General features: G+C 33.0%; 3 protein-coding genes across 3 annotated transcripts; all 3 read left to right on the forward strand.

Annotated features, from left to right (window-relative positions):
- Positions 1-9,765: 9,765 nt before the first annotated feature.
- LOC125836422 (uncharacterized) lies at positions 9,766-13,869 on the forward strand. Its single transcript, XM_049515589.1, has 2 exons — positions 9,766-10,681; positions 10,961-13,869. Exons 1-2 carry the CDS (start codon positions 9,766-9,768, stop codon positions 13,867-13,869), a joined length of 3,825 nt encoding a protein of 1,274 aa, XP_049371546.1.
- Positions 13,870-26,697: 12,828 nt separating this feature from the next.
- On the forward strand, positions 26,698-35,301 carry LOC125836128 (copper-transporting ATPase RAN1). Its single transcript, XM_049515211.1, has 9 exons — positions 26,698-27,181; positions 29,338-29,952; positions 30,427-30,856; positions 30,998-31,323; positions 31,914-31,972; positions 32,085-32,427; positions 33,435-33,635; positions 33,741-33,998; positions 34,646-35,301. Exons 1-9 carry the CDS (start codon positions 26,882-26,884, stop codon positions 35,120-35,122), a joined length of 3,009 nt encoding a protein of 1,002 aa, XP_049371168.1. The 5' UTR covers positions 26,698-26,881; the 3' UTR covers positions 35,123-35,301.
- A 4,240-nt stretch (positions 35,302-39,541) lies between these two features.
- LOC125836282 (uncharacterized) lies at positions 39,542-44,762 on the forward strand. The gene is made up of 9 exons (XM_049515456.1): positions 39,542-39,945; positions 40,421-40,665; positions 40,817-40,901; positions 40,995-41,180; positions 41,257-41,424; positions 41,514-41,705; positions 43,295-43,466; positions 44,118-44,289; positions 44,440-44,762. The coding sequence occupies exons 1-9, from the start codon at positions 39,607-39,609 to the stop codon at positions 44,534-44,536; spliced, it is 1,656 nt and encodes a 551-aa protein (XP_049371413.1). The 5' UTR covers positions 39,542-39,606; the 3' UTR covers positions 44,537-44,762.
- Positions 44,763-55,868: the final 11,106 nt, after the last annotated feature.

Raw genomic sequence — 55,868 nt, forward strand, 5'->3', positions numbered from 1 at the left:
TACCAGGACTTCTAATATGGACACAAATGTACTGGCTGCTTCTAAGGACCCAAAGGATTTACAACAAACCCCCGCCCAATCCAGGTACAAACTCATCCATTTTCGACTCCCCGTTAACGTGCGTTAGCGTTACTCTGTACACTGGTGCCTCTCGTGCGTTTATATTTTCATCCCCTTTTTTATTTAAATCAGTTTTGTAACAAATTACGTTTCATTATTTTTTTCCCCTTGATTTTTTAATAAGCAAACTCCTTTACTATTCTACTTTGTCTCCTATCAGGACTGCTTACCTAGACGCAAATGTACACGCTGCTTCTATGGACACAAAGGATTTAAAACAAACCCAATACATGTATACATTCATTCATTTTCCACTCACCCGTTACGCATGTGCTATCGTTACTCTGTATAATGGCCTACTCGTGTGTCTCATATTTTCATCCCGTTTGTCAATCACCAGGAAGCTCGCTATTGATGCAAATCAACTGTCTGGTATGGACCCAACAACACATACAAAAAACCCGGCCACTCCAGGTATACATACATAATTTTAACCCTTGCATCATTCATTGGATTTCTCACCCTCACACCCTTCCCTGAATTTAAATCACCTCTTAAATCGTAAAGCAGTTTCTCAAATCTAGACATACGCAGGCATATAACGAATGCTTAAAGAACTGCATCCACTCCTTCAAATCTAACTCCTCCTACAGAACTTTTAGGTAACTTCTTAACTAAAATCTTTGTTGGATTGCAGTATTACTATTATAATAGCAAACAATATTGTTCTATTGTGGAGGTAAGAAAATATGTGTTCAGGGTTTTTCAAAGCTTGAATTTCATCAAGAAACCACTAAAGTAAAAGAGGTAAGCTCGTACAATGCATTTCTGCAAGAAGTGATTTCCATGACCACCTCCTAACTATATGACCGAATTACAGTTTCTTGAAGCATTCTATTTGCTGTTCAACAGATGCATCCTTTATTCAAGAAATTTCCTTGTGGAGGAGAAGGTAATTACTGACCGTGAATCCTATGTTGCATAACAGCTCTGCTGATCTTTTAACTCCAATATATTCCTGTTTGCTTTTCATACACAATAATTTTATTGTCTCTTGCATATTTCATATTACTTCATGGAATGTGCATCTGAAATTGGTTGGAAAAAAAACTAACAAAACAGAGAACAGAATCTTGTAAGGGGATATAGTAGATTTATTTTATTTTATAGGAAACTTGTAAAGTATACCCATGGGTGGGATGTAAGTTTCCAATTCATCATTTTTGGATGATGAATTTTTCTTGTGTGAATACCAAAGTTACCTTGTCTAAAAAAAAAACAGGGAACAAAACATTTTGGAAATCTGTTAAAATTATTGTATGGGCATTGTGTAGCAGATTTTCTGCCGTTATTAAGGGAGGGAGATTGACAATTGTCATTGCGGACGAGGACACAGATGACCCTACATACATAAAAAAAATTGTTTACAGGGAAATCTTCCAGAACGTCAGCCCAAGAATGGTGCAAACTGAAGAGGTATTTCTTAGCAATTAACTGTTTAGTATGACGATTATAAATATACATTACACCAAATAATGGCCTAACTAACTTCTCGCAATGACCCATGTGCAGGTAAACATCCAAACTAATGAGGATTTCGTTATGGAGATGGAATGCAAATGCACCAGTTGCTTGCAGGCCTAACTAATACAAGCGAGACCAGTGCAGCTGCCTATGGGCTTTTATAGTATAGATTACAATCCTGATGAGGGCTCTTATGATAGACGCCCTTCACGGAAAGCGCTGATTTGAGAAGCTAAAAATAAGAAATGAATGTCCTGCTTACTATTTGTCTCCTTCTTACTTCTAAAACAGAACTACCTCCAAATCGGAAATACGCGCACTTTGATAAATTGAGAATCAACTACCTGCGGAGACAACAATCCCACATAAGGGCCTTCATTCATTCCACAAACCTGGAAGAACCATCAGGAGCTAATTAACAATGGTTGCGGAACCAATGCCTTATGTTTTAATACATTCTTATCTCTTCTTTACCTTATAACTTTGCTTTCCTATTACTTCCCAAACTTTCCCTAACCCCCTAAATTTGTTAACATTGGAAGTGCGGTGGCAATATCAATTTATTTTGAACAACTCACTTCCTATTATCTTTATATTATGTTACAACTTGACTTTTGAAGAAATATATCCAAGTAAATCTTTTGTTCCTTCATTAACATCATTTTACCAGAACACGCTGTCACAAAGCTGATTACTTACTAATTTAATTTATGTCACAAACTTGTGTACTTCCTCCAACATTATTTTATCAGAATTCGTAGCCCAATTTATTAAATGAAGTATTATTTGCTGTAAATGTCAACGTTAGCCATCTATAGAATACGTTGACGAATCATCCTTTGATACCATTCTACTTTTCGTTGCCGTGATCCTTTCAAAGTGCCCATTAGTGCGCGTAACATTCCAAACTTTGTCGGATTAAAAAACTTTCTACAGCTGCATCTACAAATTTCTAAGCGCAAACTAGGCTACATAGGGGAATTTGTCTTTAAATAAGTTCTTTGACATTTACGCCATCACATTGCTACCCTTTACCTTCCAATTCCTCGCCCGTACCCCTGCGATTGCTTAACATTGACATTGTTGTGGAAGTATGCTCCTCTGTGCATTTTGTTTATGCATCAGTTCTTCTCACAGCTTTCACAAAAATATTTGTTCCGCATCAACTTTGTTCTGATATGAATTAAATGTCTCCATTTGGAGAAACAAAATGGTGGCAGTGTAGGCTCTTGATTTCACATATATAATGAAAGAAAGGCAAGTAACAGCACCAAACACAAACTAACAAGCAATCAACTAACAGGAAAAAAAGAAAGACTTCATCTTAGGATGTGCTTGGAAAGAATGGTGAGATATCTAGCGAAATCCTTACCGATCTTAACCCTGGTGATGAAAGAACAGAGATCAGGAATACTGCACCTCCTGATTTCTCCAAGTCAATAGAAACTGAAGAGATTACATCTTTGAGGGAAAAGGGTAACATGAACAAAGATGAAGATGCTTCTTTCTCTGAAAACTTATCAGATACCTTCATTAACATCATTTTACCAGTACAAGCAGACTAAATGGTCATTTGACACGCTATATACACTCAAACCTTATATTGAAGAACAACCACTATCGTTTTCCATTTGATTGCCCTCATTAAACTTGCATGATTGCTATGACTGTTATAATACCCATATCTTTATTAGGTAACGAACTTGTATCCCTCATAATTTTATCAGACTACATTTGGCTAATTATTTAATCTAATATTTATTATTTTCAAATTCAACCCAAAATGGCTTTAAAATATGTTTATGAAACGTCGATACAAATATCTTCCAATCTCAGAATCCAACAAAACTGATGACGTTACCAGTCAACCTTAACTTTACGTTGGCCTGTGAAAGTCCACGTTTGTCTCCCAAAAATACCATTTTTTACCATAACGTAAAACTCTCTACAATTACAATTACAAATTGCATGCTTACAAAAGGTTACCTGGATGTCTCCAACTTTAAATAAGATCTTCCGCATTTATAGAATTTGTATATAATCAAAGTTCATTAATTTAAAGATTTCAAACAAAATGGAGTATTAAAAATCAAAGTTTTCACACTAAATCCCATATTTAAAACTTCATTTTTATCTGGTTTGAGGATAAACCAATAAACTATAGAGAATTAATCCATCATAGTAAATCATAGTAGTGAATTTTTATCCCCAACTGTTGACGGCGGCTATCAGTTAAGAGGCAAGACAATTTCATGGACAATTTTGTTATCACCGAGTTTACCATCCCTCTACCTGTAATTGGATGTATTTTAAGAGGGAGCGGGAGAATAAAATGTTAACAAATAAACATGTTTTTACCCCCTAAATCCAATCAATGCAAAGGCCCATGCCTTCAGTGTTCTATGTATACCTCACAAGTCTCTGTTTAAGTCAACACCATAGCATATCTACGACTAGGCGGGATTAGTTTGATTCACTTAATTATTTGATCAAACTCAGGGCTATTAAGGCCCACTATAGAATGAAATTCCAACTCCCTAATCAAACCTGCAACTAGCCTGTTTAATACTACAAACACGGCTCCACAGATTGTTATTAAATACAACTCTTCTCAAAGAATGCGTCACTTCCTAACATCTCTTGCTAAACACGACTTCTGGACCTAATGGTTGTTCCAAATTGCGCCTCTTCGTAAATGTACTTCCAAAACAATACGTCTCTTCCTAACAGTTGCAACCCTCTTTCAATTTCCCTCAATGTCTATATAATGCCTTGCAGACTCCTAGACACCCATTAACGATAACCCCTCTCTGCCTTTCTTTAAAAGCACACATTTCTTCTTCCTCTAACCTTTAATTGTTACAACCATATGGCCTATTCACTTCTTTCAGATTTGGATACTACAAGGGATGACTGGTTGGTTAAGGTACGAGTTTGCCGGATGTGGGAATTTAAAAACTACAAGAGAAGCAAAAAGATGATAAGTCTAGACATGATACTTATTGACGAAAAGGTAATACCCCTTTCATTTCAACTTTTAACCACATTGTTGTTGGTCAGGTTATTGCGGATGCACTTACCAACTGACATGTAACAGGGAACTTTGGTACATGCGGTAATCTGGAAGAATCAAGTCAACCGGTTTCGTGCTAATTTATCCGAAGGCTCTGTGATCATTATCAGGAACTTTAAGGTCGCTGAAAGTATGGGTGAATACAGACCCGTACAATCAGATGTTAAAATCACTTTTCTGCGGATAACTGCCATACAAAAAATAAATGATGATACTGTTAATATCCCTAAAAATGGCTTCCAGTTTATTCGGCCAAACATTGTTCGCTCAAGGGTCAATAACAACACCTACCTATCAGGTAAACTTTTACACTTCAATTATCTAACACACATTCATCCCCGTATGTACTTAATATTCTCCCTATTGAACTTGTAGATGTGGTCGGATGCTTATGTGGAATAGGTGATCTAGAGAGTGTTGGTTCAAAGTGGAAAAAACGAGACCTTCACATTCTTACTGATCCGTAATTAATAAATCTCATCTGATTATTTTCGCCTATATTAAAGTAACCCCAAAACATCAAGCATAACACTAACAGGTTACGTTGTTTGTTTAGCGAGGATAGGTCTGCCAAAGCCAAAATAACCCTTTGGGAGGATTACGGTGAAGGATTTTACCCATACTTATTCCCCCCTGAATTCGATCCATACATTGTCATTATTACGGCAACAACAGTGAAGGAATTCAGAGGTAAATACTATTACAGAGCATATTGGTTAAGTGCAGTTTTAACGTCATTAGGTCAACGTAACGTGTAAAGCTAATTTTGTAACAGGTGAAATTACTTTTGCCACCACAGCAGCAACCAAAACGTATGTGAATCTTCAAATGGACCACATCACCTCATTGATTCAAAAGTTTGCAACCAAACCCGTTCACATACAAACAATTGAGAGTGGTAATGGAAGTAACATACCTATTGCGGAGGCAATGTTCCAGAGCCGGATGACTATTACTGAGTTGTTGGATTCGGACTGGAGTTATGACATAGATGTTAGTACGTTAAGCAACCTTCGTACCTTATGAACAATACATTAGATCAACATTCTTTGACTGCATATTGAACTAATTTCTTTTCAATTACTAGGAATGTTTTGTTACATTGCGTGCTCAGATCAGTCAAATAGATACCTACTTTGGTTGGCACTACATATCGTGCAACTTATGCAACAAAAAAATAGAACCTAAAGATGGCGTCTACACCTGCAATAAGTGCGGAAAAGAATGTGACTTCCCGTTGGTTAGGTATGGAAACAATTAACAATCTACCACATGCGTACTTTTATTCAAACACTAATTATTTATGGCACACACAGGTACAAAATACACATTAAGGTAAAAGACAACGGAGGGAAGACAACTTTGGTTCTTTTTAATGGGGTTGCGGAAAAGTTGCTCGATACTTCGGCTTCTAAGTTGGTAAATCAAATGTCCAAAGGTGATACGCATGTTCCATCACTAATTGAGAGCCTCTGCGACAAGGATTTTGTATTCAAGCTTAAATTGACCAACTTCAATTTGAAAGAGGGGCTAGAAAATTATACGGTTACACAAGTGTTTGTGCCGGATGAAGAATTGGAATTGCAACACCGCATTAACAAAGAGAAAAAGGTAATGTTATCAGTTACATTTTAGTACCTATCTTTTTAATTCATTCATCATTGACTTCCAAAGCTAATCGTCCAACTTACATCCCCTTTACTGCTAAATATGCATTTTAAACTACAGAAAAAACTCAAAATGGAAGCGATGCAGAACTCACATGTGCAAAAGTCAGGAGGTTCACACACCAACAACTCAGAAGAACATCCGGCCGACGGGGAAGGGACTTCCAATGGCAACACAAGAGTTTATGCAAGAAGGCTGATAAAGAAAAGGAAGCACTTGATACACCTCGATGGAGAAAGTGATGGAGACACATAAAAAAATGCACATTTAGAACCCAATTTACAATTAAATATGTTATGGACCGTAGAAGTATTATTGTAATCAACTAGCTCCTTATTTGTTTGCCAGGGTATTATTAATTTACGAGTACATACTTGGGTGATTTAATAGCAAAAGTTGTTCATCTGTGGAATGATTGGGTATTATGTTTCCTCAACTCCAAGAAATATCGCACTCAAAAATGTGTCTATATTTACAATGTGTTCATGTCCACCTTCTCTTGATTATATGAAGTCTACCTTCTAATAACCAGTTAAATTTCAAACGACAATGCGAGAACCTAATGCACGTCTCTAATTTAGACAGAAACTGCACATATAGAAAGCAAGGTTCGAGGCAAAGTACTCCATTCTTTAGCTTTTTTGTTGCGTTCTGCCAGGCATTTAGATTTTTGCGCAAACGAGTTGTACAATCCAATACCTTCACCGGAATCTAACGCCACAAAATAAACACAATTCACATCAACTGAAACTAAAATGAGAACTATAATAGATAAACCCCCAATGTATTCGATAACGTAGATATAATAGAAATAAATAACACCATATACCACCACTCATTTAAAAAAAAATATCACATCACTGTTAAAAAAGGCATAATTACATTCAATATGAATAAGGCCTCAAACGGTGTGTCCTTTCACTTCCTTCCAGTTACTCGCTATTTATAATTCAAAAACAACGTATTCACCAATGAAATAACGCACCACCCTTAATCCCCAAAACGTTGTCCAATAATAAAACAATGTCGTCGCCGACTACGGGTACAACAGACGGACGAAAAAGGACACAAACAATATGTCCTTTCACGTGGATAGTACATGCCGCTTCAACTAAGAAAAAAAGACCGGCAAAAAAAGGTACCAAAATGTATTTCCTTTGGCTTGCTTAATACATGCCACTTAAAATTTGAAAAAAAGACAACAACCAATTACACACTACAACAAGTATTATGAATCAGATCCAACCTATTCTTACCATTGAAATAACATACCACCATTACTCCAAAAATCTCTTGCCATTACTCAAACAACGCCAATGCGTTCTAACAATACAACTGTTGCACAATAACGGGCTAAACAATGTGTCCTTTGGCTAACTATAAATATGTTGCTTGGAATTTCATAAAACACTCAACTGCCAGTTGCTCGCTACAACGACTATTACAAAAAAAACCAACCTATTCTTACTGAAATAGCGTACCACCCTTATTCCGACGATATCTACCCATAACTCCAACAATGCCGATGCCTTATAAGAATTCAAGTGTGCCCCGTTGATAATTCAATACCGGTCAGATTGGCCGGTAATCATAATACAGAAATATACAAGCCACATTTAACCACCCAACAACGACAAAATCAAGCGCTTAACAGGGACTGTTGCCTGATACATACATCAAAATATAATTCAAAGAACCAAATAAAGAGAACTACACTGTACCCCGATCGATAACAACAGCACAGGTGAGTGAAGGTAAAGTACCACAATATCACTTGAATAATATAAAGCAACAGGTAAATTAGGATGGCCCACTGGGTGCATTCACCACAAATTTACGTGTAGTTGTTCCAAATATAGGCCTCATCTATAAATGATACAAATACACATTTTTAAAAATTAAAGGAAATATTGGTTACAACAACACAACTTTAACATTCAAACTTCCTTATGTTGCACTGAATTTTGTAAGCTTATATATAATTTCTCAACATTGCAGATTACCCGTCGTCTCTGCTAGCACAAATCAAGCTTTACAAATAACATTCGATCAGACATAATGGACGTCATATCAGACATTATTAAGGCGTTTAGAAGGCCTGCTGATGTACCCGCCCATATTAGGAAACTGCAACAACTTCTGCCTCTTTTAGCAGTCCAAGACAGCATGTTGAAACAGAGAATAAAGAGTTATACATTGTCATCAATCTCCAGCCAAGGGGTTGTGGAAATACGAAAACTCAAAAAAATTCGGGGAAAGTATGCGCGTTTGAAGCGTAAGCTCACATTACTTCAACGACAATACAAAGGTCACCCACTCAAGCAAGCAAAGCGTGTTCTTTATTACATCAAAATATTGGAAAAGGTGGTGCACGCAACAGATATCAGAATGACAGAAATGCATCGACAAATACAGGGTAAGTTCATATTGAACCATATATTCACTGCACAACTCCGAACCAGATTTACCAAATTGAACTACTAACTACGTATGTCGATCCCACACCTAAACATTACAACACAGAAGGAATGAAAGACATCTCCCCATTAATCAATACTAGCACGTTACAATAGTTGCTACCGATCTTTCTCATACATTTACATTATGTGAAACTCTTCACACCTCATTACAGTAGGAACATAAATACAACGTAATATTAGTCATGCATAATAACGTAGACACAGTCTATACTTACAGATGAAATCCAAGATGTATTCTACTGAGTAACAATTTTTTAATAAACATCTTCTCAGGCGGACACTATAACCAATCCAATGACTCAGTTATGGAGGAATGTGCAGACATCTCACATGTAATGCATCTGCAGACAAGTAGTAGAAGACAAGCCAGTCAGAACAGTACAGGTACATCTGTCACTCAGTCAACAACACACATAATAACATATACACATAACTCTGTATTAGGTACAAAACTTCATTATTCACGAATTCAATACTTATATTGTCTCTCACCTGACTTATATGACAGCTGGATACAAGACAAGATTGAATTTGGGCCCTCCAACCTACACCTGTCAATATTGTCAGGCAATTCTGTGGTATGAGGAACGGACAGACAAAAGTAAAAATACACGACAACCTAAATTTACACTTTGCTGTATGGAAGGACGAATCCGTGTACCATTACTGACTCAATCACCACCGTACCTCAAATATCTATTGGGCAATGAATCCGGAAAAGTGGGGATGAACTTTAGGAAAAATATCAGGGTATATAACTCCATGTTTGCATTTACATCAATGGGAGGTCGAGTTGACAGATCAATCAATCGTTCTAAGGGTCCTTATGTATTCAGAATAAGTGGGTAAAATTATCATCACATAGGCTCACTATTACCAGAAATTGGAAAAAGTCCACAATTTGCACAACTCTATATATATGACACGGATAATGAGATAGAGAATAGAATAAAAAGTCTGATGCATGAAGAAATTGAAACAGAAATCGTACAAGGAATATCTGAAATGCTAGACGAGCATAATGTTTTAGTTAAATCATTTCGTATGGCAAGGGATAGATACTTAGAACAACCACAAGCAGAGTTCCGTATGCGCATCCTATCTGAAAGGACCCAAGATGGCCGACAATACAACAGACCAACGGCTTCTGAAGTTGCTGGATTAATCGTAGGAGACCTTACAGATGCTAACTTTCAGCGAGATGTCATTGTGGAACACCGCAAGAACGGACTGCAAAGGATCACAGATTTACACCCATGTTTCATGTCGATGAATTACCCATTAATACATCCATATGGGGAAGATGGATATAGGCTTGGAATACCTTTAGATTCTGCAAGTCAAAAAACATACACTCGGACAAATTTGACAATGAGACAATTTTATGGATACCGCATACAACAACGCCTCAATGAGGGACACACTCTCCTCCAAGCTGGCAGGCTATTTCAGCAGTACATTGTGGATGGTTACATGGCAATTGAAGAAGAAAGATTTAGGTACATCCGAAAAAATCAACAGAAATTAAGGTCTGATCTTTATGGTGGCTTAATGGATGCTATTGTACGTGGAGATTCAGATTGCTCAATGGTGGGAAAAACTATTATACTACCTTCCTCCCACACTGGGGGACCTCGCTACAGGGCACAAAATTATCAAGATGCAATGGCTATATGTCGGTGGGCTGGATACCCAGATTTGTTCCTGACTTTTACTTGCAACCCAAAGTGGCCGAAAATAAATGCAATGACGAGACTAATAAACCAAGATCCTGATGGTTGCCGGGTGGACATTATATGCCGAGTCTTCCAGATCAAGTTGTTGCAGCTAATGCAGATTCTTAAAAAGGATAAGCCTTTCGGGACAATAATTGCGTGTAAGATAGGACAATCAATAATCTTCAATATTGTCTTACTAAATCACACAAAATGCAATCTCAATGCTTTTAAATTACAATATAGGTACATATATATGTGCAACCAAAAGCATGGAAGATTATCACAGAATCTTAAACATGTGCGCACAAGACCTACCCATAACTCCTACAAAGTTTAATTACTAAGAATTACATCACTTCTTTATGAATACATGATATCTAGCAACCAATTCACCTAACCAACATGCTAATCACGTCCACATACTAATTTGTTTGTAGGTATATATACAATTGAGTTCCAGAAACGAGGCTTGCCACATGCTCATATACTGCTTTTCCTTCATGAAACACAAAAAAACCCCACAACAGATCATATCGACAAAGTAATATCCGCTGAAATACCAGATTACAGAGAAGATCCAGATGGGTATAATGCCGTGAAAAACTTCATGATGCACGGACCGTGCGGAGAACAAAATCCCAGTTGCCCATGTATGAAACAAGGCAAGTGCACAAAACATTTTCCAAAGAAATACAATGGCCGAACAAATTTTGATTCGGATGGATTCCCTATTTATATGAGACGGGACACAGGTATTGAAGTCAAGAAAAATGGTGCCAGCTTAGACAACCGATATGTTGTCCCATATAACAGGGACTTGCTTGTCCAGTTTGATGCACATATAAATGTTGAAGTATGCAATTATGCGAGGTCGGTCAAGTACCTATTCAAGTATGTTCATAAAGGGTCTGATAGAGCCACAGCAATAATAGAATCAACCGGTACACCAACAGAAAATGATGAGATAAAAAAATACCTAGATTGCAGATACATATCGGCCACAGAAGCTTGCTGGAGGATCTATTCATTTGATATACATCACAGGCAACCGGCTGTTGAGCGCTTACCATTTCATTTACAGGGCCAAAACACAATAATATTTGAAGAATCAAGGACAGCTGAAAGCGTACTAAGCAGACACGATTTAGAAAAAATAAAATTTACAGAATGGTTTGAGGCAAACAAAGAACACCCTGATGCAAGAGAGCTGACATATTCCGATTTTCCAACGCGTTGGGTTTGGAATGGAAGAGACAAAAAGTGGACCAGGAGGAAGAAGAGGCACGCAGTTGGAAGAATTTACTTTGCACATCCAGGAAGTGGAGAACGTTTTTACATGCGTATGCTGCTAAATTTTGTCAAAGGATGTACTTCCTTCGAAGGCATCAGAAGAATCAATGGAGTAGATCATAAAACATATAGAGAGGCCTGCTACGCTTTGGGGTTATTAGATGATGACAAAGAGTGGAACGACTGCTTGTCTGAGGCGTCCCAGTGGGCTTCTGGAAACGAGTTGCGACATCTCTTTGTTACTATACTTATGAACTGTCAGGTGTCAGATACACGTAAGCTATGGGAGAATAACTACGGAATATTATCTGAAGATATCATGCATATCCAGCGAAAGAGATTACAATTCAATGATTTGCAGCTAAACACAAAGCAGATTGAAGTGTACACACTATTTGAGATTGAAAGCATCCTTCTAAAAATTGGGAGAAGTTTGAAAGATATAGAAGGAATGCCCCTTCCAGATTCAGCATTAATGCGAAATGTAGGGAATCGCCTAATCAATGAAGAGCTAGACTACGACAAAGACAAGCTCCAAATACTCCATGATCAATCACTCGCTTTGTTAAATGCATGCCAACGCCCGGCATATGAGGCAATAATAACATCAGTGGATAACGAAGAAGGGAAATTATTTTTTATACACGGCCATGGTGGTACGGGTAAGACATTTCTGTGGAATACTATTATTTCAAAGATCAGATCACAATCAAAAATCGTTCTCCCCGTAGCTAGTTCGGGTATAGCAGCTTTATTATTACCAAATGGTAGGACTGCTCATTCGCAATTTCATATTCCTCTAGACATCACGCCAGAGTCAACATGTGAAATCAAACAAGGCAGTCAATTAGCGGAACTACTTAAAAAGACCGCTTTGATAATCTGGGACGAGGCACCAATGGCAAACAAATTGTGCTTTGAGGCATTGGACAGAACCTTGAGGGATATTCTCCGAGATAGATATGAAAATAGTGCCATGAAACCTTTTGGGGGCATAACTTTCGTATGTGGTGGTGATTTCCGCCAAATACTCCCGGTTATTCCAAAGGGAACAAGAGGTGATATTGTGGATGCAGCGCTGAACTGCTCACAGTTGTGGCCCTACTTCTCAATTTATGAATTGACGGAAAACATGAGACTTAGCTGTGGAAAAGTCAGGGGTTCTGAAGCACGGAAAATAGCAAGTTTTGATAAATGGCTTTTGCAGATTGGAGATGGATCCGTTTATGCAGATAATAAGAAGGACCTCATTCATGTGCCCGCTGATGTATATATTCCAACATCGCACAATCAGATAGAATCCATTGTAGAGGTAGTATATCCGTCCCTGCTACAGAACTATAACGACCCATCCTACTTGAAAGAAAGAGCCATACTCACACCAAAAAATGAAATGGTCCATGAACTGAATGAGAAAATTCTGAAGCTGATACCTGGGGAAGGAAGAACTTACTATAGCTCGGACAATGTGTGCAAAGCAAGCGTGAATACTAATGAGGAGGATATATTGTACCCAACAGAATTCCTAAACAACTTGCGATTCCCAGGTATCCCAAACCATGACATTCACTTGAAAGTAGGAAGTCCGGTTATGCTGCTTAGAAATCTAAATCAAACTGAAGGCCTATGCAATGGTACAAGATTAATAATAACGCATCTGGGTATTTGGTCTGTTACTGCAAACATAATCTCTGGAAAGAACATCGGTTCAAGAGTCACAATACCAAGAATTATCATGTCACCAAACGATTCAAAGTGGCCTTTCAAACTCAACAGGCGCCAACTTCCTTTAGCACCCTGTTATGCTATGACCATCAACAAGAGCCAGGGGCAAACTCTTCAAAGAGTTGGGTTGTATCTGCCAAAACAAGTATTCACACATGGCCAATTGTATGTCGCAGTATCACGTGTAACAAAAAGAGAAGGATTGACAATTGTCAATGCGGACGAGGACACAAATGACCCTACATACATAAAAAATATTGTTTACAGGGAAATCTTCCAAAACGTTGGCCCAAGAATAGTGCAAACTGAGGAGGTATTTCTTAGCAATTAACTATTTGGTCTGGCGATTATAAATATACATTACACCAAATAATGGCCTAACTAACTTCTCGCAATGACCCATGTGCAGATAAGCATCCATACTAACGAGGATTCGTGATGGAGGTGGAATGTAAATGCAACACTTGCGTGCAGGCCTAACTAATACAATAGAGACCAGTGCAGCTGCCAATGGACTTTAATAGTACAGATTACATTCATGATAAGGGCACCTAGGATAGACGACCTTCATGGAAAGCGCTGATTTGAGAAGCTAAAAATAAGAAATGAAATGTCCTGCTTACTATTTCTACTTGCAGCACAAATATGGGTCCTCTTTTACAAACTTAATAGTGAATGATTCATGTACTGTCACAAATATGTAACATTTAACTATACACACTGCATACGTATGGGCCATATTACATAGACAACCATCATATATACCTTTGTATATAATGCGCATAGTTTATACACATGTACGCAGAGCCACCAACAAACTATACAACACAACAAACAATATGTAGCAACTTTGGGACTACGAAAATTACGTTTGACAAAAATAGGGGAGAAAAATAATAGTGATGTCGGTGTAAGATTGGAGCATTGCACAGAATAGTCAACTATATTGATCAGGTAGATGCTAATGTTGGCCATGCTCCAGATGAAAAAAAAATGATGTATTACAAAACGTAGAGTTACATACAAAGACAGTCACATTACTATAACAAATGATGTCCGTACAAATATGTGACGACTAAATATAAAGACCACCAAGAAACCTCAAACGTTAAAGTGCATTAATAAATTGAATGTTTCCCGACGAAACATGGAATCACATTACAGCACTTAAACCACAAGTAAAATAATGCCACAGTCTACGACACTTTCAAAAATTGACCGCTTCTTCAGTTACGCTTCTTCAACATATTATATAGTCGAATAAAGCCTAACCCAGACCCGCGCGAAGCGCGGTTGGATTCCCTAGTTATATATAATTGGCAATATATAGCCCAAATTAATTAGCAATTAATAGCCTAAAACAAAATTAGCACGTATTAGCCTAAAAGAAATAAAACCAATTTTCTATAGTTTTTTTTCTTTTAATCATGTGCAATCAACCCGCATTAATTACGGAGATGTGGGATTGTTTTTTCTTCCTTGTTTTTAACTCCTATAATTAAGGAAGTTAGCTTTTCAATTTCTTTAAATTCTCAAACTCAACTTTATTTAACTGTCTATTTAAAAAAATATATTAACGCAATTTACAGAAACATAAAGATATATTTGATTGTAATTTTATGATTTTTTATTTTTTTTACCAATCAACGATACTTAGTTTATTAGAAAACTGATTGCCTACTTTTAAGAAGTGAAATATATATATTTATTAATTAACCCATTAAAAAGAGGTTGCACCAACTTTTAAGGAATTGTTTAAATAACTTATTAAAAGATTGTGACTACTTTTAAGGTAAGAAAGTTATTATTAATGCTCTAACGTGTATTAATTATCACATGATCGACAATAATTAATCATATAATATTAAATGACATTTTGTAGAAACTGTAATAATACATATGCATAGATTATACAATAATTAAAGTTGCGATTACATAATGTATACATGAAAAAAATATGTATTCACAAAAAAATATTCATAAAAATAGACGGGTAAATTTTGTTGATGTATACAGTAATTGTAGCATGTATACATAAACTTTATATTGTATACATAAGAATATTACCATCAATTATATGTATTACTATAATGAATACAAGAATGAGATTAATATGATACATATATAAATTTTATTCATTAATTGTACATGTGATTTTGTTTATGTATACGGTAACTGCACTATGTATACATTAGTTTGTATTCAGTGATTTGTATTCACATAATAAACTTGTATACTTTAATTTAAATTGAGATTGGAATTCATTGGTATATATTGGGTTGTATTCATCAAAATCAACATTCTAATTTTTTACGGAGATCTAACGAGAATCTTTCTTACCCATGAAATTGAGAACAAAAATTTCAAAAAACTTATTACCTGAATTTTCGCCAAAAAAAGTTATAAAAACTTTAGTTCCACAAATCACGAAATTTCAAAATTAATGGGGCAAGAAATGCTACATAATTATATATTAAAAGAAATTATTGGAAGGATCAATAGACAAACATACAGTTATATCTGATTTGCATAGACAAAGTAAATTAAGGAGAATAAGAGAAAATTTAGAAGAGAAGCAAATATACATATGAAAAGGATTTTAGAAAAAAACAAAAGAAGGTTGAATAACCTAAATTTTCGCAAAAACTTCAATTCTACAAATCATGAAATTCACAATTAATTGGACAAGAATAAGATTATATATAAAGATGATTTTTAGAAGTATCCATGAAAAAACATATTGTTATATCTGAGTTTCATAAACAAATTGAATTAAGGAGAAGAATTGAAAATTAGGAAGAGAATCAAATATACGAATGAAAAGAATTCTGGAAAGAGAAAAAGGAGACAAAAAAGAGAAGAACTCTATTTTAAAACTGTTGACAAAATAATAATAAAAAAAAGATAAAATAGGGATAATAAAACAATAATTGTTTTTTCAAGAAAAAAAAAAAGCAGCAATCAAACGTGTGTTTGAGAAAAATAAGGAGGACAAAAATAAGTTCTTTTCTTGCTAAAAAATTAAAAGTGAGCTATTTATTGCTAATTTAGTCTATAGGGTGTCATGCTATGCCATTTTGTCGATCCACTGGCCTAAACCCATTCTGGCCCAATAAACAAGTTTTCTAATGGCAAGTCAGGGTATTCATAGATCGAGTTACTTCAAAATTTTCAATAATCAAATCAAATCAATTCTATCAATACAAATTTTATTTTTAAAAAAATCAATAAAAATTGAAACTTTCATTCTCAAAATTTATATTTTCTAGGGTGGTGGTTTGGGGGGGGGGGGATTTTGCTCGATAAAATCTTCATAGTATAAAAATATAGAACTCATGCTCCAAATATTTTTAGTAGAATATAACTATATAAGGTGTTATAAAAAAAAAAGTAACATAAAATATTGTAAGGCAAATCATGACATTGTATTAAACTATTTAATAATAATAAAATTGCGTAAAATAAATATTGTTAGCTAATAAATCATAATAAAATGAACATAATCTAAAAATACTAAGTCATTCTAAAATAAGTAAGACTAATAAGTACTATTGTTAATTAAATGATTAAAACTACAAAGAAAAAGGTAAGCTAAGTTATACATTTCCACTTGTCTAAAACGATATGAAACTAAAATATAGATATATAATATCATAATCATTTTTAATATTGAATTGATTTTTTTATAAGCATTTGCACTGGTTTGATCTTTATATTAGCTAATAAGCATTTGTAAACTCATTTTGTTGCATTACTCTTATTCTTCTTCTTCGTTGTTTTCCTTCCTCCTTTCTTCTTCTTATTTTCATATTAGTTATGACTAAAGCGAAATAATAGAAATGTCATCATATTTCCTTGTAAAAAGGTCATTTGCTTCTCCATTGATTCATTGTATTGGATATCACAGTTTCTATCCATAATTGAGCCATTACCCTAAATGTATTGACGAAACAACCTACATGTCATTTTTTTATTTTTTAAAAAAAGAGTCAGACAAACAAGGAAGCTTTCATGAAACTTCTTGTGGATGTACATGTTCCATCATCTATAATAATAATAGTGTATATGGATGAATATACATTTCTGATACATAATTATATATTATATAATTATTTATATTATATCAATACATTATATATACACGTGACTGATTTGTGTGTGTGTGTGTGTTTTTTTTTTGTCACATGTATGGTTACGTAAAAAGCCCTAGCAAAATAGGTTGGCCTAGCCGTTATGGGCCATATACTTTTGGGAAACTTACATAAATATACTATAAATAAAAAATATTTACCATTTATAGCAATAACATTTTTTTTCACTTGATCACTTTTAATACATTTATAATACACTTTTAATTCATATTACAAAGAACAATTTATTATTCACATATATACAAGTTTTATTGATGGATAATACATTTATCACACATTTTCATACACTTATAATACAATGTGTCAACTTCTTACCAAACAAGCATAATATATTTTTAAAAACAGTTATAATACATATATATATTGCATACTTAATTCACTTTTAATACATATTGCAGATTTAACATAGTATTTTTTTTAATGGTAATAAATAAAAAGTATCACTAAAATTAGTAATTATTTATTAAAAGGTACTCATCCAACTAATTTTTCCTATATTTTAATAGGTTGGGGCAGGGCTGACCCTTTTCACTGATGGGCCTTCAAAATGCTAGCTTAATCCAGATCCAAGAGGACCAAGGGGTTTTGTTTCTCTCTTTATGATATACATTTTTACCCCGGGAAAATTACATGTTTAAGCAAACATATACTAGTTAATTAGTTAACATAACTATAGTTTGCCTCAATTACAATTCGTGACCTACTTTTAGTTATAATTACGCAGCTCAGCTTTTTAGTATTGTATAGTTTGCACGTTTGTATAATCAAAATTTGTATAAGTTTTGTATAATTTGAAATTTGTATAACATAATTTGTATAACTTTTGAATAATTTGAAATTTGTATAACTGTTTACATTTCTGATGTTTGTAACTGTATAAATTCGATATTTCGAGTTTATACAAAAATAACCGAATTATACAAATATACATGCGAATTATACAAACCTGCGAATTATACAAATCTGCGAATTATACAAACGAGGCAGCTTAAATGTAGCTACAGCTAGTAAATATGCAAACTATAACTATGGAGCATAATCAAATTTATTGTAGTGGCTATTTGCGAAAGCTCCCCTTTATATTTTTGTTATGTTATGGACTTATATTTGAAATTCATGTAAAACTTCAAAAATATGAACTCAAATATCAATTAAGAAAATTAATCAATGACCGTTTTATGATGTGATGACTAATATCCAACTAAAGTTTCAAGAAATCAACAAAGGAGATACGAAAAAAAAACAAGTCGAATAAATGGTTTATATGAATGATCTTAAATATTAGATAATTAGTATTTTTATTTTTAACTTCAAAGGTCAGTCTCACCTCGATCCTATTGAGATCGTAAGCTAAGTGAGGTTGAACTTAATAGCCTCATGTTTAAAATTGGCTCAAAATCTTAGCTCAAAAATACTAGTTACTAGTAAGTTATAGGTTAGGTTGAATATGTTATACTGATCAAATTCATTCTGACGATTCTAATTAAGCATCTACATAAAGAGCTAATCCAAAATCAATTTATGTTAACTATTTGTATTATTCATCGCATATGCATATATGACTAATTAATTATATCACTACATGCTAATTTTTTATGTATGCGTACATTATCATAACTTAATCAGGAAAACACTAATTTTTTATTCTGATTATTCTTTTTTTGTTTTGTTTAAATAAAAATATGAAAGAAAAAGGTTATATGATGCTCCAGCCACCTATGAACTCAACTTTAGAAAAGTTGCATTAAGTTCCCTTTCAAAAGGTACCAAACATAGCAAAGATAAAATTAAAGTAGAAAAGGCATATATGTATCATTTTGGTTTGGATAATAAAACAAATATATCTAGAAATTATTGTAAAGGAACATGATGTGTTTTCCTAGTGGTGAAATTAAATTGTTACTATTATAATAAAGATATATAAGAAAGCGTGTGTTGTCATCAATCGATACAAAAGAGAGACTATAGTTGAACAATTTATTTATTTTACTAATAATAATTATTATTATTATTGTTGTTGTAGGAAAGATTAATATGACAAAAGCCACATACACGCAAATAATTAAAACAAATGATAATTACAAAGATGTTTACTCCTAAATCGATGACTTAGAGTACCAATTGAATTTGTTAATGTGATTTAAGGATATGTATATTGAGTTATATATATGTATGGAATAAAAATTGGTGGATGGATATTAGAAAGCGACAAATAACAAGAAGAATAGCTCAAAAGTGACTCAATATGAATGACACCAAATACTATCCTCACAACATTGCCGATAAAGATAAACATATATAACCATAAAAAATTCAGAGTCAAGACAGTTTGGGTCGGTGCTATATCAACAAAGTCCACCTATGTTTTTTGAAATACAGAATCGGGGACCAGAATGTGACTGGACAAAACAAATTCGAGATAGGTTAATTATCAAGGGTCAAGTCGTTGAATGTGAATTCCAAAGAGTTTGAGATCTCTGTCAGTCATTACAAAAGAAGTCCGAGAAGCCATTATGTAACTGAAGTAAATATGCGGTTAATGGACTTAACGAGGCCTAGATCCACAGAAATTGCTCTTTAGAATTTAGCTATAAATAGGTCTATCTAGGCAGTGCAAAGTGAATGATTGAAGATAAAATAAAAAAATACTAAAGTTACGTCTTGAAAATTATTACATGAAAGCTAAACGATAAAGATACCATATATAGAGCAGTGAGATCTTTTTATTAGGAATTGAGTATAAAATACACCTTAGGAAATGTAGTTAGCCCCCCCCCCCCCCCCACACACACACACTAAATCCTGTTTTTTTTCCTTCTTCTTTGGGACTCATAAAACAATATATAATATGAAAAACATCATGTTATTTAATTATGTTCATAATGATCAGGAAATTAAAACATAGGTTAGAATGGAAAATCAAAAAATATTTCACGAGTCCACAAATAATGTAACCACTTCATTGTTACCAAGATATTTGGATTAATAAAGTGTTTCTATAATAATAGTAAAGTAATGCAAATTACATAACTCTAACAAACTTAAATGATGGAGAAAAACATACATTGAACACTTGCGTTTTTTTTTATAAAAGAATGATATAGAAATGTGGTAAGTTCAATGTAAATAATTTTAAACAAAAAACCTCTAAATTTATAGATAACAAAAGAATCGCGAGACAAAAATACTCTTTTTTATTTCCCCGCACCTTAAAACTCCAATACATCTTTTCAATCACAAATAATAAAGTAAAATTATATTAAAGATAGCTGGAAACGTTACGATTCCAACCTCAACAAAAGCTAGCTTTCACTAGAAATAGACAATAAAGTTTTACCAAATCATTGAGAGTGACTTATTACTATAATTTTCTAAATAAATTCAACTATATAGGAAAATCTGGTCAGCAACCTCTTTGCCCTAATTTGTCTTGTTATTGGTGAGAAGTCTTTTTGTAACACACATAACTAAAAAATAGGTTTATGACATTGCACCAACTATATCTGCTCTCTCTATATGGTGTCTTAGGTCACCTGTGCCCATCTTTCCAACAATTTTCAAAAAGTTGTTGATTCAGTTATTAAAGCCCTTTCGACGACGAAAATAAGAGATTATCGATAAATCAGATATTTTAATCATGTACCCTTATGAAGAGAGGCGATATCCAATAGCTTTTATAGTGATGACTGAATTTATTACTATCTCGTTCATTGAGTATAACTAAGCAAATGATAGAATATTAGCAATAAACATAGAGATGATACTAGGGAATAAGATCCGAAGAATCTCGATAGTTTATTTTGTAAATTGTAAGATGGTAAAAGCTTGGCTTATTAATTTCCATAAACAAATAGTTAGTTCAATTCTTTCTTAGATACATTTGGATCAACTACTACTAACTAATCCTTTTATTATTAAAAGGACTAGCTTACCCTTTGCCATGTTTTGAAGTATATAGTACAACTTTGCTACTCAGTACAAACACATTTTAGATCCCATTTGACATTTTCACCCCCACCACATATATAATTAGTAATACAGTCTAAATCACAAGGCTTTGTTTTTTAGTTAGTTTCTGAAGTTTATTTAATTAGGAGTTAAAAACTATACAAGTTATCATCACACGCATGTTGTTGACCTACTCGTTAGAATGAGCTGAGGTGCGCGCGTCACACGGTACTTAAACGGATCCAAATAACATTTTTACTATACATAAATAAAATTAAGCATGAGCACAATTTTTCGATCCCTGTAATTAAATTAAGTTTCACATCGAAGTCCCATTTTAACAAAAAAAAAAATCATTTTTACGTGGACAAAATGAGTTACACATTGGACTAGCACTGGTTGAGATTGTGTATGATAAATAAATACGTACGCAACGATACATCCTTAGTGGATGATGGATTGGCATATGATATTTTGTGTTTGCTTCTTATATCCTTGAATTTATTGTGGAAACAAAGTCATATTTCCAATTGAAAAAAAGAAGATAAATGCTTTTCAAATAAACATTTAAGTGAAATCTATGGTCGATTTATATTTGCCTTTTGTAATTGCCAATGAGAGCAATGATATTAATTTTTTTCCTTTTGCTAACACTTTTTTTTCTTTTTAAGTGTAATGAGAATTGACCTTGAGGTCTATTATTATAGTAATACTTGTAAAGCATAGTTTTGCTTTGGAATGATTTTCACTATAAAGATTTAAAGACACTAACCGTTCATAAATTTTAGCTAGCATTTGATCATAATTTTTTTTTAAATCATTGGGTTATGAAATTTAATTAGATTAATATGAAAAATTAGCTTAGATTAGTTTTTGGATTTTTTGGGACTTCCACTCATGAAACTCAAAAAAATAATAAAAATTAAGTAAAATGCATGTTCAAACGTAGTTTTGAAAATTTTAAAACTTGAGTTTTCAAATTTCAAGTTTCAACTTTAAATTCTATTAAATGGAAACTTAGATTGTTTTTAGAATGTTAAAATTATAGAAATAAATTTGAATTCAACGTTCAAATTAAAGATCGACACGTGACAGACACAACATGTTAGACCTGAGTCAATATAGTGGTCTATGATGAGAAGTACCGGGCACCTACAATGGTCCGAATCAACAAAATCAATTAGATTGGTCCGACACATATGATTAATCTAGCTAATATTGACAAGTCATTTTTAAATTGATTAGTCAAGCATAAACCACTAATATATAGTAATAATATATTTCAAATAAGCAGATTTTAAAAATTTAATCAATATATATTTGTTTTTACACAGAGTGATACACCCAACAAAGATTGTACCATGTCCTTTAATAATATAGTGTCATCAATCTCATAGTTGATATATACTTTTGTTTAGCTTTTATAGTGGATATGTAAGTTTTTTTTAAAATGCTACTCACACACTCCTCATGATATATATATATATATATATATATCGTCAAACCCAATTTATTTTTTGTAATTCTTAAATTTGTCACTAAATTTATTTAAAAATATTCGAATTATATATAATGTATTTCAATGAGCACCGGAACACATTATAAAGTCATGTTCCTATAAAAAAAAATCATATTTTTTAAAATTTAATTTTCTTATACATATCAATTTCAATTAAAAAACACATAAAAATTCTTATTAAGCATTACATGCACACGCACGCAACACACGCCTTTTCTTCTCTTGCATTTAAAACCTAGGAATAATATTTTTTATATATACATAAGTAAGACTATTTAAAATTATTTTGAACACTACAATCGGAAAGAAAAACAAACTTTGAATAGACGCATTTAATAATGTAATTTGTGTATTAATTGGGTTCAACTACTTGAAGATAAGAATTGAAGAATTGGTTTAATTTAGAAATTTTCCAAATTGGGAGTACTATTGTATGTAGTACAGGCAGGTCAAACATGACATCCCAACATACCTTAAAAGCAATGACTTCTGCAAATAGTAAACTTCAACTAATTCAACATAAACAAAACCAGAAATTTTACTCAGATTTTATTCGATCTATATATACTGATAATATAAAAAAATATATCGTTTGCTTTGGTTTTTAGGCAATAGCATGAATATTTACTAATCTATAATTATTTATAACAAATTTGACGAGCTTAATGATAGAACAAGTAAATTGAATATGAATATTACTAATAACCATAATTTGTCATTATTTGAAACAGATAGACATAGTTACAAATCCATAAGATTTGTGGTCACATGATTAATTGAGAAGGTGATTTATCTGATATCTTGTTCCTTTATAAAATATTAAAATGGCAACGAAGCAATAGATTTGGATAAATAAAAAGAGATGGTCAACTAATTAACTTACCTTACTAATGAGATAACAATAATAATAATAATTAGGATTTAGTTGTCATTTGATTAGGAATAAGTTATCTCGATTTGGAATAAGCTAATTTAAAATAAGTTATTTTATCGTGTTCATCACTAAGATATAAATGATAAGATAAATAATCTCAAGACGGTCTAATATCTCCAATCAAACACAAAATAAAATAATTCTACATGTTATCTCTAAAATTATTACATCTTATACCTTACTCCAACCGATCTCGGTAAGTAACGTAGAAGGTCAATGCTTTGGAAGCCTGCCGTCTGCCATGACCCAAAGGAACACGCTGCAATAGTGCCATATTAATGTATATTAATTAATTAAAGTATTCAAATGTGACTTGTGTGAAAATTCCCAAACTACCCTTCTTATATGGGACCCAAAATAATAAGATTAAGTCACAAAAAAAAAGGCCATTTTAGCAAACGAGGATCATGTGGATAGTGGAGTAATCATTTTCTTTTTATTTACGGGGTAGATTCGAGTCAATAAAAAATAAAAAGAAGATAGAATATTCTTACCATAGTGCTAGTAAAATGTATATATATTATTTCATTCAGTATTTATTATTTTTAAGTCATAATTATGAGTATCAAGTAACCTTGTTACCCTAAACTTAGATAAATAAAAAAACAATTGCTTATTATTTATAAATCTCTATTGATATGATAGTTAAACAAAATAGTTACTTCATGCATTCATTTTTAATTGTTATGTTGCGTTTTTCAAAAGTTAATTTAACTTATTTACAAAGTTAAATTAGATTATATTAATTTAATATTTTAAACAAAAAATATAGATATTAAACTATATGAAAAATACTATAAATTTCAAGTTTTTGCATATCAATATGATGAAAAAATACATTGTAAAATGTTAGTCAAAGTTCTTATAATTTGACTCTAAAAAAGGAAATCATGACAATTAGAAATGGACGGAGAGAGTATAAATTTTACATCTATTTATCAAATGACAATTAAAAATACATTAGTATATATAAAATATAATAATTGTCTTTATTTTTAAAAATTGACAGTAACTTTATATATGGCAATAAATGTCAACATATAAAATAGGTTAAGGAATATTACGATGGTGTTCAAATAAAAATATAATGGTAAAACGAGGTAGTACGAGAATATTTAAAATATTAATTGACACCATCACAAAATAAAGTATGTTAAAATTTATATATATATATATATTATTATTATTGTTATTATTATAAATGATGCTTCGTGAACAATTTCAGCTATAACTCGAACCTATCCACTTTAATGTTTAAACAGAAAAATCTTTTTCTTTTCCCCGAAAGGAACTTAAAATGTACTAAGCACTAGTACTACAATAAATTTAGAAAGGTAGTTAATACTATGATATCTTAGAAGCAAACATGGTGCAGTATATATTTTTGGTCTATTTGATCTTCGATATCTGTATTGGAGCTTAACTAATTCAAATTCGTGTGGTACATGACTCATTTCAAGGCTTAAACCTGAGACGTCTAATTAAGAGAGAAGCAACTCCATTCACTTCACCACATTATGCAATATAATTCTTAAAAAAATACAATATTGACATTCTCCTTTTTCAAAATAATTTGGCTTCTTGTAGCATTATATAAGGCAGCATGGCTTGTTAATTTTTTTTGTTACAATTAAGTGGGATACTATATGTAAGGGAGAAAAAAGCAATATAAATAAAAATAAATTAACAAAGATAATATATACTACTTCACGTTTCTTATGACATTGAACCATCATTCTCTTATAAAAAATATGACTAACAATAACAACAAAAAATCTAATATAAATCCAGAAAGCAATCAAACTATGATGTTTTTTTTAATAATTTAAAAACAAAGAATTAGAAAGAGTAGCTTTTAATTTAGAAGTGATTTCTCGTTTAACCATTTGAACCAATCGAAAATCATCATCATTATTGATTGAGAATATAATTGACAGGCAATAATAACAATATACTTTTTAAAATTTTGCTTATCAATTATGATTTGATTTTGAATACTTGCGAAAAAGGTTAGTTCCTAATTCCTACCAAAACCTTCTAGTAGTTTTCTATATCATAACCGAAAAGTCAAAACTCTTGAATATGTTTTAAAAATTTTCTTCATGAATAAATTGTCATCCTTTTGGTACCATTTCAAATCATTGACCAATTAATCACTCCTTCATTTACCTTTCATTATTACTCCTTAATCTTCCTTGGGTCCCTCTTATTACCCAACAAAAAACCAACCAATTGAAACTTCCTAATTTTTGTTTTTATTATTATTAGAGAAGATTATTGAAAATATTTTTGAATACACCTTTAGTCTGTCACATGACATATTAAGTGATCTCAAACTCTTCTAAGAGCATGAGACTCACAATAAAAAATCGAAAGAATAATTCATATTGAGTTTAAAAGTGTTTTCAATAACTGTCGTTATTATTATTTTTTTTTTAAAATTAAGTCCTTCACTAAATCCTCGTGATCTCACTGATTAAAAAAAAAAAAAAAAAATTTGTAGTACAAAAAAAATCTAGTACAAATTATTCAAGGTCATTTTAGTCATTTGAATATTCTGCATCTTCTCTTTTTTTACTTACAAATTCGCTGTCGTTCCCACTTTCCCTCTCCTCCTTCAACCCACAGATTTCTCTTTCTAAAATGTTTAAACAAATCTTTACATAGAACCCATATATCTATTTCTCCGGTACATACATATCTATATATATATATCGCCGGAGAAAGTCTATCTACAGGGGAATATCAGAATTGGGTATATTTTTGTTTTGTTATTAAGGGAGTTAATCATATGGCACCGAGCATGAGGGACGTGCAGTTGACGGTGACCGGAAAGTCATCATCGGCGGCGGATGATGATATAGATGGTGTCGGAGAGGAAGTGAGGCTATTGGATTCGTATGACGAAGTGAATTTGGATAAGTTGGATGAGAATTTGAGGAGAATTCAGGTTAGAGTTACGGGGATGACATGTGCAGCTTGCTCTACATCAGTGGAAGGAGCTTTGATGGGTGTACATGGGGTTGTTAAAGCTTCTGTTGCTTTACTTCAGAATAAGGCTGACGTCGTCTTCGATCCTAGCTTGGTCAAGGTTGAGTATTTTTTTTTTTGATTGAGCTTGTTTAGTTGGTATTCTAAGTTAATTTTTGATCTTGCTGATGTTTTGAGCTATTTGGTGAAATGGGTTGGTCTTCATTTGATGAAAATTTAGTTGTACATCTTACTAATCCTGGGGTTTTGATGATTTTGGAAGTTTTGCTGAATTTTGAGTATGAGGTTTTTAGCTGTTTGGGATAAATGGGTTGGGACTAACTGCTTGATATTTGTATACCTTCTCTTGTTATTTGTGTTTTTTGGGTTTGGATATTCTGGACATAATTATTCTACCTAACTTTGTTGTATTTTATTAATGTCACACCTTAGAACTGATCTAAATCAGCTGCTTTCAAATGCTTCCTTTTTTGGGAAATTAGCTTCGATGTGTTTGTTTTGCTTGTTGATATTGAGTTGTGTTTCATGGACTCGAGATGGAGATGTTAATAATACTTTGAAACCAAGATGGATATGCCCACAACTTTTGGGGGATGTGTCTTGACCAAAAAAGGTTTTATAGTCACTGAAGTTCTCTGTCCATTAGATTCCCATTGTAAAACATGTATGAGGAAGTTCTGCTAGTTGAGAACAGAATGTGCTAGATCAGGCTAAGATGCGGGCATTCTTCCTTCCACCTCCTACTGGGAATGGAGAAAAGGTCTGATATCACAAATTTTCTCTAAAGATATAGCCCTGTACAATGTAAAGCTGTGCATTGGCTATGTACTGGTTAAACATTTAAGATTTAGGACTGCGCTTTCAAGATTTCTAACTAGTAAAACACATGTAGCATTTGTTTTAGCCATAACAAAGCACTACAAACACTTGGAATGATTTGGTCCTCTAACTAAGCATTAAATATTTGTTTTTGTACATCACTAGGCAATTAAGATGATGAAAGTGCTTGTGTATCAAATAGGTAGCCAATATCCAAGTGCTCATAGACCAATCATACATATTATTGGTCGTCCAGGTTTCACATATTGACTGGAGATCACATTCCTTTGTTTGAACAAAGTATTCCAGATAGCAACTTTAAATTAATAGGTGGCATATGAAGTATGATGTTGTTGTTTGACCTACATATACCCTCATTACCGTGTTTAGTGGATGTCAAACGCCTTTATCAAACATGAGCAATAAGAGTAACTTCGTTAAGAATTAAGATTGAAAGAAATGACAGTTCTCTAGCTCTTTGACTGATTCTTAACTTGTACAAACTATATACTTTAAAGTATGCAGGACCTTTCCTTCTTTTTTGGCCCTACATTATCAGGGGAACATCAAACAGTTGTTGTGGTTGATGGATGAGGTGGTTGTGAATATTAGGTTTGAGAAAAGAGGCGGTGATACGAAGTTATCACTTTGTCACCTATTACAGATTAACCAGATTATCATTCTTGTTTTGAGCTGTTATGCCTTGGGTCATATGCAATCTGATCATTTTCTTTTACCGTAGCAAGTGTGAGTTGTCATTCTGTTAAGAGTTCCTGGTATTTGTTAAAGGATATAATGCTGTACTAGATCAACTTGTTTCTGGAGTCAAGCGAAATAGAGGACTTTAAAAGTTGATGTTGATTGTCTGAGCTTATTTTTCATGTGTAGACTTATCCTAATTCTTAGGCCTTCAGTTTTTGCTTCTTTGTCTGGTATGTAATTTTAGTTACTACGAATAAGGATGTAATCATTATTTTCTTCGACAGAGGTTCGGTTATTTCAAATAGTGTGTACTTTGATTTAGTTTGAGTTTCCATCCTAACATTGCGTTAAATGGTTGGACTGATGCCTTCAAGTTCATGTCAACTTCTTATCTGTACTTCAGCTTAAATATGAAAAAGAGGGGGAAGTGACATAGTTAGGAAACAACATCTGTACTTCAGCTTAAATATGAAAAAGAGGGGGAAGTGACATAGTTAGGAAACAACAGACATGATCTAGCTAACCCAAAAAAGATAGGCTTGATGAAGTCTCTTCTGCCAAAAACAGTCGCTATCAAACATGAGTTACTGATGTTGACTGGTTCTTGCTGATGTTGTTGTATTGTTTTAATTATACCGTTAGTGTTATCCAATCTGATATAATGTTTTTAATGTGGCATGTAACCTGATGCAAAATATGAAAAATTAACTTTACATTTCCCCATTCATGTTTCAGGATGAAGAGATTACAAATGCTATAGAAGATGCTGGGTTTGAGGCAGAGCTTCTCTCAGAACCCGCTGCATCTCGTATAAATCCACATGGAACTGTAGTAGGCCAGTTCACAATAGGTGGTATGACATGTGCAGCTTGTGTAAATTCTGTTGAAGGTATCCTTCAAAATCTCCCAGGTGTAAGAAAGGCAGTAGTTGCTTTGGCTACATCACTAGGAGAGGTTGAATATGATTCATCCATAATCAGTAAGGATGATATAGCAAATGCAATTGAAGATGCTGGTTTTGAGGCTTCCTTTGTGCAGAGCAGTGAGCAGGACAAGATTGTACTTGGGGTGGTTGGTATTTCTGGTGAGCTGGATGCACAGTTTTTAGAAGGCATTCTTTCAAAGTTGCATGGAGTTAAACAATTTTGTTTTGATCGGGTATCAAGTGAGCTTGAAGTTGTCTTTGATCCTGAAGTTATTGGCTCAAGATCTTTAGTTGATGGCATTGAAGGGGGAAGCAGTGGCAAGTTTAAGTTACTTGTCAAGAACCCTTATACAAGAATGACTTCCAGAGATCTAGAAGAGTCCTCGCGTATGTTTCGGCTTTTTACAGCAAGCTTATCTCTCAGTGTAAGCAGTGTTTTTGCTGCTTATTTGTTGTACTGCTATCCTTTCTTCTTGGTTTAGCTTTTTTGGTTTAGCCTCAACCAATCCTCTCCACGTTTGAGGGGATTAGAAGGACATGGTTATGTGTGATGGAAGCTTCCTAACTTCCAATACTTGGGTTTCAGTTGATCTAATGGAGCTTTTGAAGTGTTATATCTTTGAATATGTAAAGATTCTGTCTGCTACAGCCTACATGTTCCATTACTCTCGTAACATGTAGTTTCAAATTATATCACACGACTCTCTTTGAGCAAACATGATTCTTGATATATGATTTTACACAAAAAGGTTGCTGCTAAATTCCAGTTATATGATGGGATTACTTGAGATATTTTTTCCTCCCTTTTGTCTTTTCACTTGTCATACTTGTATATATTTATCAAATTTCTGCCAGGTTCCTGTGATTCTAATCATCTAACATATTCAAATTTCTGCCAGGTTCCTGTGATTCTAATGCGAGTTCTCTGCCCTCGCATACCTCTGCTTTATTCTTTACTAATTTGGCAGTGTGGTCCCTTTCAAATGGGTGATTGGTTAAAGTGGGCATTAGTGACGGTTATCCAATTTGGTATTGGTAAGCGTTTCTATATTGCGGCAGGGAGAGCGCTTCGAAATGGTTCCACAAACATGGATGTTTTGGTTGCATTGGGAACTACAGCTTCCTATGTTTATTCTGTATGTGCATTACTTTATGGTGCAGTTTCTGGGTTCTGGTCTCCAACTTACTTTGAAACAAGTGCCATGTTAATCACATTTGTACTCCTGGGGAAGTACTTGGAAACTCTTGCTAAAGGAAAGACATCAGGTGCTATCAAAAAACTTGTTGAGCTTACTCCAGCTACAGCTACACTGCTTGTCAAAGACAAAGGTAAAAACATCTAGGCTTTCTGTCTACTTCTTTGACACATTACCATGTATAGTTCTTGGTAACTGTGTTAACACAACTTGTGACTTTTTCAAAATTGCAAAAGGGGCCTATCACTGATATTATGTTTACCTTGCATTCCAGGTGGAAAAGTTGTAGGCGAAAGAGAAATAGATGCTTTATTGATTCAGCCTGGTGATATATTAAAAGTACTCCCTGGTACAAAAGTCCCTGTGGATGGTGTTGTTGTATGGGGTTCAAGCCATGTGAATGAGAGTATGGTCACTGGAGAATCTGCTCCTGTTTTGAAAGAGATTGATTCAGCGGTGATTGGAGGTACAATCAATTTGCATGGTTCTCTTCACATACAGGGCACAAAAGTAGGTTCGAACACAGTTTTGAGTCAGATAATATCTCTTGTTGAAACAGCACAGATGTCAAAGGCTCCCATTCAGAAGTTCGCTGACTATGTGAGTAGTATTTGTGTCATCTTGCTGAAGAGTGTTGTCTATTCAGTGCAAGTTGATTATTTCCTGGTGTTAATTTTATAGTATTTGCTTTGCTTTAACACACAATCACTGATGGACTTGAAGAAGCATTGATTAAATGGAAAGTTCAATATCTTATTCCATTTCCTCCATTAATGTACTATTTTTCTATCTTTCTTTGCATTAATAAGTTTAATCTCTATTCTCATTTTTTCCATCAGCCTAAGTCTCTGACAGTTGGGAGTGTTGTACAACATTTTACTGTGTTTTCCCTTATTTGGTTATAAAGCATTCACACTGCTGATATATTTGAAGCTGTAGCATACATATTTGAATGCTGATGGCTGTGCCGTCCTTGTCATTTCTTTATAATGGAAGTTATCCATTGAAGTGTGATGTTGAACTACAATTAGGCAGTGAATTTGCTATGATGTGGCTGAGTTTAGTGAAGAATGAAAATATATCTTTAATGTTGCTTTTGTTGTCAATGAGTCTCTTTGTCTGTTTTGTTCTTTCCTTTTGACGTTTGAGCTGACTGAATTTCTCACTGTAAGTACTCTTTTGACTTACAGATCGCAAGCATTTTTGTTCCTACAGTTGTTACTATGTCCTTATTAACATTCTTTGGATGGTGAGTTTGTCTTCCAACTAATTAGTTTTTCGTAATTTCGTCATTCCAAATTACTTCTATCACTACTGTTTGGAAAGTTGTGTTTATATTTTTTATTTACCCATTGGACCAGGTATGTTGCTGGGGTTCTTGGAGGTTATCCAGAAGAATGGCTTCCAGAAAATGGCAATTATTTTGTGTTTTCTCTGATGTTTGCAATATCTGTTGTGGTTATTGCATGTCCTTGTGCGCTTGGTTTGGCTACCCCCACTGCTGTTATGGTTGCGACAGGAGTTGGTGCCAACAATGGTGTGCTGATAAAGGGAGGAGATGCATTGGAGAGGGCACAGAAAATTAGTCATGTGATATTTGATAAGACAGGCACTTTGACCCAGGGAAATGCTAAAGTCACAACAGTCAAAATTTTCAATGAGATGGATCGTGGAGAATTCCTTACTTTGGTAGCTTCTGCAGAGGTACCATTCAAGTCTTTTCTGATAAGATAATAATAATGTGGGTAAAAATCCTGGGTACACCAGTGAATACAAAGAGTAGAACCTACCCAAAAAAAAGGAAGGTATGCACTATGCAGTCATCTATGGTAACAGAAACATCATGGGTGCACCCCAAAATTAATACTCCCCTCCGTTTCAAAAAGAATGGCCTAGTTTCCTTTTTAGTCTGTTTCAAAAAGAATGACCCCTTTCCTTTTTTGGCAACACTTTAACTTTGACTTTCCACGTGTCATGTTTAAGGCCACAAGATTAAAGGACATTTTGGTACATTTGACATAACTTTAATTTAGAACCACAAAATTAAAAGTCTTCTTTCTTTTCTTAAACTCCGTTCCAAGTCAAATTAGGTCATTCTTTTTGAAACGGAGGGAGTAGAAACTAAAGACAAGACTTCATTTGTACAAACTATTTTCTACTTTCAAGTCTTCTAGCTGGGATCCCACAGAAACCCATTTCCTACAATCTTCTGATGCTATTCGTATGCTGTTCTCTTGAGGAGATAGAAGTGCTTAAGAAAGTAAAATTCTGATTACCTTATAGCACTTTACCTGATATTTTTAATCAGTCTCAGTGTATTAAGATTTCAGTATTTCTTTTCTCCTTTTTTTAACTATCAAGCAACCACTTGAAAGTTTTTTCTCGAAAGAGCTTTTAGGATCCTCTATTTATTACTAAAAGCAGTCATTTGTTGCCAAATGTTGCCACCAATTAAAACTCATACTCCCTCCATTTTTATAAGAATGAAGAAGTTTGTTTACATGCTTAGAACTAGTTTATAATTAAAAATATTTAAGTATATGTAAGAGTTCTGGTAAAAAGAGTTGTTTGATTCTTCAAATGTAAGTGTGTCATGTAAAGTGGAACTGGGAGTAGTTTCTTTTTAAAACAATTGTTCTAAAGTTACAAAAACTACTGCAATTTTCTCTCTTCTAGCTACATTTCATCTAAGGGGTATGCTTATGATGCAGGCTAGCAGTGAACACCCCTTGGCTAAAGCCATCCTGGAATACGCTCGTCATTTCCATTTCTTTGACGAGCCTTCTAATACCAGCGAGTTTCAGGCTTACAGTGAACAGGCTAAGTTTTCTGGATGGCTTCATGATGTATCAGATTTCTCTGTTTTGCCTGGGAAAGGAATACAGTGCTCCATAGATGGGAAATGGATTTTGGTGAGTTTTCAATAACATGATGTTAACAAATTTGGAGAGGTGGTTAATTTCTTTGTCTCTAATCAGGAAAAAGTCTTTATTTCTCATCTTTATGCCCATGAACAGGTTGGAAACCGGAAGCTTCTTACCGAAAATGGGATAACTATACCTTCCAATGTAGAGAATTTTGTGGTAGAGTTGGAAGAAAGTGCAAGGACTGGCATTCTTGTTGCTCAGGATAATATTGTCATAGGAGCTCTGGGGATAGCAGACCCACTAAAGAGAGAAGCGGCTGTTGTTGTAGAGGGCCTTATAAAAATGGGTGTCAAACCAATCATGGTTACTGGTGATAATTGGAGAACAGCTCGTGCAGTTGCTAAGGAGGTTTGAATCTTCCTCCTTGTGATCAAAATTTTCTTCTACACTGTAATATTAGTTTTACAAAACTGGGGATTTGGTAACCTAATTTAATTTCCAGAAGTCATCACTTAGGGTTCTTTCTTCAATTTCCTGTCCCCTTGTTTGATTAGCATGTAAGATATCATTATCCACTCCTGAAACCAGCTTTAAATAAGTTCCAACTGTTGAAAGATGAAATAAGAATAGTTTGATGCTTTGTTCTACCGAGCCTTCTTTGATGCCACTGCATTGTGAAACTATTAGGAATTACTCGAGTCAGACTTCCTGGTGTCAGAGTGAGAAGAACTCTACATGCTTTTACCATTTCTTCTTTGAAAGATGATTTTCTTTTAGTAATTTGCGGCCTTCAGTTTGTCTTCCTTGAGTGGACTGGCTTTCAAAAAAACTGAGAGAGATATTCTTTAATTCTTTTTAGGGGTGGTGGTGGGGGTATAAGGATAAAAATGTGTGATGTCATCCAGTCAGCTGAAGTAAATGTAGTTGCTTAAACAGGGGATGGATAGATGTAGTACTGTTAAATTTTGTTAATGCAATTTATTGAGAAGTGTTAAGGTTGCCCCACAAATTCTGGGCTAAATGTATGACCCCTTGGATGCTGTTTTGAATTGCAGGTCGGTATTCAGGACGTTAGAGCAGAGGTGTTGCCAGCAGGGAAAGCTGAGGTCGTCCGTTCATTTCAAAAGGGAGGCAGTGTAGTTGCTATGGTAGGTGATGGGATCAATGACTCACCTGCATTAGCTGCTGCTGATGTTGGTATGGCAATTGGAGCAGGAACTGATATTGCAATAGAAGCTGCAGAATACGTGTTGATGAGGAGCAACTTGGAGGATGTCATCATTGCCATAGACCTCTCAAGAAAGACATTTGCGCGGATTAGGTGGAATTACATCTTCGCCATGGCGTACAATGTGATTGCCATCCCCGTGGCTGCTGGGGTTTTCTTCCCTTTTCTAAAACTGGAGTTGCCACCATGGGTAGCTGGTGCATGCATGGCAATGTCATCTGTAAGTGTTGTATGTTCTTCTCTGTATCTAAAGAGATACAAGAAACCCAGACTTACCACTATCTTGGAAATAACTATAGAGTAGGAATGAGATCAAATTATGAAGAGCCTTGAACAAAAAAAGTAGCATTAGGATCAACTTGGATTTGTGTATTCCTTTAACCTTTTTCTTTTAGATTTCATACATAGGGTGAATATCCCACCCTTTCAATGTAAATGCTGTCTGTTTGTAAGTTTTCCTTTTTTAAAGAGCATTTCTTTTTAGTATGAGTTTTAACTTCTATATGGTGATAGTGTAAGAGATTTTTTACACTATTAGGTTCGCGTGTCAATGTATGGGGTCATGGCTTCTCTACCTCTACGAGGCAGGGCTAAGGTTTATGTATATTCTACCTTTACTAGACTCCCGACAACAACACATATAGATGAAGACACCATTTTGTAGTCCACTTAAGGTTGTTATTATGTGCCAAAAAAATGAATGTAAGATATAGTGGATGATGTATTTTCTTTTTGATATATGAATTGTGTGACTTAATTCACATTGAATTAATAGTTGAACTAATCATATAACGTGATTTTTTTATAAAGCTACATCTTGTTAACTAGTAGCTTTAGGGGCATATTTAAATCAAAAGATAACCTTGAGAACATTTTTTGGTTCAATAAGTGGAAAAAATAATATTTTTAAGCCATATTCAATTGTTGGGGATATTTCTGGCTTTTAACCGTTTTTAGAATAATTATTGAGTTATTAACAAAAATATGTAATTAAAAAGTAAACTCAAAATATAACATGTAATAACACTATAGTTTTTGTAAAAAATATACTTGATATTTTAGTCAAATGTCAAAATATGATTATTGATTTATTTATTTTTCTACTGATTTTTGATTCTTTCTGGTGCCCAAAAATCAACATGTTACATTAATTGATGTGTTCATTTTCTTACCAGTAACGAGTTTTACTTATTTTTTATTCTTAAATAATGAAGTGAGTCCGATTGAAAAACATATTATCAAAATTAATTTTAAATTTATTACACTTGTAAGAATTTATAAAATTTCGATTCTATCTTAATTATAATTTTAAATTTATTACACTTGTAAGAATTTATAAAACTTCAATTCTGTCTTAATTAGGAGCCTAAAATTGATTACATGCGCTTGCCGAAAACAATTATTGCTTCATTTTCATTTCATATTAGTTATTCTTGTTCTTTTTAACAGGAGTAATGAAATATTTCAATATAAATCTAAAAAATTGGAACATAACATTCTCCACCTAATTTAACAAGTTTTATGCGGCAGATTCGACTCAGAAGACATTAAAGGGGAATTAATCCCTCCAAACCAACTGAGTCATTCCGAAGGACTCGTTTTACAATTACATTAAGACCATGTATGAGGGCTGACGCCTGCCCACTGCCAGTGCCGGAAGGTCAAGGAAGTTGGTGACCGTGCCGGAAGGTCAAGAAAGTTGGTGACCTGATGACAAGGAAGCCGGCGACCGAAGCCCCAATGAACAACGGCCTTCACATAACCGCTTTAAAAACTCTTTTTTTTTGTCCAACTAGATTCTAAAACTAGTAATTTCTATTTCTTTTAAAAAAAGATTCCAACAACAAAACGGCTTCCACAACTCGAAAAGAGAATATGTTTGTTTTTTTAACTAAGCAAAAAGTTCCAATTGGAGATTGGGTATTTGGGTTAGGGCTTTAGGCCTATCAATCCTGCTCCGAACCCGTAAACCCAAACCGCTTCTGTAAAATATAAATACAAATAAAATAAAACAAAATTGTATCGGCTCTTTGCTTCTGCTTCTTCTTCTTCTTCTCGGGGTTTCTAGAAAAATTGTATCCAAAACGTTGATTTTCCAGGTTTTATTCTCACTCTACATTTTAGCTGCAATGTTTGTAATTCTCAAATCCTTGAAATTGTGTTTTGTTTTATCCAATCATTTAGAGGAGACAAGTAAAAGGGATTTTTTTGGGTATCTTAGTTCTTGTGTTATTGGGTATGTTTTCGAAGTAATTTGGACATATAGTATTGATACTGCTTCTTGCAACTGAGACCCATATACCAATTTGATCTATTTACCTGAGGAAATGAACTAGATTCCATATTATTGGAGTTGGGGAATGTGGAATTAGTATTTACTTTTTAGCACCTTGCTTTTTCAATTCTCGGCTGATGTTAGCAGCTTTTGGTTTTAAATTTTCTGGCTACGAATTGCTATTCTGGTTGTAGCGTTAGAGGGTTCCGAATAAGTGTTTTGCAGCTTTATGTGTTGGCCTTCAGTTTCTTTTAGTGTGATAGCAGTGGTGGAGGCAGAGGGATGCAAGGAGGTCCTCCTTAGTTGAAATATTATAATATGGAAATAGAGTAGAAATAATTTTTTTTTTTTGCATATATCTGAATTTTTTTGAGAAAGGTAACATTTGTATGTATTGACAAAAACCAGTACAGCCCATGTACTGAAAACCATAATTACAACTTATCAACAAAACATGATATCTGAATCTAAATTCTAAATAGAGCCAAGGATCTCAATAATTGACTCAGTATCCTCTAAGTACATCTGTTTACACCAGAAACAAAAAAGTTTGATACAGTTCAATTTGATCTTCTGAAGATCACAACTTTTGCTCTCAAAACATCTAGCATTTCTCTCTCTCCAGACTGTCCACCAGATACAGGCTGGGACAATCCTCCATCTATCTCTGTCTGAAGCTCCCCCACCTACCTCTTCCCAACTGTAGAGGAGGTGGGTGATTCTGTTAGGCATAGTCCAAACAACACCCCTGAGGCTGCTAAAAATCCTCCAAAATTGGGTTGTTATCCTATACTGTAAAAATAGATTGCCAACTGTCTCAACCTCTTCTCCACATATTGTTGAATCCTCGTGGCATAAAATATTTCCTTTTGAATACCCTTGTTTGAATTCCTGGCTCCGCCACCGAGTGATAGGACTTACTAAGTAAATTGTTGAAGAAGATGTAACAAGGAGCAAAAGGCAAAAGATTAAAGTAAGAGAGTAGAAAATAGCTGGAAAATGATAAAGCTGTGGGAATTTCCGAGTAGTAGATATGTACACATTGCATGTGATGCTTTTCTTATGAGGAGACAAAAATCTTCAAAATTATTACTTTTAGTTCACATGGAATTACCAAATGGTAGCTGCTCCCAAAGTATGATTGGTCAGTCAGGGGATTCTTAAACGTCTTTGATCCTCCTCGAGTTGATACATGTGACAAAAGGATAAAGGAAAAATGACATTGAGTTATTCTTTGAACCTTGTGTCATATTAAGAAAAATAATGTTTTTGTTCTACAGAGGTAGAGATAAGGTCTGCGTACATCCTCCCCTCCCCAGACCCCACGTGTGGATGTGGGATTACATTGGATATGTTGTAGCTGTTGTTGTTTATTAAACATAAAAATATAACTTCTTTCTACATTTCCAAAAAAGCATGACTGCAATAGCATGGTTGTTACATATCTCAACCATGTTTCCTCTGTGCTAACTGCTAAGCATGTCAAATATGTGCCTTCCTTGGGACTTCTGATCCTGCAATATCAGCCTTAGTTCTTACATTTGTTCTTTTTTCATGATGTTGATATATTTCCATTGTATTCACCTTATTCATTGATCATGCTATACCAACACCAGCTTATGGGTCCACTAATTTATGCTACAGTTGCAAACTAAAAGTGCCAGTATATGCACTAGTCTCGGTTTCTGTGTGGTATTAATAAGGGTAACTGATACTTTATTCTGTTATATCGGGGTGTACCAATTAACCTTTTTGATTCTTGTGATGTCACCGAGAAGGAAATATTGATAATATTTTAGTGCAAGTATGCTGTATTGTATCATCAATCACTTAGCCAGAGTTAAGAGGGGTAGGACCTAGGAGATGGGAGGTAATGCCTTTAGTGTTTGTTTTGGTGCTTACAAGATTGTGAGAATTGTATATATGTCTTGCCTAAAAATGGGTGTGGCTAGATAGAGAGACAACTTGCAGGCCGTGACTGTTGTTCTTGAGAGGACACAAGAAAAAGGAGATGAGAGTTAATGAGTTCCTTGATGAGTTAAAGAGTTCTTTTTCCTTTTTCCTTCCTGTTTACCTTGAGTAATCAGAAAAAAACAGATGATAACAGCACTCAAATGGGTGTCAGTTTGTTTTATGCATCTTTCCCCAACAAAGCACTCCTCAAGTTCTTTTGAATTTGTTATGTTTCTCTAATTGTTTTAAAGTAGGTTAGCAATTTTGCAGAAGTGCTGCTCTTATTTTATTTTTTTGATTCTTCAGTGCTGTTCTTAGATTTGAAGATGTAAAATAAAATGAATCTAGTCAAAATCATTACATTGATTTTTAAATTAATGGTTTGTCTATCTTTTTACTTTGCTAAATAATATTCCTCTTAATTATATATGCAAGTTTAAACTTTTATCGTCTGTTGCAAAACATCTTTTGGATCAGTTTGAATCGTTTCTGATGTTTGGCAACTGATTTGAAATTTTATCATTTCCAGTGAATCTTAAATAGTTTGAAGTGAGAAGAGAATGACAAAGAAGCGAGAAGTAGAAGATGGCATGGTGCCTGAGGAGTCGAATGCAAAACGGCAGAAGGTAATGGATCAGTCGTCTCCCTCTCTTCCACCAGTTGCTTTCGAGAATCCACTTCTTCCACTTGCATCTTATGATGATGATGAAGACGACGAGGATTCTGGTGGGAAAGGACACATTGCTGAGCAAGTTATAAATAATGGTGGAGACAAGGAGCAAAATGGCTACTCATCTGACGACGAAGAAGATGAGGATGATGGTAGAAGCCAAGGGAAGCGAAATCGTGCAATTGAGATTAGGAGGGATTGCCCCTATCTTGATACTGTGAATAGACAGGTAACATTATGATTCACTTTTTCTGAAACTGTTTTATCTATTATAATTCATCCTGCAACCACAGATGTCTATACTGGGATCTTACATCTAATGGTGGAATTCCGAAATTTATATTGCATAGCGTAATTGTGACAGCTTTTCATCCTAGTGGTACTGAAGTTCCGAGATTCTTCTCCATTCTTTGTTTTGGTTTTAAAAACTTGCCTTCTGTTTATTTAAGTGTCAATAGCTTGATACTTTTGTGACTTGTGTTTAAGTGTCTGATGGTAATTCCTAATAAAGAAAGTGCCTTATGGCTTATAGTAATTGAATATCAAACTAAATTTTGTTACACTTGATGCATTTCTACTGATTATTTCATCAGTAAACAAATTTGGTTTTGCTCACGTACTAAGATCGATGGTTCCCTCTCTCTCTCATTTATTTTTCTCTTGTCTGGTATATCCCCTTTAATACATATTATCTACATTTGCAGGTATTGGATTTTGACTTCGAGAAATTTTGTTCGGTCTCTCTCACAAATTTAAATGTGTATGCATGTTTAGTCTGTGGGAAATATTTTCAAGGAAGGGGACCAAAATCCCATGCGTATACACACAGTCTTGAAGCAGGACACCATGTGTTCATCAATTTACGAACAGAGAAAGTTTATTGTCTTCCTGATGGATATGAAGTCATAGATCCATCGCTTGATGACATTATACATGTTCTGAATCCAAGGTTTGTCAAGATCACTTTTCAGTTGCTATCACTTAATTTTTGCTTTGTATTGTTATATATTTATAGTGCACCTGTATCGATAAGCTGGGATCCTTCTTGTAATATATGACTGCGGTTCACCCTTTTTGTTTGCTTTGTCTTTATTTGACAGATTTACTCAGGAACAGGTTAAACAACTCGATAAGAGCCGACAGTGGTCTAGGGCACTTGATGGGTCTGATTATCTTCCTGGAACGGTACTGCACTTCTTTATGTCATATTTAGTTGTTAAAGCTACTATATTCCCTTTAGTCTAAATGCTAATCTTTTGGTGCTGGGGTATATGTTAGGTTGGGCTGAATAACATCAAGGAGACTGATTTTGTCAATGTCACGATTCAGTCTTTGATGCGAGTAACTCCCTTGAGAAACTTCTTTCTTATCCCTGAAAATTATCAACACAATAGATCTCCTCTTGTTCATAGATTTGGAGAGCTTACCCGAAAGATTTGGCACGCACGGAACTTTAAAGGACAGGTGCATATTAGCATTGCTGAATTCATTGTTTGTCTGTTCTTCATGGTTTTCTTATTTTGACTAAATGTTGTTGCAGGTCAGTCCGCATGAGTTCTTGCAAGCGGTTATGAAAGCTAGTAAAAAACGTTTTCGGATAGGTGCCCAGTCTGACCCTGTTGAATTTATGTCATGGCTCCTGAATACCCTTCACACGGAGCTTAGAAGTTCCAAAAAAGGCAGTAGCATAATCCATCGGTGCTTTCAGGTTTGCTGCAAAAAGATAACTGTCTTCTACATTTAAAAATATCCTAGTTGATCATTATTTTGTTAACGTATGATGCTTTTTTCTCATAGGGGGAATTGGAGGTTGTGAAAGAGATGCATAATAGATCTATTGCTGAAAAGAGGGAGAATGGGGAGGATGGTGAACATGAATCTCACAATATTGGCATGGAAACTAGCAGAATGCCTTTCATAATGCTTGGACTTGATTTGCCACCACCTCCTCTTTTTACAGATGTCATGGAAAAGAATATTATTCCCCAGGTTCTTTTTTAAGTTCAAATTTTTTATTGTGATTATCATTGGAATGGTTTTGCCTTTTTTTTCCCCTTGTTGACAGTTTGTGGTGAATGGATGGTCATCGTATTGGAATTTTCCCATGTTGAATGTATCATTGTACTAACTTTTGTGTACATGCTGAAATACAAGTGTCTAGATGTCGGCTAAGAAAAGGTGAGAGCGAGTTGTTCCTTGAGGGAAAAGGATTACACCTAGTTTTATACAACTGGTTACCTTTCTCAAAAGAAAAAGATTGCACCTAGTCTGCGAAATAGTTTGCACTTGAAAAAAAAATGATTACTGTTCTTCACCAAGTTCGTTTATCGAGTGTTATAGTGTTCAATTAGATTGTTGAGTTATCTGAGGTGAATGAAATTACGTAGATGTGCCTAAGTTTTGGGTTAATTACTGGGAGTGTCCTTTCTAGCTGGTTAAAACTCGACTTCCTCTTTAGTTTAAATAAAGAAAAGAACCTCTCCTCTGATTCAGATATTTCATTCACTTGATATTAGTTAGAAACAGTTTAGAGTAATATCTGCAAGGACAACTGTATTACCAGCATTACTTGGACAATGAATTTATCTTCTTGCAATAATTCTTGACCATTACTCAAATGAAAGGAAGGCTCTTGAAACTATAGCCGTGTTATCCCGTCCCTGTTCAAGATTAATCACAGGAAACTAATGAACCTATCTCTTTTTGATATTCAGAGTATTGCAATCTTTGGTCTACTGACTAATTATCATCAGTTAAATGTTGTAACTAAAAAAACGTATCAGAAGTGGCTGAGAACTAAAAGAGCAAAGAGAAATAAGATGTAAATTTTTGAAGACCATGACCTCATACATCAGGTGTAATGAGGAATATAACTTAGAAAAAATAAATAACATGGTAGTCTGGATGTTGGCCTTGTGTGTTGGGGAAGGGAGGACATACCACAGGAGAGGTAAAGTATGAGAGCAAAGAAGTTAAGTGAGAAAAGGTGAGAAGAGGTAAAGTATGAGAGCAAAGAAGTTAAGTGAGAAGAGGTAAAGTATGAGGGCAAAGAAGTAAAGTGAGAAAAGGTGACAAAAGCCGGAAAAAACATAGACAAAGAAAGTGAAGTGTATGGAAAGAAGAGAAATTAAAGGGAAGAAGAATCTCTCCTTCTCAACCTCAAATTTAATGCCCTTCAGTTTTGTCTTTGACATTCTTTGAATCGGAGGTGAGGTACTGAAATCTCTTGAATTTTAATTAACTTGATTTGGAGGACTATGCTTGTTAGTGGTACAGTTCAATATTGCTGTGCAGATGCCTATATAGACACATTCATGATCTATTTGTGCTCTCTTTTGCCTGTTTTTTCCTTCATCTTATAACCTTGGGGAAGTAAGGAAGATGCTACTCATCTAGAGCTTTGTGTTCAGTGTGATGAGCTGGTTCTTGAAACGTAATGAGTCACCTGCTTTTGAACTATGTCTAATATGGTACACAAAATCTGGAAGCGTTCGTCTCCGAGTGTTGTGACATCCTTATCTGCATCCTTTCTATAGTATGATGCATCACTAATTTATACTTGATTTTTGTAAATGTAGGTTCCATTATTCAACATACTAAAGAAGTTTGATGGTGATACTATCACTGAAGTTGTAAGGCCCCGTATAGCAAGGATGAGATACCGTGTGACAAAATTGCCAAAGTATCTAATTCTCCACATGCGTAGGTTTACAAAGAACAATTTCTTCATGGAGAAAAATCCTACACTTGGTGAGTACTTATTATTGATAATATCCTTGAATTGAATGAAATTACCAAGACATTTAATTCATAATGGATGTAGACGCCGTGTAAATTCTCCAACTATATCACTAATATGCTCTCCCCCAATGGATGTAAAAGCCTCATCAATACTCTTGCTAGCTCGCTAATTCCCCCTAACTAGGTCATACCATCAAATTCTCATCCCTCAAATTGTTATTTTTGGTTGGACATGATATCAAGTTGTTTTGTACGGTCTGGTTTCTGCTGCTCATTTAGCATACACTAGAACTTATTGTAGATTAGGATGTCATTTAGCCTCTTTTACACTTGAATATCAGTAAACCTTTTCCGAGGGGTGGGTGGTGGGGAGAGCCGAGTGATGAGGGGTTCAGTTTTGCAGGCTTACTGTGATGTGTAATATTTTCTTCCTGATGAAGATATTTTTCTAAATCTACTTGTTAGAGTTGTCCCATTTCCACTTCGTTCTCCACACAAGACAGCTAGGTAGAGCAGGGAAAGGGCTGTGTGGAGGAGTTAAAAAACAAAACTAGATATAACACAAAAGGTTTTTAACCTTGAGTATTTACAGTAGACTTAGGAACTGCATTGTTAGGCTTCTATCCCGTGACGTGTGAAGTTTCATGGGTCTTTTTTCAGTGAACTTCCCTGTGAAGAATCTAGAGCTCAAGGATTATATTCCCCTGCCAGCACCAAAGGAGAATGAGAAACTTCGCTCAAAATATGATTTGATTGCTAATATTGTTCATGATGGAAAGCCAGGCGAAGGATCATACAGAGTGTTTGTCCAACGAAAATCAGAAGAACTTTGGTTAGTTACACAGCTCATATCACTAAGTTTTATGTGTTTCTAATATGAATTCTTACCCCACCCCAAACCAACATACACACAAAAAAAAAGGAAAATAGAGAAGTGGTTTATTCTGTTAACTTGGTAACCTAACACTTTAAACTGATGCAGGTATGAGATGCAAGACCTACATGTTTCTGAAACTCTTCCCCAGATGGTTGCGCTTTCTGAGACTTATATGCAGATATATGAGCAGCATCAGCAGTAATGAACCTGACAAGTCAAGTCAGAAACATCAACCTCTGCCTCTTCTCTTCTTTTTGAAATGCCAAATTCGACTTTTAGATATCTAATGAAGAGTATTCTATTTGTTGAGGGATAGTGATCTTCGCGATTTATTTTTCCGTTGTATGTAAATGCTGCTGTTTTTTGTGTTGCTTATGCTTAAGATTACCATTGCATGGGGAATCATGAGAACTCCAGCTTTGGATGTATCCACTTGCTTATTTTTTTCCCAGATGGTTTTGTTGTTTGTTAGGTTCTTGAATTTGGAACCTTAAAGTGCCTTTTTCTTCCATTTGTAGGAATATAACTCAGAAAATGAGTGGAAATCTCAATTGGACAACAAGAGTAAACTTATCTTATTATGAATTCCAACTGAAATTTTAGTAAATTAGGATTAGAGTTAGATTTCAACTTCTTCATATGTATACTGTTTGTTTTTTTTAAAAAACTTTGATTAAGATCAAATATCTCTTAAAATCAGTTAAAATGATTGATAAAGGATAGAATGTCACTTTGTTATTAAAGAGGAAGAGTAAAAAAAAAGAAAGAAAAAAAATTCTATTGGTGGCAAGTCAAATCAAAAACTTATAAATAATGTTGGGTAAGTCATCTATCTGTCTGATTGAGCCTCCATTTTGAATCTACCAAATCTTCTCAACTTTGAAAGTTGAAAGATACACATAACACATGTTCCTCTTTATTATTGTTGATGACTAATAAACAAGTGACATTATTGGATATCTGGATCTAATTGCAAAGCATGGCACTATAAAATATTCCTCTTTTCTTATTGTAAATGAATGTAAAACAAATTACTGACTGACACAATCTTGAAATATTCATTTTCTTTCCAAGATGTAAAATGTAATGGGGTAGCTATATCTATCTATCTATACATATATATATATATATAGTTAGTATTTCAGAGTGAGTGGTGATGTTAACATATGTGAACAAGTGTGAAATAGCTTATTGACCATTTATCTTTTGTTTTTTCTTGTTTTTATTTTTGACTGTAGTTTTCAGTTTTTCTTTTTTTATACTCCTCAGTCTTAAAATAAGTGTTGTTTTAGCCTGTGAAATTTCACACTCATTAAAAATAATAATCTATAGTTTATTAAGTTACTCTTATTTATAATTAGATGTTTCTTGAGAATTAAGCGTTAGTAAGAAACAATTCCTTAATATAAGTATAATTGAAAATAATTAGTACTATTGGATAATTATTTTATAATTAATCTTTTGGTTAAAGTATTACTTATTTTGGGATGGAGGAGTACTATGAGAGGATGATCAGCCACACTGAGATTGAGACACAATCCGTACTTTTACGGGAATACTTTGGTACACAAAATAAATTGGAATACTTTAGGATTAAGTTTGAGATTAGTTTATATTGTTTTGGTTGACAATATAAATTTATTTCAGGTAAATTTAGATTGTCAATCAAATACATTATAATCTAGTCTCAACTTCAATCCTGAGATATTTCACCTTATTCCATTCAACTTGAGATTATTTTATTCCGTCTTTCATATAAGATAAATTAATTCAATAATTATAATATCAAAATAATTTAATCTATGTACCAAACAAATTCCAAGACTAATCCAAGTCCAAGATGCTTCTATCTCTTCTAAATTAAAGACGGTATCAATAGACTTTTGACGTTGGACAACAAATTCCATCAATCAGGTTATAGTGAAATTAATTGTGGCCTTTGACCAATATTATAATTAATTATATTTTCCCAACACAGAAAAGTAAACAGCTTTAAGATATTGGAGTAAACAGCATCCAGAATTGACTTGACTTTGAAGAAAAAATATTTACCTTCAATTTTGAATCAGTTAATAATAATACTCTCTTCGTTACAAATTGATTGTCCTATTTTAATTATATAGTTTTAAAAAATAAAGAACATTTGACTAAAAGAATCTCCAAATTATAATCGTGAGTCTTGACTAGAAATCTTTTTCTGTTATCAAGAAATAAAAAACCAATTATTGATCCTATCATGAGAAAGTATTAATATGAAAAGACTAACAAATTCAATTAGGATTTGCTTTCCCTTATATTACCACCCAATCAAACTATTCCCAATTAGTTCCAATTTCTAAAATGCTTACTCATCTTAATTTATGTGATACCATATAATTAAATGTTAAATAAAAAATCTATATAAATTATCGTCAAATATCAAATTATTTTATTAATCAATTACATACATAAACTATGCATTTTTGGAATCTACGTGCTCTATGGTTAGAGTCTCCAATGGGGTCTAAGAGGGTTAGACTTGAGTAGATTGAAAAAAGACATACAACCTTGCCAAGAACTTATGCATTCCGTGAAATATATGACTCATACTCCTTTAGGTTCTGTAATCCCTCACCCCACCCTCACCCCAACCCCAATGAAAAAAAAAGTTTTCGAGTATAAATTTGGTTCATGGATTTATGGGCTCAGGCTCAATATAAACGAACCCAAGTTAGCCCAATAAGAATTTAATGGTATCATTATAGGGCAAATTACAGAAATCACATACTTTTAAGGTAAAATTACAATATATCCCTTAAAAGTTTATAATTACAGAAATCCCTCAAACGGATACAATAATATAAGCGATGATACATTAATCTGATGCGCGAGATACATTAATCGTTAAGTAAGATACATTACATTTTATACATGATACACTAATCTGATGTACATTTTATACATGATACACTAATCTAATGCGCGAGATACAATAATATAAGCGCTGATACATAATCTGATGCGTGAGATACACTACATGATACACTAATCTGATGCGCGAAAATGAGGGACTTTAGAGATTTGTAAAACTTATAGTGGATAATGGTAATAAGTAAGCTAAAAGGTGGGATTTCTGTAATTTTTCCATTATGGGGCACTATAGCTTTAGCAACACTAATTTCACTTCACCTACCAAAAAATCATTTTAAAAAAACACTAATTTTTACTTCTTCTGTTCAATAATAGTTGTCAAATATTAACTTACTATAGGGATTAAGAAACAATAAATTTACTAAATCGCCTTTATTAAATATAAATCATTTAAACATTAAAAAATGAATGATATTTAATAGAAACGGTAAAATAGACACAAAATGATAAATTATTTATTGATTTATAAACTAAACAAATATCGTTAGACATCCCAAAATAATATAGTGGACAAATAAAAATGGACAGAAGAGTAATACTTATTCTTACCTACTTCCTAATTTTATTTAAAATCTTTAACAGACGAATTCTTTTAAACCGATTGAGTAGTTATTAACGTGAGTCAAATCGCACTTTTAGTTTTAGGAGGTTATATATAATTATAATTAATACATCTATTACTTATATTATAGTAATTAATATCATAAAATCAGTTGAAAAAGACAAGAAACGGTACCTACCTCATGCATGCGCAGTAAACATTGTGCAGGTTGCAACAATTATATGACAATTAATCATCAATTAATGTGCAGGTAGCCAATATATTAAAAATAGATTATTATTTTTTTTACTTATTCATTTTAATAGTATACACCACACTAAAAATGATACACTAATTTTTTTTAGAGACAATTACTACTTCTAATAACTCCATTTTTAACACTATTTGTAAATGATCCTAAAATTTATAGTGACATCAGATTCAATGACAATATATTGATATCGGTAAAGAGAGTAACATTTTTTTTAATGTGTATATTTATTACCGCTAAAAAATATTTTTGTTATTACGATCAATTAATTCCAAAATATCATTAATAAACGAGTTCAGTAAAATATACCTCTAATTAAACCTTTTTAAAAGATGGTGTCACATCAGCATATATAGTGGACAAGTAATATGAAACAGATGGAGTAGTTAATTAATTCAGAGAAGAAGAAGCAAAATCAAAATAAGATGCTATTGGATTTTGCTAGATATGATTCATCTTCCTTTGCTAGCATTTTTATTTCTTCTCTTTGTCATGTAACATGGGTGCTATTTCCTAGAAGTTACATTGTATTTTTGGCTTTTATACCCAACCTATTTGTGTTCCCACTTAAACTTCTTCAACAAACAAAAGAAACAGTAAAATAATCTTCCAACATGAGAAAAAGTTTACTTTATCAGATAAATAAATATGTATAATCGTCAATAGAAAAGATGAGACTAGTTGTTTGAACGATAAAATGTATTATCTACTATAACAGGTTAAAATATATATACTTAACATATAAAATTTCTAAAATGTGGACGATATATGTGTATATAAAAGTTGATTTCATATGAAAGGTTGGACCACCTCTCTACTCAACAATTCAATGTCATGATTGCAATTTGTGAGTAGACTCTCTATACACTTAAATAGTGTTCCAAAGTTAGAACATTAGTGCGAATTCAATCAAAATTAGTAATTTTAGTTCGATATTTATATCTTTATTAATAAATATTGAGTATTAGATATATACAACACTGAAATTCAGAATTTGATTACTTATCTTTAACATGCTTTCCTTAAAATTCAGAATTCATAAAAAGGAAAAATCAAAGCCAAAATGATATTTGAATAGTCAAAAAAATGAACATTGTCTAAACTTGGTTAAAAAGGAAAAATCAAAGCCAAAATGTCACAATTTGACTACACAAATGTCCTATATAAATCTCACAATTTGGCTTCATAATATTAATGCATGCAACCCAAAAAAAAATATTAACCATGAATAGCAACACTATCCCATATTCACCACCATACTATTACCAACAAGATTTTGCACTAGAAAATAATCCACATGAGTATTTTTCTGATTCCACCATCATAACCACAAATACTCAAAACATGACTATCGATCATCACCATCATCATCAATATTCTTCACAAATTTCTGAAAACGATGATATCCATGAGTTAATAAGCCCTAAAACCACCGCGATAAAACCAGTTACTCGAAGGAGATCTAGAGCATCCAAGAAAACACCTACAACGCTTCTAACGGCTAGCATCACGAATTTTCGGGCACTAGTGCAACAACATACTGGATGTCACACTTGTCCAACGTTCAAAAATAATCAAAAGGGTCCAATTAACCTAAGTTTTGGTCCACCAAATGATCATGATGATCAAAATGAATTATTTGGAAGTAATTCAATAGGAGAGGGCTCTATGAATTATGGTTACTATTATAATAATCATGAAGATCAAGATGAGAAATATTCAAAGGATAATTTACAACAAGAAAAACAAGAGAGTGGTTATAATAGTGTTAATTATGAAAATAGTAAGTTGAGTGTAGATGATTATGGATGGTAGTTGCCTAATTAGAATGTTGAGAAGGAATATTCTTTTTTTCAAAGAACATCAAATGTAAGAAATTTAGATTTGCAAAATCATATTCAAAGTTCTCTCGATTTTCCTCTTTGATATTTTTTTTTTACTTTGTACTTTCATCAATCTCAATTTATGTTGTAGTATTTGACTAAATTCGGATTTTATTTTAAAAAGTAAGCCTTGGAATTTATGCTACAACGCATGTTATAAACGTTTTTGTGGGTATAATAAGTCATTTTATTAAAATAATTATTTGTATGAAGAAAAATATTTTCACCGAAATAAATGAATTTTTCAATTTATTTTTTTTTGGAATTTGATAAGTAAGCAACGTCAAATATTGTCCCAAAAATATTTATATAATCTACAAATCACTATTAGGGGTGTGTATCGGTCGGTTCAGTTTGGTTATAAGTATTATCGGTTCGGTTTATTGGTTTTTCGGTTTTTAAATATGTTAAACCGATAACCAAACCAATAAGATATTTGTTATCGGTTTTCGGTTTAACCAATAAGAAAATGCTTTCAAAACAAATATATGACTTATCCAATAATTTGACGCGATACGCATACATCGAAATAATCATTCCAAATGGGACAACAAGGACCAACTTGTTGTATTTTGGTCATCACAACAAAGACTTGGTTACTTTTCGATCACCATAATATATATAAAACGAGGTCCCCTTTATGCAATAAACAAAATCAAATAAAACCAAATCATAGACAAAAGTCAAAACAGTAGCAAATGAGGCCATGTTTATGGTAACTAAATGAAGTTCTTACGTTATTTAAAAAAAAAAACACACACAATTTGAATTCCTAACGTTAATCAAATTGCAGATATTTACAATCGTGCAAAAGCTAATATTAGTCAATTATAAACTAACTAAAGTAAATAAGTAATACTAAAAAGTAAAACCTAAAGGTTAAATAACTAAAAGTAGAGAGGAGAGTTAATTGTTAAGTAGTGTTAATTATTGCGTAGGGTTTTATATATTTAGTCTAATATACTACTAATTATATTAATATTTTTTTAAATATATTATATATATGTATAACTAAAAATTAAAATAGTAAATTATTATATTCTTAATGGGTTATCGGTTAACCCAATAACCCAATATTAAAAACCAATAACGAACCGATAACCCAATAATTTTTTTTTATAAAACCATTAAATAATCGTTATCCCAATAACCCAATAACAATAAACTAATAACACTTTTTTCGGTTCGATTTATCGGTCGGTTCAATTTTTGCACACTCACTATAGAGTGGATGGGGTGGGAGTGAGTGGTGGGTGCCAGAGAGGTAGGGGTGGAGTGGATTGGATGACACAATCAATGATAAATTTCACTCGGTGAAATTTATTTACGAAATATTGGAGAATGTTTTGTAGAAATGTTTTCTTTCATCATACCAAACACAACCTATGGTAGATTTTCGACTAGTCAACAAGTCAAAAGTCAATACAAATGTATGGAAATCTTGAGTCTTGATGCAACCTTACATAAAGAACCAAAAAGTAAAATGCATCCCTTAGCTTATTTTATATTTATAAATATAGAGAGATATGATTTATCAGCTTCCCTACCTCTCCTCTTAAGAAAGATTAATCAAAAAGAGATTTTGAAGGAACCAAATGTAAATAAAAATTTGGGTATAATATTTTGCGAAATTAATTGAGATGGTGATCAAAGTATTCGGGAGATACCAAAATTGTTGTATGGAGCAAAATCAAATCAAGTAAAAAGAACAGAACACATGATGACACATGGAGAGTCTAGAAATGAAGTGACGTCAATCTGTAGAAGATTCAAGGAGACTAATCAAGTATCCACACAGATATCCTTACCAATAAAAAGAGAGAGGAAAAAAAAAACGAGTCAAAAACACTATTTTAAAATAGGGATAACTTTTTATGTCTGAGTAATCGCTTGTTCCCATCTAAAACAGGTAAAGTCTCCTTTAAAGTTTTAATCAATCAATTTTCAAAATTGTTAAGTGAAGAAACGCTCAAAGATCTCGAACAACAAATTCAACTTGTTAAGCAAAATAGCGATTATTTCTTTTTAAAACAATTAGTATTAAGAATAGTTTCATTACATATCACACTTTTGAATTTTCAAACAGAAATTTCTCTTGGTCAAAATAGACCAAGTCTAAACATGGAAATTAAGGTGGTTGGTTAGTAAGTCTACATCCAGCCAACCTTAGAAAAACTATAATAATTCCATCAAATCAAACATCATTATTTTTTAATTAAAAAAAATGTATTGTTTTAATCCCAAGATCATCACCAATTCTCATCACATTGCATCACTATAGTTCCTATCCAAGAAAAAAAATAATTAATCCCATCACATTGTTAGAAGCTTCTAGTCAACAAAATAGTGAGCTCCACATATTGCTTAATATTTTTGTTGTTTTAATTTTAATTTTATCCTAATACTTATCTTTTGAAAAGTCATCGACTTGTTGCATAAGTAAACTTACAAGTCAAGTTAAACATCACAAATTCACATCCTACTCGATTTGATACCTATTTAGGAGTCTGATTAATTCAAATTTACGTGAAAAAAATAATGTGACTTCATTCAAAGAACTCGATCGAGACCTTAAATATATAATTGAAAAATATTTACCATTTCATCACAACAATCTGGGATGATATTATTATATCTCATTACTTCAAAGAAAAGTTAACAGCAAAAGAATAAGAAAGTAATTAATAAGAAATGAAGGGAATTTTTATTATCTCACCATTGACATCAGTATTTGAATTTCATGTTATCACTAATATGTCAGATTAATTGTTGATTAGTCAAATAATCTTAGGAGACAAAGTCGTTAGTCAAAGTAAACGACATGATCATAACGATCTTCCTCACCAAGTAATTTTTTTCCAAAAAAATATTAATGAAGACCAAGTCCACATAAATATATAAATATTATAATTGCCATACATTTTTTTTACAGTAATTAATAAAAGTCAATTTATGTTTCGTACACCTTTGTTAGTACGGACACTACAATAAAAGTAGTACTAACAAGTAGTAATAGTGTTGTCATGATAGAAGGACTAAAGGCACAAAAAAATAAAAATAAAAATAAAATACGTGACGTACATTTTTTTTAGTCAAAATTTGAATTATGGTACATATATGGTTATATTGCAAAGTATGTAACAAAATGAGTTATGGATTCCTTTGATCTTAGTGTGTTTTTATAATATTATCACAATATGTGGAAGCAATAATAAAAAAATTTAAATGGTATACCAGATTAATATGAACCAAGTAATATGAAACTGAAGGAGTAGGAACTTATTCTTCACATTAATCACGGGGTAATCGATAATTATCAATATTAAGTTAAAGGGAAAAATTGGAACTAGATTATGAGCAAGGTAATTAACCTTTAAACCCTCTTTGATCAGACCTTTGATATTAATTAAGCCCTGATTTAAGGCAATAAGATTAGATGCAAGAATTAACCATTTAATACTTTTGAATTTCGTTTAAAATAAGCTATGTATATATATGATGTGATTTGGACTCTGTCAAATTGGATAATGGATTGTTAATTAAATTTGATATTGTAATATAATCTTAGTTCACATGTAAATTGAGCCACATGTCAGGTTTGGGATATTTTGCTGGTCCCAATTTCACTAAACTTGTCCATCTTATTGTGGTTAGAAAAAAATAATTTCCTTTATATTTTCTGGGAGAAATAAAATATAATCTGAAAGAAAGGTACTTACAAATATATATGTATATTTTGCCCTTTTAGTCGCAACATCTAATTTAACCATTTGACCTAGCTCATTGGCAACTCCCCCCAACCCCACCCCCCACCCCATTTTTTTTTTTGCTACTTTTTTCACTAACATCCCTCAATTATTGGAAAGCTCCAAAAATAAATAATATTCTATCCATCCTAATTTATGCAACACATTTTAAATCTTGAGATTCAAACAAATTAAGATTAATGTCTAAATTCAAGGTTAAATTGATGAATACAATCATCTATCGTAAAAAAATTCATCTTGGGACAAAAAATAAGTAAAAAGTGAAATACAATGAAGTATTTATAAGCTTAATTCGTAATTCAAAAGTATAATATTTTCAAAGGATTTATAGGCATATCTTAAAAAAGAGAATTGAATGAAAATATGAAAGTTGGAAGTAGCTAAATATAAAGAGTGCGCATATGAATAATTTGAAGTGTACGATAATTACACTTAACTATCAAAGCAACAATAAGGGTAAACTTGAAAAAAATAAAAATTAAAACCCTCTTCATTATATGAAATATTTCCACTAAAAATTAACATAAATGCCAATGACATTTCACTTATCACTATGAACAGGACCAACCAGGGTTGCTGTGGAGTGGTAAGTATTGTTTTCATCCTTAACGTCTCAAGTCCAAGTCCCCCCTGAGCATGCAAACGCTTTTTAGGGAGCACTTTATCCCTCGATGTGGAACATCTCGGTGTAAATTCAAGTTTAGTTGAACTCCAGTGTGGATACCAAACACGGATGGAAAACAAAAAAGGCAATATGAACGGGGAAAACATTTTAACTTTTAAAGTTGCATATATATGTTGTACTCTAGTACTAGTGTCATAATTTTTTGTTGAAATTTAGTGAATATTGGCCCTTACCTAATGTGAACAAGAGGAAATTAATTATATGCAACATGAATTATTTATTGCAACTATTGGTAAAACAAAAACATATATGATCAACGTTTTATGTAAAAAGAAATATGTTAATTTGACATGAAGAAAATGTCCTCTACCAACTCGATAACGATTTTATAATTGTGTAATCAACAACCAATGGAGAAAAAATCTCTCTCTATATATATACATATAAAATAAGGTTATTCAATTTTCATGCTTTAATCAAGTTACTATTAAAAGTTGAGTTATGTTTGGTGTATTGCAAACTAAGAAAAACAAGAAAAATGAGTTTTTCATTTGCTTGTTTTTCAAGCAAATGAAATAGGCATTTGCTATATTAATGTAAAGAAAATTTTATCACATTTTCCCTCATTAAAAATAATCCAACGCTTTCCATTCCAATAATCACTCTATTAATTTTTGAATCTATTTTACTTGTCATATTTTTATTTGTGATGCTTGGCATAGATTATTCTTGTTTTAGAAATGACTTTTAATTACTCGTTTAATAAAATATAAGGGATCAAAGTATCTTTATCTAGCTATGACCTAATTCATTCGACATAAATTTAAAGAAATTTTTATTTTCTTAGACAATAGTTATATGCCTTTAACTATAGTGTAATTTGTGGGTTCTGAAACTGAACTTGTCCCTTACAACAATTGTTCTATAGGAATTAAGTTATTTCTCTTACAACATAACTTATGGGTTCTGAAATTAAACTTTTACCTAATACGATATGAGTTTTGTAGGAATTAAGTTATATATGTATATAGTACGAGCGTATGACATAATTTTTGATATATTGTGATACGAAAATATAAACTTATGACAAGCAAAAAATATTTGTTATTCTGGTGTCAACGATAACAAAAAATAAATAAATAGGGGCATCTATGCTAATGACCTTTTTTTTTTTTTATGTCTCTTAAGAAAACAGTATATTAAAAGGATAATTAAGCTCAAATTATCCTTATTTATTCTTTGGTTCAAATCTTTTTTTTTTAGTTTGGTCTTAATCTAATACTCCCTTCTGTCCAAAATAAATACACTTTTTGACACTTTTTTTTTATATTTCAAATGAATGAATTTTTTAAATTCCAATGTATTTTTTTTCCTTCTAGAATTACACTTCTCTTTAATGATATTTTTTTTCAAAAGTATCTCTAATATTAAGAAAAAATTGAAAAGAGATTATGAGAAAATTATCTTTTGATTAATGTCATTAATTAACTTTCTTAAGAAGAATATTTATACTCCAAAAATTCATTTATTTTGGAAC

This window comes from Solanum verrucosum, unplaced genomic scaffold (genome assembly GCF_900185275.1).
Source record: "Solanum verrucosum unplaced genomic scaffold, falcon-dt-bn FXZP01000278.1, whole genome shotgun sequence".
Lineage (NCBI taxonomy): Eukaryota > Viridiplantae > Streptophyta > Magnoliopsida > Solanales > Solanaceae > Solanum > Solanum verrucosum.

What these genes read in the sequence shown, in the direction of transcription:
- LOC125836282 (XM_049515456.1), top strand. Translation starts at nt 39,607, where the DNA reads ATGACAAAGAAGCGAGAAGTAGAAGATGGCATGGTGCCTGAGGAGTCG. An exon ending in TTGATACTGTGAATAGACAG is followed by an intron (nt 39,946 to 40,420) that starts GTAACATTATGA and finishes CTACATTTGCAG; the next exon opens with GTATTGGATTTTGACTTCGA. An exon ending in TAATCCATCGGTGCTTTCAG is followed by an intron (nt 41,425 to 41,513) that starts GTTTGCTGCAAA and finishes TTTTTCTCATAG; the next exon opens with GGGGAATTGGAGGTTGTGAA.
- LOC125836128 (XM_049515211.1), top strand. Translation starts at nt 26,882, where the DNA reads ATGGCACCGAGCATGAGGGACGTGCAGTTGACGGTGACCGGAAAGTCA. An exon ending in CAGCAAGCTTATCTCTCAGT is followed by an intron (nt 29,953 to 30,426) that starts GTAAGCAGTGTT and finishes AATTTCTGCCAG; the next exon opens with GTTCCTGTGATTCTAATGCG. An exon ending in TTATTAACATTCTTTGGATG is followed by an intron (nt 31,973 to 32,084) that starts GTGAGTTTGTCT and finishes CCATTGGACCAG; the next exon opens with GTATGTTGCTGGGGTTCTTG.
- LOC125836422 (XM_049515589.1), top strand. Translation starts at nt 9,766, where the DNA reads ATGCATGAAGAAATTGAAACAGAAATCGTACAAGGAATATCTGAAATG. An exon ending in TTTCGGGACAATAATTGCGT is followed by an intron (nt 10,682 to 10,960) that starts GTAAGATAGGAC and finishes ATTTGTTTGTAG; the next exon opens with GTATATATACAATTGAGTTC.